At 45.0% G+C, this 61024-nt stretch overlaps 1 protein-coding gene across 2 annotated transcripts; it reads left to right on the top strand.

Moving 5' to 3' along the window:
- Nucleotides 1-329: 329 nt before the first annotated feature.
- On the top strand, nucleotides 330-41744 carry Tfap2d (transcription factor AP-2 delta). Of its 2 annotated transcripts, XM_048347295.1 has the most exons (8): nucleotides 330-424; nucleotides 1475-1978; nucleotides 5509-5569; nucleotides 15275-15440; nucleotides 15607-15725; nucleotides 28096-28237; nucleotides 32929-33042; nucleotides 41399-41744. In XM_048347295.1, exons 1-8 carry the CDS (start codon nucleotides 386-388, stop codon nucleotides 41616-41618), a joined length of 1365 nt encoding a protein of 454 aa, XP_048203252.1. In that variant the 5' UTR covers nucleotides 330-385; the 3' UTR covers nucleotides 41619-41744. The 2 variants fall into 2 exon arrangements, with proteins under 2 accessions (XP_048203252.1, XP_048203251.1); XM_048347294.1 differs by lacking the exon at nucleotides 330-424 and having other exon boundaries at nucleotides 1424-1978.
- The last annotated feature ends 19280 nt before the right edge of the window (nucleotides 41745-61024 follow it).

Raw genomic sequence — 61024 nt, 5'->3', positions numbered from 1 at the left:
ATTGTCCTCCGAGTTCTCAGTGCTGATGCTTAATTTTCAAAACTTCTATATTACCAAGGGACCTACGACATCAGCGAAAGAAATACTCAGCAAGTACAAAATCTGTTCCGGGAGCTGCTTTTGTGCAGAGGGAAAATTTTGTTCCTACAGGTTTTTAAGTGGGGATGAGCCAAGGAGTTATCTGATCGGGGCAAAACCATTACAATTCTGATCTCTATCTATAGAACAATTTTTTTTTCCCCTGCCTTAAAACATTTAATTTTTTTTTTTTTTTTTTGGAAAATACAAGAAGTTTGGGCTTTTTTTTTTCCCCCTCCTGATTCTTTTTTTTTTTTTTTTTTGGAGGGGGGGAAAATTGCATCGTAAGCTTTTGGAGAAACCCAACATGTCAGCTACCTTTCCGGGACTAGTCCACGATGCTGAGGTATTATTACTTTTTTTTTTCTGGAGTGCGCGCGCGTGTGTGTCTGCGTGTGTGTGTCTGTGTGCGTGTCTGTGTGCGTGTGGCGGCGGTGGCGGCGGCGCGGGCGGTGGCAGCCTCGTCTCTAATCTATATGGGACCGTGAGGTTTAATTACGACCGTGCTTGCTTTCGGGGGGAAGTCGAGGAAGGGAAGGGGAGAGCGCCGGCTCGCTCGCGCGCTCGCTCGTGGTGACAGCTGTCGCCAGCCAGCCGGGGCGACTCGGAGCCTCGTCGGGCACCGTGCGCCCTAATGAGGAAGGAAGCGCCGCCGCCGTGGCGAGGGGGAGAGGGGAAGCGAGACGGAGGGGAAGGCAGAGGAAAGGGGCTGCTGCTGCTGGGGGGTGGGGGGGGGCTGGTGGACGGGGTGGGGGGTGGGGAAACGCACCCCCTTTTGGAACGGGCTTTTTGCACATTGAAGGGGAGCCCGGGAAGGAGCGATCGGGATGGTGCTGCGCCCCCACCACCACCCCACCCCACTCCCAGACGGCAAATGGCACGGTGTGACGGAGGCTGCCTGGCTCGTTCCCTAAAGAAACTCCGGACTCGGCCGCCCCGTGGGCGCGGGCGCGCGTGGAGGTCCCGCGGCGGGGGCCGGGCGCGGGCGGGGGCCGCCCCGCGCGCGTGGACGCCCGGGGACTCGGGGAGACGGGGTGGGAGGGAGTGGGGGGGGGCGGCCCCGCCAGCCTGGCACCCGACGACGACGCCCAGCCAGCCGGCACCGCCGCGTGTGCGCGCGTGTGTGTGTGTGTGTGTGCGTGAGTGTGTGTGTGCGCGCGTGTGTGTGTGCGCGTGTGATGTCGCCCGCACCTATATAGGGTGAGGGACTTTTTCCTCCGCGCCGCCCAGCCCCTGCGCGCCGCCGCCGGGGAGGGGGGGGTGGGAAGGCGGGGAAGGCACCCGGGGAGCCGGGGACCCCGGGCGGGCGCGCCGGGCTCCGCGCGCGGGGCGCCCCGGGGCCGCCATGACGAACCTCAAGTTTTTCCGCTCTCCCTTCTCCCCCTGTGCCTCGCAGATACGTCACGACGGATCAAACGGCTACCGCTTGATGCAGCTCGGCTGCCTGGAGTCGGTCGCCAACTCCACCGTCGCCTACTCGTCCTCCTCGCCGCTCACCTACTCCACCACCGGCACCGAGTTCGCGGCCCCCTACTTCTCCACCAACCACCAGTACACCCCGCTGCACCACCAGTCCTTCCACTACGAGTTCCAGCACAGCCACCCCGCCGTCACCCCCGACGCCTACTCGCTCAACTCGCTGCACCACCCGCAGCAGTACTACCAGCAGCTGCACCACGCCGAGCCCGCCGACTTCCTCAACCTGCACAATGCCCGCGCCCTCAAGTCCTCCTGCCTCGACGAGCAGCGGCGCGAGCTCGGCTGCCTCGACGCCTACCGCCGCCACGACCTCTCCCTCGTCGGCCACGGCTCCCAGTACGCCGCCGCCATGCACCCCGACCAGAGGCTCGTGCCCGGGCCCGGCCTGGGGCTGGCCGCCGCGGGGGCCGACGACCTGCAGGTAAATCCCGCCCGCCAGCCCCCGGGCTGGGCTCGCTCCGCGCCCGCCCGCCCGCCCGCCCTCCTCCCCATCCCCCCCCCCCTCCTCCACTCCCCACCACCACCCCACCCCACCCCACCACCTCCCGACGGCCACTTCCCCGCTGGAACGCGCTCGCCCTCTCCCTCTCCCCTCTCCCCTCTCCCCTCTCCTGTCTCTCTCTCTCTCTCTCTCTCTCTCTCTCACACACACACACACACGCACACGCACACACACACACACACCACTTAAGAGAAGTTATCAAAACAATCAGAAGAGGAGTAAGTGCCCATCCTAGTCTCTCTCTCTCTCTCTCTCTCTCTCTCTCTCTCTCTCTCTCTCTCTCTCTCTCTCTCCCTTCCCCCCACCCACCACGCAAGGCTTTGGGAATCCAGTGCGGACCCCCAGAGAACGGGGTGGGGGCATCATGACACCCACACTGGCTCCTGCCACCCTGAGCCCGCAGGGAACTCTGAGTGTGCCCCAGGGGGAAGATGACTCACTCACCTGCTCCCACAAAATGCTTGAGACACTGAGGCTGGACAAAAGTTGCACCCAACCCACCAGACTGCTGTGGAAAGTCGGGAGCAGCAGAAGAGCGCCTCAAAACTCAAGCCCCCCCTCCCCCCTGTAAGAATGTGAACACTGCCCAGTGCCTGCCCAGGGGAGCCGAGTCCAGTTCTGGCTGCCTGGGGTGTGTCCCGTGTGTCCTCAATCCACAGTCCATCTGGCTGTGATAGTGCATAAGACCCAACTCCTTACAGAGACACGAGTGAGGAAGGAAAGGAAGGGAGAGAAAAAAAGAAGAGAGCGAGGACAGATGGAAGGAAGGAAACAAGGAAAGGAAGGAAGGACGGAAGGAAGGAAGGAAGGAAGGAAGGAAGGAAGGAAGGAAGGAAGGAAGGAAGGAAGGAAGGAAGGAAGGAGAAGGAAGAGAGGAAATCAGAGGAAGGAGTTCATATGCTTTAGAGACTGACAATGAATTCGGTGATTTATTTCCTTAACGCATTTTTTGCACCTTCTTTGCTCCCAAGCAGATGTAATTAGGCACTCTTCTTGTGTTAGGTACATTTGAAACAAATAAGACCATCTAGAGTAACAGTCTAGAAGAGTCAAACTGGGGGTTTCTTTCAGCAGAAAGTGCAGCTCTATGGGGAGGATTCCTCCTTCCAGGCTGGGCACAAAGCCGGCCACTTCCCCGCTGCTGCTCCGGAAGGAGGGGGGTGGTCCCGGAGCTCAACTTGGAGACCCGGGGAGACCCCTTGTTGCGCACAGAAAATCTCGGGCCCACACTTACCTCGGGGCTAGGGATGGTTTTTAAATGACAGTGAAAGATCTTACACTTCTAACAGTCCAGAGACTGGGGCACTAGGAACCAGAGGGGACTCTGTAGAGTTTGACTTTCTACACGTATAGTCACAAAATAATTGTATACGCTAAGGACATTGTTTTTTTCATTTTTCACAAGAATCCTTTCTGTCTGGGGGGAAGGATCTGCCATTCACTCCTTAGTTCAACTAAAACCTATTTACTCCTTTTAATAGCCACGTCTGCTGCTGATTTTTTTTTGTATCTGTACAAATTTTTTTTCTGTGCGAGGCACAAAGCCGGGCATTTTTTCAAAAGAGGGGATTAGGACATTTGCAACCACCAGACAAAGAGAATCCTGTGCAAATGCACACCGTAGTTTATCCAATTTTCGACTTAGTGCCATTCAACTGGTCATTTATGCAATGTCATCCGACCAAACAACATGTTTTACTTATGAGGGGGGAAAGTTGGTTAAGCAAAGAGAGCAAGATTTGTTTCTTCTAGAAAAATAAACGTCTTAACTGCGCAGCAAAGAATGGCAAGGAAAGCGTCCACGCCCTTAAAGAGCTCCCAGAGTCCTTTACTGTTTACGTTTCTGGTAGTTTAAAGTATTTTTTCCAGCCTATCTTTTTCTTATATACTTATTCTCTCTTTTCCTTTTATGACTGCTACTAAGGCAAAAATCACTCAGCCTCAGATGGAGAACACTCCAAGACACTAGATGAAACACAACATGGGCTGTGGTGTATAATGCATCTATTTCTATCGATGTGGACATCTCTATATGTATGTCCACATATAATATCTATGAATATGATGAAGGACGTATGTCTAGCAGGCAAGTTGTTTTCTCCCACTCTCCCAGACTTTGGTGGCAGAATGGAAAAGAAAAGTGTCATAGCTACATTTGAAATGAGAACGGAGGGAGAATGGGTGGGAGAAACCCCCAGTCTCTCTTCTTTTATTTCTTCCTTTTTAAAACATTCATCAGCATATGCCTCATTTCAAATGCAACAAATGTAAATATACTTTTCCCTGCACAGAATTTTAAGTGAAAGTCCAATGGTTTGCAGGGCGGTCGAAGTCTGCCTAACAGATGCAAACTCGGGGGAGGCTTCAGTTCCATCTTTGAGTCCCCTAAAAAGATTTGCTATGGCCCACAAAGGAAACTGTCACACCTTTTCCCATCACCGCTTTAATTTATGCTCAGTCCCCAAGTTTTTTTTTTTCATATTGATTTGATAATCACTTTAAGGCAGAACATTTAAAATAAGAAAGAGCTGGTGAGTAGGTTGAAAAGGAGGTCTTACAGACCAGCCTCAATATGGTGAAGTGGGAGGTAAAAGAGAACCGGGCTGTAAAGGTTGTTTTGTAAAGTGGGTTTTTATTATGCACCGACTCTCTCCGCATTTACTTAACTCTTCACGGGCTGTTGGGTAGGTTAACACCCTTCAAGGCCTCTTTCATGTCCAATACCTCGTTTGTTTGTAAAGGAAAATGAGCCTTTAACACATTTTGATTTGGGAAAGAGAGAGAGGGGGGAAAAGGGAAAACAAAGACAGAGAGACATTTTTATTTTTTCTTCATCAAAAATCAGCAAAAGTTTTCCATTTCTCCAGCCCCAATGACAAGTCCACCCTTGAGGAGCCCTGGGGTGTACAGGGAATGGAGCTGGAGACAGTGCCTCTCCAAGGCCCATTTGGGATGGGCCTCTAGGATGGTACGACACTTGGCATAATACAGAGCCCTAGTAATGGACCCTAAGTCCTCCATCTGAAATGGCTCCTCAGCCCCCAAGACACCCACAGCCCCAGACTTGACACTTGAGGTGTCTGTCGTTTTCTCCATCCAGAAAGTGCTGGACGGTACCATCTGCACTTATTCTACGTGCCTTGATAAAGACTCAAAGGGCCTCCCATTCTCTTGTGCCAAGATAAAAGGCTTCCAGGCACTTTGAAGTGTAATATTGTATGGTGATGTAAAATGCATGCATGCCTTAAGATTTATCCAACTTTTAGAGGGTGGTTTTCTTGCAAATTTGTTTTCCTAAAATTGCATTTGATGGCCAGCTTAGCCCACCTCCATGGTTGCTTTCCGCTGTCTCCAGAGACAGGGCTGGGGAAGGGCTACTTGGAAATGCTTGACCAGCCTGGTCCTACTTAGCCTGATTGAGTGGTTTTGTTTCTTTTTCTTTTATTAAGGGCTCTGTGGAAGCTCAGTGTGGGCTCATTCTCAATGGCCAAGGTGGAGTGATAAGAAGAGGTAAGCAGGAGCATTTTGACTACAAACATCCTTGTCTTATCTGTGATTTTATTTTGGAGATCTGCTTGTCCTGGTAAACACCAAATTTCTTCATCTGCTTATTAAGAACACAATTGTTGGTCATTTTTTCCAGGCCTATACAGGCCTAACTCCATTAACAAAAGCTTCCCTTCTTCCATTGAGGCCAGGTCACAGGGCCAGCCCCTATAATCTTATGCTAGGAGTTCTCCCCACTCCTCCATAGACAGTGGCACAAGCAAAGATAGAAGGGAGAAAAATAAGACACTGAAAATTTTAAAGAAAACCCTTCACACCCCTCCCCCAATCATCCATACCACATCTTGGAGCAGAATTTCTGGTCTGTTTTAGCCTCTAATGTGCCAAGCACAGCCTGGGTGTTTAAGGTGATGGTGTTAGCTAAAGGCTTTGAGAAACTGTGTGAAAGGCTAGACCGCTGAGGCTTGAGGGGAGATTAATGAAACACCAATATTGCCTTGGCCTCGTTTTTTTTCCAAGTGTCCCGAACATTTCTTTCCTTACGGGAGGGTGAGGGGAGGAGGTAGTGTTAAGTGTACTGGATAAAGCTTTCTTGTTCCCATCTGTTGGGGAAAACATCTGAACCCAAGGCTACCCACGGAACGGGAAGGGGGGCAGAGAGGAGAGGACAGAGCTGTTGTTCTCAGCACAGACACGGAAGGGGGTTGCATCTCAGATGTTCCTTTCTGACAAAAGGTTTTGAACTATGACTTTCACAGGGCCTCAAGGCAGTGCAGATTTCACTCTCTCCCCTGCTTAACGGTACCCAGAGCCTCTGAAGTTTATTTTCCTAGCAGGCTGGGCAACCCGAGGAGCAGACAAGGCGAGAGGGACCAGCTGTTACCCCAACTTCATACGAATTAATAAGCCATGGCCTGTTCACCAAGATGAAATTCCCGCCCCCGTGCCACTGCGGTCTTTAGAGTCCCTTCTGATAGTACCAAGTAAACGTTCCTTCTTCCTTCCCCATTGGTTTCAAAACTACTTAGATGATTCGCTTCTTTATTTTCTCTTTTGGAGAGAGAAGCAAAGTGGAAGAGCATGGTGGATTCTTTTGTGTTTAAACCGCAGATTCCACAACCTGCTCCCCAATAGGAGCTTCTCAGTTCAAGAAGGAGAACAAAGGGTAGTCTCCTCTTGGAAGAAAGCTGTTGTGGGTTATTCCTGGAATTTACCTCAAATTTTAAAGAGCTGTTCAACTCTGTAGTTATACATTTCAGAGGTTTGAAAATGATTATATATATATATATACACACACACATATATATATATATTTATATACACACACAACTGGTATCATCCACACATTTTTTTTTTGACATATGAGCAATTCTACGCTTGGCAGCTAGGCCAGTCGCCAGTATGCTGTCATATTTAAAGTGGTAGGAAGTTGGACCACGATGGTTGCTCGTTACAATGAAATATGCGCGCCGTTGGGCAGGTAAAGGAGTCCAGGGAGGCGGGTAAAGCTCCAGGTGGGGCCGGGGCTCGGGCGCACGGATGTGGGTGGTGCTGAAGGACAGCTCCACCGAGTCGGCCGGCCGCGCCTGGGCTGCGCGCTGGCCCGCGGGCTCCGCTCGCGTGCGCTCCGGCGGCCGTTTCCCCTTCCGTTGAGGATGGGCGAGAGCCTCGCCCTCTCCAATGCTTGAATGTGATGTGTGCTGGATGACAGGGGGAGGGAATCCGAAGCGCAGGGCGGGAACTCGAGGACTCGATTGTGAAATAAGTCAAATGCACGCACAGGCGAGAGAGGGAAACACTCTCGCGCCTCTTGCCATCCTTCCAAGAAAGATGCCGAGGTGCAAAGCAAGGCCATGGAAAGCGGGGGACCCTTCCATGACGTTTTTATTGTTCTGGTAAAAATGGGCCCCTGTTGCTCCCATCTCTGGAAAGTCTTGTCTTCCTCTGCTATTTCAAACCAAACACTGATTATCCAAGAGACCGCTGCAAATCTGAACGCGGGTGCAACCGGGCTTGTTTCCATTCTTCCGTTAGCTTCCGCGTCATTCCAGCTTGCCGCTGCTAAGGCCTGCCTTTCCAGGTGTCTTGGAGCGAAAGGCCTCGTGAGTTCTGCAGAGGAGGCTCTGTCTCGGTGTGTCTGCCTGGGTTGTGTGTGCTGAGGACAATTGAGGCTGGAAGGCTAGGAACTGCTGCCCTATTGGGGTGCACATTTTGCCGTGGCCATGTTGCCCTTTACCCCAGGACCCCCCATGTTCGATGACACACTCTGGAAGCCACTCCTCCCTATTGTCCAGAATGTGCAGGGGAATAATAATCAATAGCTCTGGTCATAAAAATTCAGGAGCTTAGTTCCTGCACGCCTCTATGCTGGCCTTGCTCAGGGAATCCTCCCTTACCCACTGCACAGCCCAGGTCAGGCCTTGGGATTCTCCACACAAAACACCATGGCTTGCAAAGCATTTCTTTTCGATTAATAATTTTGCTATTTTTTGCAAAAAAAAAAGTCTTGGATACATTTGCATTTCTAATCAAATCCAGAATTTATGGTGGTGAGAAAAATAGTTTTCACTTCCAAAGACCCTCCAAAATAGTTTGTTTTTTTTAAATTTTCCTTGAGGGAAGACATGGGCACATGAATCGGATTGGAGTTGGGTGGGGTGGATGTTGTCTTCATTTGCCGTGGGCGGAAGGGTGAGACTTTATCAGTGATTCTTTAAATGTGACCACTTGGGTGTCATCTGTCATTCTTTGGACTCACTTAGCGGCTTCTACGTAGGGTTTGTTCGTTTGTTTGCCTGTAATGGAGGCCTGATCATCACAAGATGGTGAGAGAAGGCAAAGGCGAGGTAATAACCACCTAGATAAAATATTTGTTACCATGGGGGTGCGGGCTCCGCTCCCCACGCTCACTCTCGGTTAATGGTGTGCGTGGTTTTGCCCGCAGCCCCCGCCACTCCAACCATCAGAACCAATAATCTTTACTTTACCCTGTGCTTGCCTATCGATAGCTTCTTTCGCCTCGGGCATTGGCTTTGATATGTTAATATTTCTGAGTAGCAAATTCTGCAGAGATCATATTAATGTTGTTCGTACAGAGAGGAGCTTTGCCTTCCTTGAGTATTCAGATACGGAGGTTTCAAAAGGCATCTCTTGAAGAAATGAGACTTCTATTTACAGGAGTTGTCTATGTTTTTAATCATTAAAAAGAAAAGGAAAGAAAACCCACCAACCCCCCCCCACCTCCTGAGCCTCCCCCACAGCCCCCTCCCCTTGGAGAGACGCCAGTCTCTTTCATTTCCTGCTCTCCTTATTTAATACTAAGAGCAATATTGACAAGGACCCCGATGAGGAGCTTACTCAGGAATGCACCCGGATGGCCATGTCAGGGCTAGGGGTTCAAGTGGGCAGAGAGCGCCGTGGCCTTCCGGTGGGGCTGGAGGAGAGACGGAGTCATTCTCCTGAGCTGGTGGAAAGTGACATTTTGGCCCTGTCTTCTTTTGTGAAATTGGAATAGCCCTCTTTAGAAACAAGAAAAAGAAGAAGAGTTGGGGGCTGGATTTAAAAAGAAGAGTCTGGGAAGGCCCTTGTTCCGCTTTGTGATCGCCCTGCCTGGCAGCCGCAGGCTAATTTCAGAAGCTTAAACACTGCCGTAGCCCCTGGGCCCTGCGAGGAGGGAGGACCGGGCCACTGGCAGGCGGGAGCCCTTTCCGGATTGCCCGTGGCTACACAAAATACAAACTACTTTGAATCAAAACATTTTGGGGGAATTAATGTGATTTGAACCCTGCGCGTTTTAAGCTGGCTCGAGTTTGTCAGATCGCTTAAAGGTGACTGGGACTTGAAGGAGAAAGCATTTTCGCCACGATACCAACACTGTCAGATCTGATTTAATTTTTAAAAACACTTCTGCTGGAACGCAGCTCCGGCTCCAGTCGCCCCTTCTGCCAATCAGGGGTTGGTGGAGCTGACCCCTCTAGAGGGTCTCGGGCTGCGGGAAGGCGGGCCCGTCTTTCTTCGCTTCTCCCAGCCCTGAGCCTTGGCGGTTGGGGCAGGGAGACACCCTGGCTTTTCCAGCCACTTCTGGATGGGGTGACACGGATTGGGCCCTCTTATTCCCTTTCCTTTGTCAGCACCTAACTCTTTAGTTCATCCTTTGCGGGTGGGAACAGAGCCTGCGGATTCACCTGGTAGTGCAGAATTGATACCCAGGCTCTTTTCTTGCACGAAGTCAGACACAGGCACAGAAGGATCTGGAAGCATCCTTTGCAGAGTATTTGTCAGGAGGGGGCGGCCTCCTGCCTCTCTCCCCCAAAGTCTTTATGGCTTTGAAAATCTCCAGAATGCAAAGCTCTCTCTGCGTAAAGAAGGGATGACCCATCCCTTCCCTCACACCTGGACCTACCCAACCTCCAGCTCCTGCCTTTTGTTCTGCCAAAGACCCCCCTGCGGGGGATCTGCAAAAGTCCTAGCAACACCATTACCCCCATAATCCTGTATCCTTCCTCCAAGTACTGCAACACCAGGCTGCCGAAGCCGCACCGAAGGCTAGCTGGGTGGCAGTGGAGTCCCCGCCCCCTTTGCTGTGTGATTGCAATTAATCTTTGCTGCCGGGAGGGGTAGAGGGGGAATCACTGGGGGAGGGAGCTGAGCAGGGAGAAAGACTAGAGGGTAAGCATCCCATCGAGTCCCAAACACACCTCACAGAAAAGCCACGGCAAGAACAAACAGAGACCGGAAAGCCCTTCTAATCGCTTACACATTTTTAATGTGTCAGGAAAAGGGGTGGGGTGGGGGGAGAAGAAGGACGATTACTGGAGATGAAGAAGGAGAGTGAAAAAAAAAATCCCTGCCATTTGTATTTCTTTCATTTGAATTGTAAACATCTGTTTGGCTGTGAGGCGAACAGAACATTTATTTTGCTCCCAAGATTTGGTCTAATTATGTCAATAGCGACAAGTGAGGTGTGTATGGGCGGGGGATGCTGAGACTTTGGGGTGGCAGCGCTCCCCGCCCCTCCCCACCAGCAGCAGTGTGTGCAGCGCATCTGTAGGGGGGCTGGGGGCCTCCGGCCTCCCTGGGTGTGGGGGGCAGAGCATGAGAGGTGCTCCCAGCAGCGTGGAGGCCCGAGGGAAGCCCTTGGTGGTCCTGGAGGCCCACCGCTTGCTATCGGCCACCTTGAGGAGAGGGAGACAGAGCCCCTGGTGCAAGCCTCGCACAAGGTCAGAGTGGACTCCCGTCCACCTCCACGGCTTGTGAGCCCTGGGACACGGCGGCGGCGGCTCCAGGCCAGGCCGTGTGCAGAGGCTTTTGTTGGTGTTGTGGAGCGCTTGCAAGCATCCAGTTCTCCTGCAGAGCTCGCCAACCCCCAGGGAGACAGAGCAGAGGGACAGGCAGAGGCCCTAAGGACTACAACCCAACCCAAGCCCCGCCAAGCTCCTCCTGTCTCCCCTCCCATAACCTCCACTGCCCACGGACACAGGGTGGATGTCCCTGTCCAGCTGCGAAGAACACAGTCCCCATCGACTTCGTGTCGCGCAAGCCCAGTCCAAGGGCCAGAGGACCTGTGTACTGCGTGTGTCGGTGTGTATTCTGTGCTTGGTTTCTTCAACCCAGACTGTGGGGCTAACTTCCTACTTTGCTTTGGCAAGCTTCTTCATTTTTATTTTCTCCTAAGAAACCATATCCAAGACAATTGGCCTAGAGTCAATCATTCCACATTGTTGCTGTGGCTACCGGGTAGAGTTTGCATGTGACAGGAAATACAGTAGTCATGTCTCATATTTTCAAATGTAAAAAAAAAAAATATTGACATAGCTGGGTGCCAGTGGCTCATGCCTGTAATTCTAGCTACCGAAGGGGCTGAGATCTGAGCCACAGAGTTCAAAGCCAGCCCAGGCAGGAAAGTCCATGAGACACTAAGTTCCAATTAACTTCCAAAAAGGTTCACGTGGCCCTGTGGCTAAAGTGGCAGAGCACCAGCCTTGAGCAAAACTGCTTTCAGGGACAGTACCCAGGCTCTGAGGTCAAGTCCTGTTACTAGAAAAAGAAGAAGAAGAAAAACCTGACCTTGGAAAACTGCTTTTGTGAACCATGAGTGGAGAAAAACCATAGCTTTAAGACAAGGTTCTGTATGAACGCTCTGGTTCTTGTACCAAAGATGACCCTAAGTGGACTGACACACTTGTGCCTCACACACCTGTAATGAGGGCTAAGGTGTATCTGTGTCCCCCACACCGGCAACACCAGGGATTTAAGCTTGCACATCAGGCATCCCTACTGTGAAGTGCTGGGTGCGTGCATGGCTGGCCTACCTTGAGAGCTCATTATTGCCATCTGTCATCCGGGTCCCTGAAACAACTCCTACCCTTACTATCTCCAAATACAAGACTCTATTCTTTGCCCCTACCTTTCCTAAAATTTAAACCCCCAAGAAGAGAGAATCTCAGATTCCCCAAGTTGCTGTAAACTCTACAAGTTGCCAAATCTTTAGCCAGAACGAGAAAGCTCCCCAGGCTGCAGCAATGCCAACTATCAAAGCAAAAGAAATTCCCTTTAAAGATGCTGCGACATAAAAAAATAAAAGACTGCAGAGTTGATGGCTAATACTGAATACAAAATAAATCCTTCAGGCAAATTGTATGTGCATAACACATACTCTTAATATGCAGCCTGTGTAACTTACCTACCACATACCTGTGTGAGATCCAGCTGAAGACTCAACCTGGGTGTAAGAGCAAGGAATCAGCCCAGAGAGCGAATAGATGGCTGGGTAGTAGGTTCTGTTCCTGGCAGCAACTAAGCTTTCAGCACTGGGTTCCCTTTGACAGAAGTGTAGGTTTTTGAATGGAGGAGAATTTGATTTAACCTCTTTTTATTAAAAGAAAAACAACAACGGATGATTGTCTACATTTCTTAATTAATTCTTTTATTTGCATTTTTAGTGTGATGATACAGGCAATGTGAAGAGGGGTTACAGTTATATAAGTCGTGTAATTAGTACATTTCTGTCTGGACAATGTCCCTCCTTCCCTTGCTCTCTTCTGGTTCCAGCCCCTCTGTCCCTACCCCTTACTTAAATGTTTGAACTCACTGAAAATTAGCAAAGATTAAAAAGTGTGCCCTTCACATTTCAGAACAGCCAGAAAAAGCATACATACCTAGACTCAATCATAATTAGTCTGGGCCCAGTTTGGTGAGATTCCGTTCTCTGTCAGTTAGGGCCTGGCTAGTATGCAAGTCAGATGTAAATAAGCAGATGAATGCGTTTGTGATTTATAGTACCTATGGACAGAGGCTCGTTTTAGGAGATAGCTATGTACATTTTGGATATAGCCAATGATTTCTGTCCTTGTTGTTGGATATTTTCCTTCAGTCTAACCTAAATCCTATCGCTATCCTGGTCAGGATTCTCAGAGTATTACATGAAGAACACAGATTCCCTGACCCCTGGCTTGCTTTCCAGTTTGCCCAAACTTTCAAAAAGGTCGCTTTAGTGTTTCTTTTTCTTTTTGATGCATTTTATACCTATAAGAACAAAATGAAAATATTAGTGAACGTGATTGGCAGCTACCAGCCTGGGAATCTAAAAAAAGAATAATAATCATATCATCATCATTATCTTCACAGTGTCTGTGGTTTAAACCTCTCTAGGAATGCAAAGCGGGGCGTACCGGTGAATATACACTTGGAGCTCCTAATGAAGGTGGTGTGTTGTTTGTAATGGTGTTGGGTTTTAGTTTAAAAACTGACATACAAGCCAAGTGCCAGTGACTCACTCCTGTAATCCTAGCTACTCAGGACTCTGAGATCTGAAAATGGTGATTTGAAGCCAGTCCAGGCACAAAAGTCCCCATAAGACTCTGAGCTGCAGTTAACCACCAGAAAATCAGAAGTGGTGCCGTGGCTTAAAACGGTAGAGCACTAGCCTTGAGCAAAAAGGTCTCAGGGACAGCGCCTCGGCCCTGAGTTCAAGACCTTGATTGACAAAAATAAAACAAACCGAGATATAACTTTTTCACCTTCAAACTTAGGGCAGATTTCTAGGAATTGTGCACAGGGATTTTATCTAAGTGTACAAGAATTGACTTCCAGCCTGGGGCGTCTGCCCAGACTTTCTGACTCTATCCTCTGTCTAGTTTTGGCAAGGTGAGCAGGGTTACCGGCAAGCCAGCATGCTAAGGGACATAGATACCATTCTCAGCACTCAGGGGAAACGTGAGGGAATGTAGAAAATAAGATTGTACCCAAGTTGACACTGATGGCAGCATTAGAAAAGTAGGGTAAGATTACCTTGTCCCCCCTGTCATCATCCCCCCAGGCCAGGAGCCCCTTTGCTGTTGAAAATGAACCCCCCAGGCGAGGTGAGGTACCCAGAACATACCCAAATCTGACTACTAGAGCCCAATGATGTAACAGTTCATCTGTGCTGCTTAGTTAAAAGAAGAGAAAAAAGGTAGCATCTTAGCTGGGTGCCGAGGCAAGGGCTGAGTCTAGTCCAGTGCTCTTGAACTTGAATGGTATGTGTCTCACCATCCGATCTTGTAGCCATTCAAATCCTGACTCCCAAAGTTGGAGACTGGATCCTGTGGGCACAGCTGTGGTCAAGGCATTTGAACAACGTACACTTGCCCGTTCTTTTCTCTCTACCCACTTAATTTTTTTTCCTTCGTACTGTCCACAGCTCAAGAAAGAAGCTGCAGTCTCACAAAAGACAGCTTTGAGCTTGAATTTGCCACCAGCCTTAAAACCCTGCCCTCAGATGACTCCAGGGGTGAAAGAGGCAATCCTGTGCCCCCCAAAAATATAGGCAACACCACACATTTTCATTGGTTCCGTGTTTTTATAGTGAGTGAGCAATAGGAAATTCATATTTGGTGATCATCAATGAACCCTCAAATCTACTTCAGGCAGATTGGGGAATGATCTATTTCCTTTGTCCTTTTATCCTCTTTTCCCTTCCCTTCCTATCCTTTTCCTTTCCTTCCCTTCTCTTCCCTTCCCTTCCCTCCCTTTCCCTCTCCTTTCTTTCCTCACTCCCTCCCTCCCTCCCTCCCTCCCTCCTTTCTTTCTTTTCCTTTGTGCTGATACTGGGGTTTGAATTCAGGACCTCATATTCTCACCTGGCTTTTTTACTCAAGGCTGGTAGTCTACCACTTGCACCACAGCTGCACTTTCTGGCCTTTTTCTGGTTAGTTGGAGATAAGAGTCTTATGGACTTTTCTGCCGGGGCTGGCTTTGAACCGTGCTCCTCAGATCTGAGCTTCTTGAGTGGCTAGGATGACAGACATGAGCCACTACTTAGCTGATCCGTGTTTTCTGGAAGAAATGGGAAGCTCCTTTTCTTGAAGGAACAGTGAATAAACAGGACCTACTTTGGGGAGGGGCAGTTGTCTTTTGGAGTTTGTGTTTTAATTCACGGATGTATATCTTGATGTCCTAGTGCCAGATCTTACACTAGTGAGCTAGCCTGTGTGCCATAAGATGGTGATATTTGCGTTTCAAACTGCAGCCGTCCACTCGCGGCCATTTTCCTCTGTGTGGTATGGGGTGGGCAAAACCTGTTGCAAAGACGGTCTTCGGAGCAGGGTCTGAGATGACGTGGGTGATGTGCTGGGGTGATCTATGTCCCCCAGTCCCCGGCCCTCGTGGCTCAGGTGGCCCCCTGCCTCTCCCTCCCGCTGACGCGGCCTGCGTGTTTGTCTTTCCAAGGTGGCACGTGCGTGGTCAATCCCACGGACTTGTTTTGCTCGGTTCCTGGCCGTCTGTCCCTTCTCAGTTCCACTTCCAAGTACAAGGTGACCATCGCTGAGGTCAAGAGGCGCCTGTCGCCCCCCGAGTGCCTCAACGCCTCGCTCCTGGGAGGCATTTTGCGGAGGTGAGATGAAGCTGCGTCTTCTCCCTGCCCTCCCTCCACACCCTCCGCCCTCCGTCTCCATGTCTTCCGTCCAGTGTGGCGCTCCCGCGCGGCCCCGCGTGCTCACGACTCAATTCACGCAACGTGGACTGAGGCTGTCCTTTCTTCTGTATCGGTTCCCGAACAGAGCAAAATCCAAGAACGGAGGCCGCTGCCTGCGAGAGAAGCTGGATCGGCTGGGCTTGAACTTGCCGGCGGGAAGACGGAAAGCTGCCAACGTCACGCTCCTCACGTCCCTGGTGGAAGGTAGGCTTCCAGTTCTGCAGCGCCTCCCGCTTGGGTGACCAGGGAAGGCAGGGAGGGGCCGGGGTGAACCTCCTAACTAACGTCCGTGGAGCTGACTGACTGCAGCTTCCGCTGAAGACGTGACAGGTTATGAAATATCAGTCAACTTATGGGTCCTGGCGAAAGCGGAGAGTTGGAAGCAGCCCCTAAATTACAGGGATAAAAGTGGTCTGAACGATGGCTGTGTTTAATTGTTACTTTAGCATTTAGACAAATCTGAATCAATTCATTATAATTCAGTACCTGACCCACAGGGTAAACAACGCTTGATGAGGAGTTCATAGGAGTCTAGGCGAGATACCAGGCCTGGTCTAGCATTTTGTTAATCCTACCTAGTAGATGTTCTAGAAGCACAGTGACGCTCACTGTGAGGGAATAAGCTTTCAGAGAGGATAATCCGAGTCAAAGAGAGCTTAAGGCTAACTAGGAGAACACAGAGAGGAAGGTGGAAATAAATTCCTAGAAGGTACTTTTTTTCTGAATTACATTTTCTCCTCTGTTTCTACAATAATGACTAAATCGTACACATTCCCAAACAATCTTCTTCTAAAGTGAAGCATTTTTAGGCATTTTAAAAGGAAAATCTATATGGTAGAACTTTGCAACATCAAAGCAATATTCTTCAAAATCCCAAATGCTATTAATGTTTAATACATAAATCACAAGAGCCTTTCATGCCAAGCTGCATCTAGACATACCCTTAACACTCCTTGCATCAGCTAATTGTCCATGTGTCATGTGGGGATGATTAAGTGAAAACAAGCAAGACAGCCATCTTGACTTTTCTCCATATTACTCCTCCATAGCATTTTCTGATGAAAATGGAGAATGTCCATGTTCTTTGCCAGGCTAGGTAGCATCCACCTGCAATCCCAGCAGCACTCAAGAGGCTGAGACAGAGATACTGGATGTCAGAGGGCAATGCTGTCTGAATGAAAACAACAGCACCATTGTAAACTTTCACACAAGGGATGTTCCACTAATCAGGTCTATGCAAATGCTCCCAACCCTGACAAAACTCTTAGGTATGAAACACTCTGGTTGCAAACAGGGTGGATAAAGCCTACTCAGCCTGTACTATGTCCTAGATCAGGTAGTGAAGAGCGCTGAGCTTGGTAGAAAGATGTCACTTATTCACTTTTATGAGCTGGAGGAAGGGTAAAATGAGTGCTGAAAAAAAATAACAACAAATGGGTTGGTTCTGAAAGGCGATGGATTCCTACGTCTTTGAAGTAAAACTTAAAAATCATAGCTTTTAAAAAAAATAATAATTGTTTAAGATAGAATAGCAGGCATTCCTGAACCATATATATGGATGGCAGTACTCGAGTGACTCTATAGGCTGGTGACACACAAGAACTAGCTGAGAAGGGCTACTCAAATGTCCCTGGGCTCCAGTTCTAAGCCAACTGAAATTCTGTCTGGAGGTGTGACTCAGGCCTCGTGGCAGCTTAGGATGCGAAAGCACCATTCATGCTCCGTGGGTTCCTTCCCGCTGTCCAGGATAGATGAGCTATGACTTCTCATGGAGTGTGTAAGTGGTGTGAACGTTGAAAGTCTTGAGAAAGCCTTGCTCCCCTCAGAACACAGAACCCAGGCGACAGGAGACAGAGAGGCCAGGGTGCTCTCAGGTCCTCTCATCACCTTATGCAGCGGGCAGGAGCTCTGAGCTGCCCTGTGTTGGAGAATCTTCGCCCTCCCTTCCCCTTCTCTCCTCTCCTTTCCTCTCCTCTCTCGCCTCCTTCCCATTCTCTCCATTTCCCTACTCTCTCCTGTACTATTTCCAAATACTGGGTATGATCTCCAATCCTATACAGTTTAAATCTTTAAAAAAAAAATCTAACTCTTTTACAGCTTCAAAAAATATAAATTCCCCAAAATAGCAATTGATTTTAGGCATACTTTTTTGTTTTTTACTACTTTATCCTTCTATGTAGGGCTATGCTATTTCCTTGAGATGTCTGCTAATGAAAAGTCTTTTCTTGGATGTACTATCTCATTTCCCATGGCATACCTGCGAATACTGATCATTCATTTGCACATATTCAAAATTATTTTGAATATATACAAATTATCCAAAATAATTATACATAAATGTATATATGTGTTTGTCTGTCTGTCTGTCGCCAGTTGTGCCACTTATAAAATCTATTAGCCATTCCTTTACTACTTTCTCCTCTCCATCCCAGAACAATATAACCTTCTCAGTAGCATCAGATTTTAGAGTGGCTTTTTACACCTGTCTTAGCTTCATTTTTCCCGGATTTATGAGTAAATATTATATATCTGTATATTTGGAATGGGGTTGCAAGGTTAAGGGATGTTTGCATCTGCAATTTTGACACATTATTGGCAGATTCTTCTCAGCAGGTGTCACAGTTTTATAATCTTCCCAGCAATGTGTGTAAGAAGCAGTGACAAGATAGCATTTTCCTCTAGTTTGAGTAGGTAGCAATATAATTTTTAGAAATTCTTGCTAAGGTGATGAGATGTAGACAAATTTGTTCTTATAAAGACTGGAGACTCTTACATTATTTGTGCCTGTGTTTGCTTTGTGTTTGTGGGGTAATGCTCTGTGTTTTTCATTCACTCATGGGGGATCATTCTGCATTAAGATAATGGGTTGTTTCTCTTGAGTATCTATCAGCCTCACCCTGGGCTTTTGTTTGTCCTTTGTTTGCTCTTAGGGGATTTTGGTGTTTGTGAAGGCCTTTGCCAGGCATACCGAACTGTTCAAAAAGTTCGCACCATTGTTATTTCTCAGATAACTTTGCAGCTTTCAGGTTTTATTATAATATCACAAAAGGCCTTTGTACTTTCAAGATTATTAAAAAGCCAACCCATGCTGTCTGTCAATTACCTTGTGGGTATTTTTTTAATGCTCCATTCTCTGATCCATCTGGAATTTGTTTTGTTGTTGGCTGTATGGTATGGATCCAATTTCGCTTTTATCCAGATGGCCACCCACTTGTCCCAGTACCTTTTACTGATAACCCATCATTTCTACCAGGTTGAAAAGCAAGCACCAATTCACAGGACACCCCTCCACTAGAATCAGGGATTTTTCAGTGGGTGAATATCTTTGTTTCCCTGATGATGCTCCTTCTTCTGCTGCTACGTTTCCTTATTCACTGTCTCAGCTAAAGAAAGCACAGCAGCATGTAAGGAGCTATCTAGACAGACTCTCCTGGACAGCTCTTACTCAACCATGGTTGAGAAAATTACTTCAGGAGTTTCCGAAAACTGGTCATCCCTAATGCCAGAGCTTAACTGGTAAGGGATGGATCTACACTTCCTCAACTATGCAAATTCTCAGGTAATGGGACAGCAAGGGTTTAGAAACGTTGCCTTGGAATGTTGTCTAGTTAACTCAAAGGTTCCACCAGTACAGCAATACACTAACATTTCTGTGTGTTCTCAATATATACTGTGGGAACCTATAAATGCAGAGCCGTAAGGTCAGCCTTAGAGAATTATAACGCCATTCTCCATCCCTAGAAGGCTGGGGTTGGCCCTCCCAAGACCTAGTGTGCTTAGCATTACAATGGCCACAGTCTCCACCCTCTCCATAATCCCCATCTTCACCGGGATCTTCACTGGACCTTGGAGCTCACACGCAGGTGGCCTATTCGAATTGGCTGTTTCCTGCTCACCTTCACATCCTGGGCTCAGGAAGTCACTAATCCTAGGATTGTTCCCCGCACCTTGGCGCCCTTACCTCTCAAAGTTGGCTACCTGCTCACGGGGACCCCCTGGAGCTGTTGCTGGAGTGAGGCAACAGGTCCCCTGGTACCCCGAAAACCAATTCCACGGCCCGGTCTCCATCCTTGTTTGACCCGGCTGCAGCGAGACAAGGCGCAAGCAACGGTGTGCAACCTCTGGCGCCCAATGTGGGGCTCGAGACTCGACGTGGATGAGTGGGGCAGGGGCGAGAACGGAGGAACAGCCTGGACGGTGGCCGCAGCATCGGGGAGGTCAGCCGTGGAAGGCTCCAGAGTTCCTGATCCCTTGGAACGCGTGCCAGGACACGCGTCAGGACAACCAGGGGAACCCGCAGGGTGAGCTCAGAGCAAAAGCGCCGGGCATCTGGAGCCCACGGGCATACGGCCCACTAAGTCAGGGGTGAAAGTAAAGAGCAAAGGCACAGAGAGACTGGCCTGGCACTTAGAAGAGTTCCAGACTGTCTGCTGGCTCCACGGGAGATGCTGGAAGTGCCCCCATGGAGGGAGGTTCTGCCATCCTTTGGTGTGGCTCAAAGCCTGGGGAGGAAAGTCCCATCAAAAGTTGAGTCTTTATGCGACGTGACTATAATGGCGTTGGGGTGTCATCATCAGGCTCCTCCGCCTGGAGGAAGCTTCCCCACAGCGACAGAGTGTGGCTACACAGCCCCGAGTCTCCTGACAAAGAGTGGACACATGTAACTAAAATCCCTTGAGTCTCGCCACCAGGGGCAAAAGGATGAAACTCAAAGCTCCGAGCCTCGCCACAAAGAGCAGAAAGATGTCACCAAGCAAGAGCGCTGGGTCTTGTGACAAAGAGCTAGAAGATGTGACTGAAAGCCTTGAGTCAGCAAGATGTGAACGAAGGCTGAAGATCTGGTGACCAGGGACACGAGGAATGGAAGGCTGAGAGGGCGATGAAGGAAAGTCTTCTTCTGGCTCCTCTGGGGACGAGACATGTAACCAGTCTCCGTGCCCTCGGTGCCCTCTGGGGCCGTCCTCTGCCCGGCCTGTAGAACAGCCAGGGGAACTGGAATCTCACACTAAAGTGCCTTTGGGGGAGCCCTTTCAACGACAACCACTTAACCAAGAAGAGGGCAAAGATCCCCCTAAAGGCCGCTTCCATAAACAGGCCATAGGCACCCAGGAGGCCACCTCCCTTGACACGATGGGCATTCTGGGGGGATTAGCAGAGGCCCAGTGGCGAATTCACCACAACTGGAAAATCTTGGCCATAACCTGCCAAAAACCCAGGCATTATCTGCAAATCCAAATGTGGTGGAATGACGAAGCCCACAGCCGAGAATTGAGACAAGCCAGGGCGGATGGATGCAGGCTACAGGGAGCTTGCCTGGGCGTGGCTAGACAGGGACTGGATAGAGATCTAGTAATCAGTCAGAATGGCAGAGCAGGGAGGGCGGTAACAGAGCCAGGATAAACAGCTATCTCGTCTGTAAAATCAGGCGGGGAGGCCTGAAACCTTGTGTTGATTTCATAGCCCGGTTAGAAGACAATCTTTGTAAAGCTGTACTACAAACTGACTTAAGACATTTACTTCTCCAAACACTTACCTTTGATAATGCTAATTTGGTAACTGTAAGCTGTGCTTCCCATCAAGGCTGCTAATGAGAATCCTATAGATTACCAAACACTTTAGATGTATATAAAAATGTTCAAGGATTGATCCATAGATTAATACGCCTTGCCAAACAAGTTGTCTGAATATGTTATGTTCTTTACCATCTAGGTCTTAATCATGTATGAAAATGTTGTTTATTGTTGACAAAACCTTATGTTTTGTATTTTTTTCCTCTTGGTTTGTTTTATGTTGTCTTTCTGTCTAATACTGACCACGTGGTTCTATCATATTGGGCAAAAATAGCATTTGCCATTGGAATTCCAAAACAATTTATGGCAGATTTTCATTTTTAAATCATAAGCGCACCTTAAAAATCTTGTGCACAAAGGTGTATGTGTGTGTGTGTCTGTGTGTCTGTGTGTCAACATATTCAAAAATTATCTGGTATTTGGATGCTTAAAATCTGTTATCATGAGAAGGAGTAATATTCTCTGTCAAACTAAAGTGCTTCTATTCTAAAAGGTAATGTTCTTGGTACTGATACTTTCTAAAGCTATTTGCTTTTTGACTGCAATTGTAACCATTATCTATGCTGCTGGTGCCCAGCTGCTAAGTGAGGAATGCAAATCTTATGTTGAAGGGGTTAATTATCAAGCACGTACTTGATAAAAGGAAAAAAAGTGGGCAGTTTTAAACTCAAGCTGCCAACAGGGCTTGTCAAATTTAGGTATAGGCGAGTATGTCTAAGAGTCAATACAAACACAAGTTAAAGAAAAACCAGTTTAAATTTATAGAAAGTTAGTAACAGGAGAAAAGGATTTAAAGTAACAAAAATGATTTCCTCTAAATAAATAAGGGCTTGTAGAGTAAAAATTGCCTTGAAATATTTACTCCAACAGGGAAAAAAGCAAGAAAGACCAGCCCAGGACGGTTCAAGTACGTAGCAGATGGTATATCTATAAGTAAAGCTGGTATGTGATTAAGTTAACTATGATTTAAACCAGGTGAGGATGTAGTGTGAAAACTGAGTCACAGACACCCTAGGCCAGGCAGGTATTGGGGGCTATTTTCACAGACACCCTGGAGCCTGCCGGGAGATAGGGAGCTGTCCACCCAGCTCCAAGGCCTAGAGGTGAGACCAGACCTTCCTTAAACTGCAGAGGCCTGGCTCAATGGCTCTAGAGCCTGGAGGGGCCCTGCTTTACCCAGGTACATTTTGTTATTTGGCCCCAGGGGAGCCCTGCCCTCAGTGCTAAGTTTAAGTAAAGCCTGGCTGAGGCTTGGTCTCCACCCAACAAGTGACTTTTGTCTTTCAAATCTCTGCACAAGGCTGTGCAGAGCGGCAGGTTTTTGTAATTGGCCTACCCACAGACCACGATCATCCCGATATAGACTCAAGAGCTCAAGCTTTCAAGATATGGCTTTTATAGTTTCACACCTGGTTATATATCTGATTTCTTTATGTCTATAATTTTACACACATTTAAGTTTGTCAGGGTTTCCATAACATAAAACTAAGTAATAACTAAGCCAAAGTTCCCTTAAATATCTATTTATGTCAAGGTCCTTTGGATAAACATCTTTTCACTAAAATGCTAATTTTTACTTTAAAACGAACTTGCTAAGTCTTTTACCAAAAAGCTCCTAAAGAGTGGCCCCAGCTTTACATATGTGCTTAACATGTCTGCAATGTGTATTTAGTATATGGTTAATATGTCAATTCTCCAAAGTATGTAAGTTGTTTTAATACAAAACTTCTGTGACAATCAGTCACAGGCTCAAGAAGAGCTGCAACCACTATAACATTCAAAATATCCAGATCAAAAAGGTGAGGTCTTCTTACTTCTAAAATAGACACATTGAATTTTGAAAAAAAAAAGTTAAATGTTCTCCTATTTCAAAAACACCTTCTGATTTTACTGACAGGAGCAAAAAGGGGAAGGCATATTGTTCCAGTAATAATTAATGCCACCTATCTATCGACACAGATAAAGGAGGTAGAGTAATTCAACTACTCAGGGATAAACCTCCTTCTGTTAATCTCTAGAGTTCATTCCCAATTGTCCCAGGGCAATACATTTTTGGATCATAAGGGACTATGCTCCTACTTACGCTAACACTAGATTTCAAATTTTTCTAAATAAGTGGCAAATTAAACTCATCACAAGAATCGCTTATAATCCACAAGGAAAAGCTGTTATGAAACGCAGCAATCCTATACTCAAGTTCCATTTAAATAATAAAAAGGGGGAGGTATGGGAACCCTTAAATGCAGACCCATACGGTCGGCCTTAGAGAATTGGAACACCATTCTCCGTCCCTGGGAAGGCTGAGGTGGTCCCTGACAAGACCTATTGTGCTTAGCATTACAATGCCCACACTTTTGCCCCCGATAATCCTGATCTTCACTGGACCTTGGAGTTTTCAGGTGGCCTAATAAAACTGGCTGTTTACTGCTCATCTTGGGGTCTCCACGGAATGTGCACCCCACTGATCTGCAGGAACCATCTTGCCGTTTGCTTTTCATTTCAGGGTAGCGCCAATCATAGTCACTTTAATTTTTCCTCATAATTTTTTTGGGGGGGGCTAGGTTTTATTTCTTTACTTTTACTTTTTGCTTTCCAGTACGGTAAATAATTCCTAGAAATCCAGAGAGAGTTGTTTTAGTATTCTGTAACTTACCTTTGCCTACTTTAATGGAGTCATTGAGTGTGTCAGCACCTGCTGTTATTGTCATGGTGGAAAAATGGAGTATCCGTCCACTGGGGCTACTTTTTTGGAAGACACTGTGCGGCTGCGCGCTATCACACTTCTAGGTCCTTACAGTCCCACATCAACCAAACCCCCTAAAATCTTATTCGTATGCTTGCTTGCATGATTCTAAAATTCCAATTTCCCCCCTCAACCTGTTAATACCACAGAGAATTTGACTTTATGAGTTTTGTTTGTCTGTGTGTGTGTTTCTCTTAAATTGTTTTATTTTTTATAGAGGTGATAGACAGAGGTGTAAGAGTCCGGTAAGTCAGGAAAAGAGTACATTTCTTTTGGACAGTGCCACTCCCTCCCTCCGTGTCTCCCAGATTTTCCCTCCACCCACAAGGTGTAGAGTTCATTTCAATGTAGTGTCTAGTGAGTACACTGCTGCATGGTTCACCCTTTGCTTCTCCGTTCCTGTGCCCTCTTTACCCTCCCAAAGACAGATAAATGAACAACTAAGACAAACAGAAAATAAAACAAAAATAGCAATGAAGGAAAAAACAAACTTCGTTTCACTTCCTGGAGTTCATTTCGATAAGTATTTCATATGATCAGAGGCATACAGGCAGTGAGCCTTTGTGTTGTGTGTGTGCTAAGAGCATATATATATAATATATATATTAATTTATTGGTTCATTTCCTTGCTTATCCTTAGATCTTCATGCACAAAGCTTTTGTGGCAGGAGACAGACCCTTTCACCAGATATCTGAGTGGCTTCACTTGCCGTGTTTGCTGTAGCATCAAAGAATTTGACTTTACATTTTTATCATGTTTTTAATAGCACATGTATTTTAATTGATGCATACATTTTCTGGTTCATCTTTGGATCTTCACCCACAAGGCTTTTGTGGCAGGAGATACACACTGTAACTGGATATCCGTGTCTTCACTTGCCACTTTTTTTTTTTTTTGATGTAGCATTGCTATGCGTCCTGTAACAATGTTTCATGGCATGCAGAGGAAAGCAGTAAACAGAAAGAAGGGACGGAAGGATCTGGCTGTCAGTGTAGATGTAAATAGCAGCTGCTCCACTCAAACTGTTTCTGTAACGGCCTCGCAGGGAGAGCTCTACACAAAATGGGGCAGATCGCGGGGAATTGGGCTTTAGCACGAACTTCAAGAGGCATGCTATGCCTTCCTCCTTTGGGCAGTGTTTTTGTAGGCAGTAGTCTCTGTCCAAATCCTATGTGAGTATCTGTGTTAACAACACCATGTGCAGCTATCCCATATATACAACCCGATTTGCTGCCATGACGCATAGTGTTGTTGAGGGAGTTACAAAACTGAGGGGGAATACCCAAGAGTTTAAGGGTGTGGGAGCTATTGGGTGAATCACACTTTGGTACTTTTATTTTCTAATTTGAAACTTCTCAAATAGTCCCCCTTGGTTATATATCTACAGAGCAATGCAATGTTGTCTAATTTGTCTGCCAAGTAGGTGTATGTTTCCTGGACTATTTTCTTAGGCTAGTAAAGTGTTGGGGGAAATCACCTGTGAAATGTTGCTTATTGGGGGCTGGGAATGTGGCTTAGCGGTAGAGTGCTCACCTTGTATGCACGAAGCCCTGGGTTCCATTCCTCAGCACCTCATAAACAGAGAAAGCTGGAAGTGGCGCTGTGGCTCAGGTGGTAGAGTGTTAGCCTTGAGCAAAAAGAAGCTTAGGGGGGCTGGGGATATAGCCTAGTGGCAAGAGTGCCTGCCTTGGATACAAGAGGCCCTAGGTTCGATTCCCCAGCACCACATATACAGAAAACAGCCAGAAGCGGGGCTGTGGCTCAAGTGGCAGAGTGCTAGCCTTGAGCGGGAAGAAGCCAGGGACAGTGCTCAGGCCCTGAGTCCAAGGCCCAGGACTGGCCAAAAAAAAAAAAAGAAGCTTAGGCCTTGAGTTCAAGCCCCAGGACTGGCAAAAAAAAAAAATGATGCTTATTGGTTTAGTGCCAGCACACACACATACACACACACACACACACACACACACACACGAATAAAATAATAAAAACTAAAATAAGAAAAAGTGAACTTAGAAAGGCAATGGCCTTTTCTACCTCACGAGTGTGAAAAATGCTTATTTTAAAGTTTGCTTAAAGGGAAAATAATCTGTTCAAAGCATTGTCTGTACTAAAAGTGTAAGAGTAAATTAATTATATTAGACTATCAAATCATCAAACAGGACCTGTCATAGTATAGGAATGAGAAAAATGGTTCCAGCCTGAATGTGTGATATCAAAACAAGTGGCAATGTCAGTGTCAATTGATAACAAATAACTTAAACATACTTGCATATGGCCAAGAGTCCTTTGGTTCCTATCTGTACACATTGAAAACTCAAATCAGAAAGTTAGCTAATGTCTGTCTGATAGCCTGGCAGGTCGCTGCATTGCATAAATGTTCTCTTTGGCCAAATGAATGAGAGGCCAGACTCCAAAAATTCTTGTTTAGCTATCGGGCCTGTGCCTCACAAGCAGGGCTGGGGATGGCTCAGTGGCAGAGTGCTTGCTTAAGATGGGAGAGGCCCTGGGTTTGATTCCCAGTGCACTCTGAAGCAAACCACTTTCAACAGGCTCTCAGTCTTGTTCCTTCTTTCACTTCATAAAAGCTGATGTGTAGAGTGTAGACAGATGATCCAATAAATGATGAATCAAGTTTAGTGTGCCAGGAAAGATGTGTGCACTGCGAAATACTCACAGCTTCACTGTGTACTTGGAGTTTTTGTATTTGTATGTTTGGAGAAAAGAGACTCGGAAGTGGCTATTTCTTGTCAGATACTTACTTGTAAGAAGACAGTAGTAATTTCAGGATCAAATTACTCTCCGGGTTATATGCTCCCCTCGCTGTATTAACCTAAAATGCTTTCCTGTTTTGTGTAATTATTTGTTTTCTTAGTAACTAGGAATTTCCCAGTAGCAAAGGCTATTGAGTCTTTGATTTTTCTAGAATAAAAAATGAGTGTCTTTGCTAAAAGCACTTTATTTCACCTAGCCTGTTTTGTGTATTAGCTTTCAGATCTACTAGCACTTTTTCCCCTTTTACACTATTAAATATTTTACTCATTCCTCGTATGGACTCTCAGACTCTACCCATTCTGAAATAGATCAAGTTTAATTCATTATGTCTCTGTTGGATCAGCTTCCATAGTCACCGCCTTAACTCATTTGATTCTTGTGATACCACATTTCCTTTTACATTTCCTAAGGTCTCCAGAGTATCAACCATCCATGATTATAGGTGATGTTCATGCAAATGCAGAGAAAATTATAGAATGCTACTATAATAGATGGTTTCTTGTTGGTATCATTGGGACTATTATTGTCCAGAGACAATAATCTTTCACATCCCATACTTTTTTCTTTCTCCCTTTTCATCTGCTTGGTGGAAGCTTCATATGTGCAAGAATGTGGGTGTGTTCACATGCATGCATGCATGTGTAAGTTGTGAAGTCAAACCTAAATCCTTGCACATACTAAGCAATCCCTGTACCACAGAGCAATAACTCCAGTATAATAGCTGGATTTTTAAACAAGTCTAAGTTAACAGGTTACATTTGCTTTGATGAAGCTTTCGCAATTTAAAAAAAAAAAAAAGGATACCGACCGTTGTTTTCTAGATGAACATTCTTTGTAAATCTTATTTTCCAGATAAGATATTCCCACCCCACTTTTTAAAATTTCACTGAAGTACGTGTGATTTTGTTACATGTAAGCACTACACATAATGCTATCGTATTTGTAGCTAGTTCTCTAATCACGTACTGTACTATCTTCCACAATGAATCATTATGAAAGTAATATAATGGAATTATTTGTGTTCCAAAGTGCTATTTTGAACAGTTATTTGGACTCTTTGCTGGGCATTTTGGTAGGTGTCCTGGACATCAGAAGGAAGTTCAGGGGGACTGACCAGAGGAAGCAGCAGTTGGGAGACAAAAGACATTTGCGGAAGCCTGTCCTTGGGAATTCTGCAGATTCGTAGATGTCTGTCTGGTCAGTGGATCAGGCCGTGAGCAGAGTCAGAACTCCTGGGGTGTGTTTCTGTTTCTGCCTCTTGGTTTTCCACCTTACACTGACTAGAAAGTCCCTTCTCTGCTCCCCAGTTCCTCCTCGCCCTTCCTCACTGGGCATCCCCAGTATCCTTGCTTTGGGATTGTTTAGCATAAATAGAAGGAAAAAATAATGCTGTCTTGAACCAGAAGCAGCCACAGCTAGGGGACTCTGTGAGCTATTGGTGTTACCAGGCTGCTGTTGGTGAAGGAACTGACTCGTGTTCTCTACCACCAGGGGAGGCGTTGCACCTGGCACGGGATTTTGGCTACACGTGTGAAACCGAGTTTCCAGCCAAAGCAGTAGGAGAGCATCTTGCCCGACAACACATGGAACAGAAAGAGCAGACAGCACGGAAAAAGATGATCCTAGCCACCAAGTAAGCTGCCCGGCCTCCCTCCTCACTCTCCTGTCTTCTCTGAGTAAGGGGCGGGGTGTAGAAAGCCCTGGCTCTCCACCATGAGAGGGTTCACACTGCAGCAGTGAAACCCATCCGATGAATGCTACCACCCATCTGCCCCAAAGCCACGGTTACAAACAGCTGCCCACGTGTTGAGGTAACCAGGCTTGTGGGAGCCAGCCCTTACTTACTGTATAATTTAAGACACTCCCGGTGCCTTTAATAAAGAAGGATCATGATCTCCAAGCACGGTTTCTGAGGAGTAGGATTGAAACATGGGGACAGAGGAAGACTTCTAGGACCAAGAACCAATGGCAGCTCAGCATGTGACAGTTTTTTAGTGGGAAGATCTATGGCAGGACCTTTGGTCTTTGTTTCTATTTTGTTTGTACTCTTCTTTTCTTTTTCTTGTGCCCACCCCCGAGATTTGGACTCAGGCATTGTCCCTGAGCTTTATGATTTACTCAAGGCTAGCATTCTACCACTTGAGCCACAACTCTACTTCTGGTGTTTTGGTGGTTCGTTGGAGAAAAGAGTCTTAAGGACTTTCCTGCTCAAGCTGGCTTTGAACTGCTATCCTCAGATCTCAGCCTCTTGAGTATCTGGGATTACAGGTGTGAGTCTCCAGCACCCAGCACAAATAGCTTCTTTACTCAGGGGGTCTTCACTGGTGATGTTGCCATGTCTCCAAAAAGAACTGAAAATACGTATAGTTGCTGAGTGTAACTGATTGTATAATCTCAGCGGAAAGGTCAAACCTTGTCGCAGGTCCTGAGATGGTTATCGGTCCAGAAGTCCCAGGGGCAGCGTCAGCTCTCTGGGGCTGGGGGAGACTGCTGGTGACCCAAGGGATCTGGGCTCGCTCCCCACACGTTACCCAAGGGGAAATGCTTCCATTCTTTTCCTTCTGACAGTGATAGGGGTGGGGTTTCCTCTTGCATATCCTGAGACTCACACCAGAGGCTCCAAAGAGACCCCCTCCAAGGTTCTCCTTCCCCAGGAAGTTCCCCAGGAACTTCTCAACCACCACAGCCTTCCACACACAGGTTCCCCTCCACACATAGGTCCCTGTCTCCCATCTCCTGGGGGCCGCCATCCACGCTGTCCAAGAGCGTGGAAGTCTTTCTGTGTACTCAGACTGTCCATGAGAGTTTCTTCCCACAGAATAAAAGAAGTACTTCCAGATTCATACTTCCAGATTTGTTGAAGTTGGGATGAGACATCCATTTGAAAGTAGTGAATTCAACCAGCAAATACCCTCTCTCTATACATAGACAGTAAATTATGTGCATAGAGTATGTATATATGTTGAAATATATATTCAAAACACATAATATGGTGCTGGGACGTGGCCTAGTGGTAGAGTGCTCGCCTAGCAAGTATGACGCCCTGGGTTCGATTCCTCAGCGCCCCATACACAGAAAAAGCCACAAGTGGCGCTGTGGCTCAAGTGGTAGAGTGCTAGCCTTGAGCAAAAGGAAGCCAGGAACAGTACTCAGGCCCTGAGTTCAAGCCCCAGGACTGGCAAACACACACACACACACAATTAAATCCAAAATTGTTGAACCCGAAATCCAACTGCTGGTGCCCTTGGCCCAAGTCACCTATGGGTTTCTTTTTTGCCGCCACAAATAATGGATTTTGTTCTATTTAAGTTTGTTATACAGGGCTGGGAATATGGCCTAGTGGCAAGAGTGCCTGCCTCGTATACATGAAGCCCTAGGTTCGATTCCCCAGCACCACATATATAGAAAACGGCCAGAAGTGGCGCTGTGGCTCAAGTGGCAGAGTGCTAGCCTTGAGCAAAAAGAAGCCAGGGACAGTGCTCAGGACCTGAGTCCAAGGCCCAGGACTGGCAAAAAAAAAAAAAAAGTTTGCTATACACAGTTTGCAATTGTATAAAAGGCCTATAGTTAAGGGTCTTCAGTTTAGTAATTCTTCATTTCCTATCAAATATCTTAGTGTAAGTTTAAAAACTGAGATGCATTTGTAAATTCTATAGACATATCAGACAAAATACTTTCTTCTTGGCTAGGAGAAAACATAGACAAACTCTTCATTAAATTTAGAATTATGTTTTCCATTTCTATGTTTTCTTTATCTTAAGATAAAGCAGAAAAGTTAATGATTTTAACTGAATGTTAACACCAGAGTAGCTGTCAATAGGAAAAAGAAAGAAATTCAAATCCAGAAATCAGCTTTTAAAAAATGCCTAAGAACAATGACGTAAATGATAAAATTAGAATGGATGATTCATCAAAGATTATTTTGTGTTACATAAGTCATGGTATGACATTTTGTTTTGAGACGTAAGGATATCTCATACCTTAGCTCAAGAAACAAAACTTTAAGAATTGAGCTAGTCATAAAAATAATAACTCTGGAACTGTCATAATGAGTCAAGGGCAGTAACTGCCTATGAAGAAAGAAAGGGCTGTCACCTTTATTCAAGTCTAGAAACTGTCTTAAGTCAGTGAGGTAGGCAGTAGGATTAAATATCCAAGATAGGAATTCATTATACTGTTGGATTATTTCGAAGATGGCATCATGTCTTTTCTCACTCATCAATTTTATTATAGCTTAATACAGGAAAAAGGTTGATTTGTCAACCTATATACTATTTTATTTAGTTATCTAATATCATGTACCCCCAAGACTAAACCAATGTTTTGCTCTTTCAAGGCTTAAAATTTATTTCAATCTGAGAGAAAGTTTTACAAGTCTTCAGGCAACTTAAGGCTGTGTCTCTCTCTCTCTCTCTCTCTCTCTCTCTCTCTCTCTCTCTCTCTGTGTGTGTGTGTGTGTGTGTGACAGAAATAGGGAGAACGTGAACCATAGTGTTGAGCTACTATACAGAAATTCATATTGCTAGTTTAAAAAAAAGATTTCATCGGGTTCTACTTAAAGTTTTAGTTAGAAACCAAGATAGCAATGTATCTCTCTTAAATAACACAGAAATACCCTAGATGATAGTGTCTCCAGGAAATAGCAAAAATACCTAGAGAAAGTTGCACTCAATTATTTAAACACAGTGAAGGCGCTATGTCTGTATTTCTTATATATGTTTACCCTTTAAGTCTATGCCAGTAGTTGAAAGTGTTTGTCCTGTGCTTCTGCTGCAAATATGAGTTTGAAGTCATATATTGAGGTCTTTGCTTCATTTGATTTGATTTTTGTATAGAGAGAAGAGTGGGTATCAGACCCCTTCCTGTCCATATGGTGGTTGGTTTTGCCATCATAGTCCTTGAGTTCACTCTTTAGGGACTGCATCAATCACTGGATTAATTGGACTTTGGAGGTTTGTTGTTATTTGTTCTTATGCCAGTCCTTGAACACAGGTCTTGGGTGCTATTCCTAAGCTTTTGTGCCCAAGGCTAGTGCTCTACCATGTGAGCCACAGCTCTACTTCTGGCTTTTATGGTAGATAATTGGCGATGAGAGTCCCCTGCCCAGGCTGGCTTCAAACTGTGATGCTCAGATCTCAGCCTCCCGAGTAGCTAGGATTGCAGGCATGAGCCTCTGGTGCCCATCTTGTGTTGTTTACTATATAGTTGTTTTCCCCTTATGTTGTTTCTTTAAAATTTTATCCTTTAGATTGTGTGTTACAAGTGCTTTGTTGTTATTCAACATACACAGCCAAGCTCTTGGCTAATGAGAAAAATTCAAATCATGTAAGGCAAGAAAAACAGTAGAAAAATGTCCCACAGTGCACTTTTATTTTGGCAAGCTATCAGCTTGAGTGAAACATAATATTACAGTTTTTGTGAGGCCAATAACTAACCTTTGGGTAAGAGATTATTTGCTTCAAACATTAAGCATAAAATTAGTCCATGAAAGTCTATAAAATAATATAATATGGGGGGCTTCTAAAGTCAATTTAAGTTGTGAGTCTGAATAATGTAAGCCTATAACTTCAATGAAACTCATTGACAGATATGATATTCCCAAAGTCACATTTTCATATTGCTAAGGAGCAATGATGAATTGTAATCTTTTCTCATTTAATTTTTTAACCTAAGATTAACCTATGAACATTCACTTTTAAAAATGAACTTTGACTTTCTCATTGCCCAAGGATTGTTTTTTGCCTTAAATATCTCCATGGTCCTCAATTTCAAAACCAACACTGTGAACATGAACTGTATGTTGTGGGTGGAACTTCAGAGACTTCTTTGCCCCCTTTCAAAAAGAGAACAAACTTTGGTAAAATATCATGCATGACTCAATAGCTATGTGCATATGATCATATAAAGTGATGTGTATCAAAATCAACTCCAACAAATGGAAACAAAGAGGTGTTTTAGTTATTTTTTTGTTATTGCTCTTCTTTTCTCTGTGGTTGCTATTTTTGTTTTCTGTACCTTTTGTCTTATGTGTAAGTTTATCTGTTTGGGGGAGAGGGAGGGGAGCACAGAAATGGTGGGATAAAGGGTGAACAAATGCAGCAGTGATACTCACTAGACACTGTGGGAAATGAACTGTACAATGTGTGGGGGAGGGAGGACAGGAGGGAAAAAGAGAGAAGAGGTGACACTGTTTAAAAAGAAATGTTCTCATTACGTGACTTATGTAACTGTAACCCCTTTGCAAGAACAACTTTAAAAAAAATCATGCCATGAAATTCAAGTCCAATGTCAAGAGTTTCAATTGTTTCCTATGTTTTATTTTAGACAAATTTGTAAGGAATTCCAAGACCTCCTGAGCCAAGACAGGTCACCATTAGGCTCTTCCAGACCCACTCCAATTCTCGACCTTGACATCCAGAGACATTTAACCCATTTCAGGTAAGGCCTGGCTTCCCCTTTGCTCAGGTTCTCTCTTCAGAGGTGAAGTCGCCTTTTCTAATCCAGCCCTTTGGCCATCAGGGTTCCATTGAGAGAGCCACATAGAAACGAAAATGGCAACGTCTCATCTGTTAGGACCAAAATCGCATGGCCTATCGACTAAATAATTGCTCCTAGTTCAAGGTCAGGGTATTTTCCGGTTCAGAACCTAGTGAGGGTTCAGCCTTTGCCTCTGAGATATTTTGCAGGAGTATGTTAATCATTTCTTCCCAATTAGAAACTGCAGATGGTTCTTAAGTGAGCTAACACCATAGCCTGGAATGCATTATTGAAAGCATACGTTTCATTTCCCAAGATATTTTAGAAATGAATAGAATATTTTACGGTTAATTTATTCCCTAGGTGCAATGAAAAAAAAAATAATAGCTCTTCAAGTGCCTTCAAGTTTCCAGGCTCTAGAATTCTAGTGTCTATGTGCTTGTCCTCATTAGTATAAACTATTTCATCTTCTTTTAGTGAACATTTGGTTAAAATAAAACAAGGCTAAAGAAAGATTATGATAACCTAAATTGAAAAATGCTTTCAATACCTGCTCAGGATTATAAGATTATTTAGACTGTTGCTTTGTTGGCTGAAATAGTGAATGTTTAAATGAGCTGAAGTTTAGCCTGCCAAAGAAGAGGATTTTTAAATATAATATTTTCTCTTCCAATATGTCAGATGTCTCTTCAACATGTATTAAACACATCTCAAGAGACTGAGCTGAGAATTTATCTTCCAAAAATGTAGCAAATATGGAATACATTTCACAGTCTTTTCCTGCTACTCAACTGAGGTAGCAAAAGTAGGAGAAACTGGATGGCTAGGGGTCACACCTGTAACCCTAGCTACTCAGGAGGCTGAGATCTGAGGACTGTGGTTCAGCCTAGGCCAGAAAGTCCATGAAACTTATCTCCAGTTGACCACCAGAAAACTGGAAATGATGCTGTGGCTCAAAGTGGTAGAGCCTTGAGTGAAGGAGCTCAGGGACATTGCCCAGGCCACAAGTTCAAGCCCCACCACTGACAGAGAGAGAGAGAGAGAGTGAGAGAGAGAACATGGTTACAAACTAGTGTTTCCTCAAGCAGAGTGAAATATATGGTTAATGGCTATTCTTACCCACACTAAAAATGAAAAAATGTTTTTGAAGTATAAAATACTAAATAGATAACTAGGTTTTCAATCTATATTGCATATGGTACATTTACTAAGGACAGATTATGGTAGCAGTTTTATTGTCACAATATTAACTTTAATAGTAATTAGTGAAGTAGTGATTAACAGTGTGTTAAGAATAGTGCATCCATAAAAATTTGGTGTTTACGTAGAGTATTCTGAATATCATAAAGCTATGATAAAGCTATTTACTATGCAGTTTTTAACATTTGTCAAAAATTTTCTTTATGTTCTAGATTATTTGCTTAGATGAAATCTTCTAGTAATGGAAAGTAGGAAGAGTATAATTACAGAAATCAGTTTGTGAAAACTGGCTTTTTCTAGCAAATTTCTTAAATTACACATGTTTCAAATTTTTATTTATTGTCAAAGTGATGTACAGAGGGATTACAGTTTAAATTACACACATTTTTCTTAAAAAAGCATGTTTTCTTTATAAATGTGATCTGAAAGCATACAATTACTTAAAATGTATGATTGTGCTGATGCCCAAGTATACAATTTAGAAAAGATAAACATTTACCTTAAATTATATAAAATACATTATCATAACCATTTCTAAGTGTACAATTTAGTGGCATTAAACATATTTGCATTACTGGACAACTACGCTTCACACCTTTTCAGTTTGCAAAGCTGGTAGGTACTGTATAGCATTCAGACAACTCCACAATTCTTCTGCCCAGTGTCCAAGCAAATACCCTTGTCATTTCCTTAGGTTTGGCTACTCAATTCCTCGTCTGAGTGGGGTCGTAGGTATTTGTCTCTTGGTGATGAGGTGCCTATGTAAGCATAATTCCCACAAAGTTCATCACTGTCCATTAATGAAAAGTTGGGCTGTTTCTACTTCTCAACTTAGGGGAATAATGCTCTGTGAACACAGTTTTGCAAGTTTCTCTGAAAAATCCTTTGCATTCTTTTGCATACCCCAGGTAGGATTGCTTGATCATAAGTTGGTCTAAATTTTCTTCAAAAGGAAAAAAATAAAAAGGTCACAGCTGCTCTTAGTTCTGAGGTAGCCTAGGATACGCCAGTCCCAAGCCAGATAATAAAACTCCTTTGTCACCTTAAAAAAAACAAAACAAAACAAAACAACCCTGCGTCTTTGTCACACAATGCCACCATTTTGTATTCTTAACAGTACACAAAGTTCCCATCTCTCCATATCCTTTCTCATGCTTGTTACTTAAAAAAATAATAATAACCATCCTAACAGATGATATTTCATGGAAGTCTTTATTTGCATTTGCCTAGTAAGGAGTGGTTTTGAACATCTTTTCATAAGCTTTTTAACCATTCCTGTCTCTGTCATCTGGTTTTATGGTGCTGAGTTGTGAGAGTTCTTTGTATATTCTGGATACTAATCCTTTATCAGACACGCAATTGGCAAATATTTTCTTTTATCCGGTATGTTTCTGTTGAATGTGTCTTTGATGCACAAGGATAAATTTTGACATGGTCTACTTTGTACATTTTTATTTTTATTGCCTGTATTTTTTGTATCATGCCCAGGAAATCTAGTCCAAGGCCTTGAAGCTCTCCTTAGCTTTTCTTCTAAGAGTTTCACAGCTTCAAATTTTACATTTAAGTCTTTGACCTATTTTGAGTTAAATTTTATATGACATAAAGCAAAGGTCCAACTTCATTCTTTCACAAGTCTTAAGCAATATCCTCTTAAACACAGACTATGTAGCTGAGATTTCTAATCAAAATGCAGATCAAAGGCTCATGATACAGCTTCAATTGAATTTAAATCTTGGCTTTTTTGCTGTGCATTTATTAAATGATGCAACAATAAAATAGGTTCACAAAGAGTAAATATTAGTATTGACTAGCCATGAAACACACGCTACATTATAAGTGTGTGGTCCCTGAACTTGGTCTCAGATCAGAATCAGCCTCAGAGCCCTTTCAAAAATTGTTAAGAACTGCAGAACGTATTTAAAGATCTGACTTAGGAAGAAGTCTAGTGTGAGATTCCAACATCCGTGTTACATTCACAACCATGAAATCAATTCTGATAGGCAGTTTTCTACACTGTGGTCCTTAGATATTTCTAAGCCATTAACTCCTCCACCTTTGGAAGAAATACATTTCTTTCTCTCTCTCTCTTTCTTTTTAATTTATTGGGATCAATCTGAGGTCCTACACATGTTAGTAAGTACAGCATGAAGCAGCGTAACTCATTTTTTAAAATTAGAATCTTCAAGTCATTGTATAAGAATGATTTAAACACATCCATTTATGTGTGCAATGCATCTGATTCCTTTTGAAGAGGTACTAAATACTGTGCAAAGCTTTGCCTTGAAAAGACACAGCAGATAGGATTCCACCAGTATTCTGGGTGCACACACGTGTATCTCTTTCACAATTTCTTGCTGACAGTAGTAACCGTAATTCTGACAGAATCAGAAGTTCAACGCAAAGATGGTTTGAAAGGAAACATGGAAACGCATCTCCCGTGATTTGGGAAGCAGAAGCCTGCCAGTCTGATCTCCCTCCCTTCCCCCATCACCTGCTTTTCTTAAGAGCTGGCTGGGAAAGAAAGGAAGAGGAAAAGCGATTGCGTAGGCATGACGGATTGTGCAGTTAGGAACATCACCCAGGGTTACTGCAATCTCTTAGGAGTTTGTCCACTGGGTCTTGGAGAGCTGTGGCCTGCTCCCAGCCGGTGCAATGTGCTGAGATAGACAGCAAGCACACTCAGACCTTGTGAAGCCCAGGTCACTACGTCCAGTGTTCCCGGCAGGTGACAGATGAGTGTGCATGAAGAAGCCAGGAGCCCGGGCACGACTGTTCTCACACAATTCACAGCCTGAACACGGCTTGCTTACAGGCCCACGGACAGGAGTCCGGTTGATTCATTATTTAGAATTCCCTGAGTGCCAGCTCCAGGGTGAATTGCCGCGCAGAAGACAGCATGCCCCACGACACCCACCACAAGGAGGGTGAGAGTTGGCGGCCCCAGGACCGGGAGTGCACTGAGACCAAAGGGGCTCGGGTGCTTCGCCAGCAGAACAGGCCCAGCTCAGAGAGGAAACCCGCAGGCATGAGTGCTCTGAACTTCACTCTTCCCCTGTTGCAGATCCGAGGGAACCTGAACATTTTTTTTTTATTTGTTTGGTTCTCATCATCTCATTGAATCTGAAGCCAAGCAAAATCACCTATGACAAAGTCAATGGAGAGGAGTTAAACTCGTGAATGCTCAGTTTAGAAAGGTCTACCCGGAAATCAGGACTTAGTTTTCAGTACATAACCCCCTCCACCTGCAATACTGTGTCTTGTATTTTAATGCATTAAAGGTAGGGAGAAAGGATGACTGAAAGGTTCTCCCATTGTTTAGCGATTTCTTTATGGAAACAATTACATATAAAGACCTAAAAGGCACAGTGACTGTAATCCGAGCTATTTAGGAAGGAAAGGTGGAAGAAACCTAAATTTAAGGCCAGACTCAAAAGGACTGGTGGTGTTGACCAAGTGGTAGATTGCTTGCCTAGCAAGCCTAAGACCTTGGATTCAGTCTCTAGTAATGTGTATGTGTGTGTATGTGTGTGTGTGAGAGAGACAGAGAGACAGAGACAGAGAGAGATAGAGGCAAACAGACAATACATGAAATTTTTTCTACAAAAGTGGTTTAAGCTTAGTGACTGATTATCTGAGGCAAACAAGAAAATCTTTCACTGGCTACCCGTGGCTCATACGTGTAATCCTAGCTACTCAGGAGGCTGAGATCTGAGGATCATAGTTCAAAGCCAGCCCAGACAGGAAAGTCTGTGAAACCCTTATCCCTAATTGACCACCAGAAACCCAGAAGTGGAGCTGTGGCTCCATGTGGTAGAGTGCTAGCCTTGAGCACCCAGGCCCTGAGTTCAAGCAGAAGAGTTCACAACAGACAAAAAGAAGGAAAATCTCTCCTCTTTCTCTGCACAGTCTATAGCATCTATGGACGTAACATATGTCTGATAGATATGTGTCAACATATAGATTATGATACTACACCAATCAGATCTGGGATAGATTCTCTCCTGCCCTATTCCTGGGGCCATGGTTCAGTGTTCTTTGGGCCTTGGCCTGGTGAAGAGATCAGTGGGCTTAGTTCACCCATTTAAGCCCAGAATGTGGGAACAGTCCCTCCCAGGACTGCCCCATGTCTTCAGAATAGGAAAGGCACCGGCACTGTTTGCCAGTGACGGCATTTTCTTCGTTGATTCTCAATGTGCAAGTCCCCCTACATGTCTGCCTCTCCTTCGCGTCTAGATCTTGTCTCCAGTAGCTCTGTCAAGCTGTCCCTATGCAGGCTGGAAATCTCCCAGTGATAGACGGCTCCTTGGTCTCTCTTCCCCTCACTCCTGGGGCCTCCGAGAGCCCATCTGCTCCCCCCCTCCCCAGTTTCTAAAGGCAGCTCTGTGCTCCTGAGCTTCTCCTCCTGATCTACTTCCTTTGGCTTCGGTTACGTCCAGCAGTATTTTCTGAGTGCACGTTCCTGTCGGCGCCCTGGAGAGAGGGCATTTACCTCTGCTTCCGTGTGAACACGGTGAGCTGGGCTTCTCTGAGGCGTTTGAGCTGCGTGGGGTTTTTTGATTGCTTGATCTAGGAGTGGCGGCGGCAGCAGTTTGTGCTTTGAATATGGTGGAATTTTAATAATGTCTACTTTTAGTTTTGTCAAATCATTCTTGCACTGGGGTTCGAACCTGGGGTGTCACGTTTGCTGGGGTGTTTGCTGGGGTGTCAGCTGGCACTCTGTCACTGAGCCATCCCTCCAGTTCGCTGCTCTCAGTCTCTCTCTCTCTCTCTATTGTTTTTCACTGGTTAGTTTTAGAATCTGCTCTGGCTTTCTACCAGACACCTAACGAGCTAGCATTTACAAGGCTCTGATCAAGTCAGATTATTCAATGAATAATAATGAAATTATTATATTACTATATTATATAATAATAATGAAATTATTCAATGAACTGTAACCTGAAATAATAAATATGTATAATAATAATATAATTGATTATTAAATTATTAATAATTGAATTAAAAATAAGATCCCATCAGGGTGATCTTCTAGCTCCAGGAGAGTCCTCGTTCTACTGTGTTTAAGAATATTGGAGCCAGGCACTGGTGGCCCACACCTATAATTCCAGCTACTTAGGAGGGCAAGATCTGAGAATTGCAGTTCAAAGCCTGCCTGGGCAGAAATGTCCGTGACATTGTCATGTCCAATCAATCACCAAAAAAGGCCAGAAGCGGACCCTTGTCTCAAATGGTAGAGTGCCAGTGTTGCCCACAGACCAGTGCCCAAGCCCTGACTTCATGCCCTAGGATCACTATTTTTTAAAAAAACAGAAACAGGACATGGAGGTACGGCTCAAGTGGTAGAGCGCCAGCGTTGAGCAAGAAAGCCAACTGAGAACATGAGGCCTCGAGTTAAGGAAAGAAAAAAAAGCGGACAATTCTGTTTCCTACATAGCCTTCTTTGCACGTCGACATTTAAGTTTCAAACTTTAAGTCCGGAGTAAATGGCTTCACTAAAAGAAAAGCATGCTTCAGAGCCTCCAGGCCTTCCACAAATGTCGGTGCGCGTACCCTGGCCATGGCTGAACTGCAGACTCTTGGGGGAGACTCAGTCCTGGGGGAGGAGAGAGAAGATGGAGTTTCATCTCTGACTCTGGCTGTGGCTGCTCCCGGCCCCAGGAGATTGCCTATGCTGCAGAGAGAAGGTGGAGGGAAAGTTAATTAGGGGCTGTCGTGAAGACAGGAGTTTTTATAACCAGGAATAAAACTAGGAAGAATAAAGTTAGGAAGCTGACTGTTAAATAGAAGTTACATTTTCCCTCCCACCAGGTGCTACCGACTCAGCAGGTGAGCTGAGTTAGTAATAGGAAAAGGAAGCCGATGCTCCGTTCCTCCACAGACAGAGCGGGGGTGAGGGGCCATGTACTCGAAGGGGGACAGGAGTCGAAAGTCCTAAGGCTGCCGTCTAGGATGCAAACCTCTCGTGTTGAACTTTGATTTTTTTTAATTTAACTTACTAATTTAGTCCTTACCCCTATGAGTTGCCCTGGCATAGGGTGTCTCCCTTGATACACTGTGACACTGATTTTTTTTTTCTTTATCCAAGTGGACATAGTTTCCTTAGTGGGTCCTGAATTGAATATAATTGGTCTTTGCCCCAACAATTAAGGTCTCTACGACATTCAGGTCTCTTCACAGTTGGTTTCTATTAAAAGAGTTTTTTGGGGGCTGGGAATATGACCTAGTGGTAAAGTGCTTGCCTCGTATACAAGAAGCCCTGGGTTTGATTCCTCAGCTCCACATATACAGAAAACGGCCAGAAGGGGCGCTGTGGCTCAAGTGGCAGAGTGGCAGAGAGCAAAACGAAGCCAGGGACAATGCTCAGGCCCTGAGTTCAAGCCCCAGGACTGGCAAAAAAAAAAAAAAAAAAAAAGTTTTTCTATTTCAATACTCACATTAATTCCCAGTTTATATCCTCCCCAACGATGTACACTTCCTTGCAGTATCTATTATCTCTTGTATTTTTTTTATAACAGCTATCCTAACATATTTCATCATGGTTTTAAAGTGCTTATCCCCCGTGATTAGTGGTATTACCATCTTTCATGTACCCTAGTGGACATTATATTATCTTGGAAAGTATTTGTATCGTTTGCCTCTTTTAAAATCAGAATTGCTATTAAGGTGTATGATGTTTGGATACTAATTCCATATTGGATACCCAGCTTGCTAATATTTTCTACCATTATATTAATACATATTATGTATTATTATGAGGAAGGTTGTCTTCCCAATTTGCTGGGCATTTCCGCTGCTATTTTGAATGTTTTTAGTTCACAGTAATGCTATTCTCATTTTGTGTTTGTTTTTGTGCATTTGTGCCAGTCCTGGGCCTCGAACTCAGGGCCAGGACACTGTTCGTATGTGTTTTTCGTATGCGTTCGTATGTGTTCTACCAATGACTTCCTAACCATCTCAGGGTGAAGGGCGGTACCAGACCCACTCATAACCTGCACAATGCTCAGAAACATCTAGGAGCTGCATACAGGTCAGCCAGGTAGAACGCACTGCAGAAAACAGGAGTATTATTTTTTCCCCACCCATTTCTCTCATGTGTTTTTGTTTTTTCCCCCTACAGTTTGATCACTCATGGCTTTGGGACTCCAGCGATTTGTGCGGCTCTGAGCACTTTCCAGACAGTCCTCAGCGAAATGCTGAACTACTTGGAAAAACACACGACTCACAAAAACGGAGGCGCAGCGGATTCTGGCCAGGGACATGGCAACTCGGAGAAGGCCCCCCTGCGGAAAACCTCCGAGGCAGCCGTGAAAGAGGGCAAAACAGAAAAGACAGACTAGCCACACCCAACAGAAGCTATCTCCACAGAGTCTTGCTGCTGATATTTTTTCTAATACACCTGTCGCTGAGGGCGATGGCTTTCCAGTGGACACAATCTCTCCCCTCCCTCCGCCCCTCTATACAGAAACAAACCAACATGGAAATGACACAAACAAGGACACGTCCCCCTCCCCCCCAAAAGGAAAACAGCAGTGTTACTATGTGATGAAATCGTTCCTTTTAATTTTATGATAAACTCCTCTTGTGCACGTAGTTGATTGTTCTGAATTCTCTACACGGGAGGTTGTCAGCGCCCCCCGCCTCAGGAGAGGCAGCACGAACCCCCTCCCCCCCCAACACCCCACTTCCGGCAGACTGCTCGTCCCTAGGCAGCTCTGTAGTTAGGAATCAGAGAGCACGAGGCCCAAAACTGGCCTTGGCCCGCCAGGCCTTCCGCCTTCAGTGTGGACTCAACTTCCTGTAACTGACCAGGGCCTCTTTCCACCAAACAGACCCACCTGGAAATGAACCCACCAATCAGTGTGTGGGGAACTGAACAGGGCAATCAGGATATATATTTCATCCTGTGAATTGACAGAGGTTCTCAATTACTGTTGTCCCTAGTTACTGGTGTTCCCTGGGTGGGAAGGATCCATCCCCCCCCCCTCCCCTCTACTGCATTTCCCCTCCCTCCCAGGTCCATTTAGGCCCCTGATAGCCAAGGAGATATTTAGAAGGCATGCTCTTGAAAGGACAGAAGGGGAGTCTTCTATGGAGTCTACATCTCCAAGCTAACAGTTGAAGGGGTCGGGATAGATGGAAACAGAAGGGGCGGGGTGGGGGTGGGGAGTCTATTTCTATCACTGGGCTCCTGGCAAAAGCAGTGGTGTTGTTGGGTCCAGAACAGTGACTCTGATCTGGCTCTGAAGTGCCCTTTGAAGCAGCGATTGCCAGGGACGGAGGCTACCGTGAGAACGGGGCCTTTTCTACTGCTGTCCTTCCTCTACCTATTCTATAACTGTGTTCTAAACCTTTTGGAGGCACAAAAGGCATTCAGGCTGTGTTCCCTAAAGAAAAAGAAAAAAGAAAAACAGATTGGTCAGAGAAGGCTCTCGCTTTTAAGATGCTTGTTCTTATAACTTCAGTGACCTTGAGTTAAGACACAGAAAACAAGAGGTTCCTAGCTACAAACACCAGGGGCCAATGGAATGAAGGTTGGGTTTATGTAAAACTGTATGTATCCAGAAACCACATTGTACTAACCTGACAACTTTCGAGCTTCTAAGTAGACAAATAAAAACATAAGTCATCATGTTAAAAGATGCATCTTAATAATGTGTGGACTCCCAGTGCTTAGTTAAGCATGAAGATATTTTCCTCTCATTAGCATATTTCAATTACTTTCAAAACCTTATATTATATTCTAACTTCATCAAGAAGGAGTATTACATTTAAATGAGAGGAATTAGCTCAAAAACTTCCATGTCGATTTCACACACACACACAATTTTTTTCCTGAAAATTCTTAAACCCATTTTACTTTTATGTTCAAGTTTGTAAAGAGAAGAACCATACAATGACAACCTAAATTTTCTCAATTGAGTTTTATAAAAAGGAACACATAGGGAAGAAATTCCTTGATGAAGAGTTTTATCAGTTGGTTTGTTTTTAAGCATTATACAATTGAAGAGCTTGAATAAAGCAAAGTAAAAGCAATGAGAGGTGATTTCATGGGGCTAATTCCCCTTTTAAAAATTTTACTGTTTATTCATGGATTCACAGTTTAAAAAAAATTCAGTAAAATAAAGCCAACATTCTCCAGCAGCTCCGAAGTTAGTCACAAAATAAGCAATTCCATCCTACATCAAATTTCCCATGTTGTAAAATATGCACATGAAATGAAAGTGATGAATAATTCAGTTTAATAAGTAGTAGGAAAGTGATATGCAGATAATGTGGACTCTTCTTTCTCAACGAGTCTGCACATTGACTTCCTTTCATCCCATTTGTCATTAACAGGTACATATGTATTTAATATGAAAATTGAAATGCATATCTGCTAGGCACCTAATGTAGTTATATGCCATGTCAAATGTTCACCAGTATTCAAGTGAAAAAAAAAATTAGATCTGGCTTATATTACCGGCTTTCTTCTTCGCCCTTCGTCGTGACTAGTTTGGGTTCTAAACGCCCTCGTGGGGTGCTGTTACTTGCTAGCCTTGAAACCGAAGCAGGACTACACAGTACGTATTGTCCACCGGGATGATGGGTGCTGTACAGGCTTCTCACCAGCCACGAGAGCATAAACGAGTGGATGGGCTGGTTCTGTTTAGAATCACCGTTTATTATCACATTCCAACAGACATTGTTAATACCAACTTTTGCCTTGTATATAATAGGTTCTCGATACTTTTTAAATAAATGAATTAATGAAACGTGTGCTTGTTCTTTGTCCAAAAGGTCCCATTGTGACCTTCCTCTTGTGACCTTCCCTTGCCACACTCCAGTGTTTCCGTCTGGCCTGCTTCTTCCATGATCACGCGGGGATAATTCTGACTGTCTGAATAAGGAAATCGTTTTGCAATATCCCATTCAACAGAAGGATACGTGTTTAAGGTAGCCCAATGAAGAAAACTAGCTCCGTGTAAGAGTTTCAACAAAGACGTCATAGCAAGTCTCCCTCTCACGGTTTAGAAGGAAGGAAGAGAGCTAACGGGATCATCTCTCTGATTCCACTCAGTGCAGTAATGATAAAAGAATGAAAAAGATTTTTTTTCAGGTGAATGATTACTTGGACAAAACACGTGCACTCTGAATATGTTTACCAAGACAAATAGTAACCTGACATTTAAGCTTTAACAAAGGAGTGCGTTGAGTTTCTGTAGAAAACAAAATAGATGTTTCCATAATCAGTTTAAAAGTCGTTCTTGTAGCTATTTTTCTTAGCGTTACCACTTGGCTTCAATTTGGTGGCTCTAGGGAGAAAAGAAATGGCAAAGTCTGACTTTCTCTACATGTTTGCCACTTGAAAGACGCCGGCTCCATTCTCCTTCCTTTAGCACGTGCAAAGCATGCGTGTCCCTCTTCATGCAGTTCTCTTCCGTGAGCAGAACAGAGCACGGCTTACAGGCAACAGGATCTGAGAGGAATAGTCGAGAGCCGGACTTCTGCCCATAAACGGGATGATAAGTTACCCCTAGAAATAATGCATAGTAAAATCTACAATCCATTTTTCCTTCTAGGCTTTTTGAATTTCCTCTCTTTCTCCCACTTGAACCACCAGTTTCAATGGACCTTTTTTTTTTTTTTTTAAATTCCAGTCCTGGGGCTTGAACTCAGGGCCCGGGCATTGTCCCTGAGCTTCTTTTATTCGAGGTAAGCACTCTATCACTTGAGCCACAGGGCCACTTCTGGCTTTCTTGAGTAGTTTATTGGAGATAAGAGTCTCATGGGCTTTCCTGCCCAGGTTGGCTTTGAACTGCACTCCTCAGATCTCAGCCTTCTGAGTAGCTAGGATTACAGGTGTGAGTCACTGGCACCTGGCCATGGACCTTTTTACTGTATCAAAAATCCTTTAGACAGCTGAGTGCCGGGGGTTCATGCCTGTCACTCTAATTCTTCAGGAGGCTGAGGTCTAAGGGTCATGGTTTGAAGCGAGAGTGAACAGGAAAGTGTGTGAGACTCTTCAGTTAATCACCAAGGAACCGGAAGTGGAGCTGCGGCTCAAGGGGTACTTTACTAGTCTTGAGTGAAAAAGCTCCAGGACAGCCAGTGTCCACAGTCTTCAAGCCCTCGGACCAGCACACACGCACACAAACAGCCTTTATACACTGTACCTTCTTGTTTTGTTTTGTTTTTGCCAGTCCTGGGGCTTGGACTCAGGGCCTGAGCACTGTCCCTGGCTTCTTTTTGCTCAAGGCTAGCACTCTGCCACTTAAGCCATAACACCCCTTCTGGCTTTTTCTATATATGTGGTGCTGAGGAATCAAACCCAGGGCTTCATGTATACGAGGCGAGCACTTTACCACTAGGCCATATTTCCAGGCCCTACACTGTACCTTCTTTAAACAGCTAAGTAATACATGAGAGGTGGCAAAGCCTCAGGGCTACCGGGGTATACAATCCACCACCAAATGGCCTGGATTCCAATTGGGTTCTTTCAGTTGCTACTGTAAGATCTTGAGCACTGAACTCCTCTGTGTCGCTCCAGCTCACCATCTGTACAGTAGGGATTGCAATCATTATTTACTCAGAATTCGTGTGCAATCAGAGCTTGTGCATCCAAACTACTTAGATGCCAACAGGTGGGTAGTAGAATGCCAGTTGTCAGGTATTGCCTTCAGTTCTTAGAGCTCGTTTTCTACCTGGAGACCTGTTTCTCCTGAGTTTCCATTGCCAGTTCCAGCCTCGAGACTGATGGTGAGGGGTACTGGAAAAGCCGCTCAGTCAGTCCTGCCCCTTTTCTTCCCATATCTATAACATGTTTGCATGCAGATACACATGCCAGCAGCCCACATGCACACACACACACACTCACACACACACACACACACACGACTAGAGAAGACCCTACAGGTATGGAATGAGAGAAAGATAAGAAAATCTTAAACCAATGAGCTATCCTTCCATGTCTGAGATGAGGCCGTAACTCCAGTGCTCTCATAGCCAAGAGGAACGATGCCCTCATCCTGGAGAAATGACTTGGGAGGAAGAAAACCCAGCACATGCAGAAGCAAAAGGTACTGGTGTGTCTCCAGGTAGCAGGTTCTCAGACTCAAACACCCCTACCTCCCCCCAAAAGGACTTCTCAACATGGCACAGGCAAACCAGGATGGTACAAAGGCAACAGAGATTAAGAGGCCCGTGTTACTCCATCAAGCCTCACCCCACAGCATCCTTAGAAGCTGATGAAAACACAGAGCCCTCGCCACAGACACCAACCTGAGGCCTGTGTGTGTGTGGGGAGAGAGAGAGAGAGAGAGAGAGAGAGAGAGAGCAGCACAGATGGCTGTTAGAATACTAAAGGGTCAAAGCTAGGCTCTAGTGGCTCAGGCCTATTATCCTAGCTACTCAGGAAGCTGAGATCTGAGAATCGCAGTTCAAAGCCAGCCTAGGTAGGGAAGTCTGTGAGGTTCTTACCTCCAATAAAGTACTGGTTAGAAAGCCAGAAGTGGCGCTGTGGCTCAAGTCATAGAGCACCCGCCATGAGTAAAAGAAGCTCAGAACTTGAGCTCAAGGCACCCAGAACTTGAGTTCAAGGAATGAGACCTAATGGTACCCAAAGGCTAATGGTTGGGGGAAATACATTCCCAGAGATGGGAAGAAAGGGAAGTGGTTGGAATCTGGGGGCCTGTAAGGTGGACCCCTCCTTCCCCCCTGTCTCCCATTCTCAGCACCTCCCTGGTGCCTACCTCCACCACTAGCCCGGGTTTGCTCACTTGCCACAAATCATGGGCCAATGAATGCATCCGTGCTTCAAGGACGATGCCAAGGCGTAGTGAGAAAAGGTGGAGGAATTTTCTGGAATCTATAGGGATAACCATACATTTTTGAAAGTCCAAGTTTCTTTTTGATTTTGGTTTTTCCGATTCAGAACGAGAAAAGAGATAGGTACAAAATATCTTGTGAACTAACACAGAAAGCTAGAGCCAAGCCAGCCTCCAGCAAACTGTTCAAACCAAGATTTAAATCAAACAAGAAGGGAAGATGGAACTGACAGCTTCTTATCTCAGCTACAGCAAAACATTCTTTGTACAAATTATTGCATCCTTAAAAGAGCACTGAAATGGGTGTAAAAAGCTTACGGCCCCGATTGTCTGCGGAGGCCTGTTCATCAATCCAGCCGGGATGGCTTTCTGAGGATTGAAAGGCTATGCTTCCTCTCTGGTTTCCTTAACGCTTCCCACAATTAGTTTAACTTCCGTTTTATAGCAGATAGATTTTTGTTTCCTTAATGAATGACCAAATTCAGCTGGAAATGATCATCATTTATCCTAGAGGATATAGAGCTATTATAATGACTTAGGGACAGAAAAGTGTTGTAATGCTTTTGTTGGAAGCGTTCTGGAAAACATTGCCTGTGTTTTCTCGAAATGGGAGGAAAGTCTACACTCTGCCAGGAGCGCACTGTACATGCATTCACTCCCGTTGCCCTGCTAAATTTACACGTAATGAAAGTGTGCATTTAATTGTTATTGGGACATATATCTCTTAGAACCCAAGATAACAACTTGGGAAATCCCAGATTGCTTCACAAATTGTTCCAGCAGTAACACAGAACAATTAACCAACACAGATCTCCTTGAACCTAGAGATTTTAGAAAGAAACCTCCTATCCTTTTCAAAACACACACAGATTAAATTTTCTCATTTGCATACTCAACAAATATTTTTTGAGAATTTAGTTTATCCTAATCATTATTTTAGGCACATCATAGAAGGACTGAAGGCTTAGCACTGGATTTTATGTTGTATTTGCAACTTTGCCTCTTGGGCTTGTTTCTGTAAACTTCAAATTAATTTCAAGTCTTAAATCTGAAAGCAGGTACTCGTTTCCAGAATAGATTGTATCGTGTCCTTGTTTTTGACTAAGCTTTGGATCATTGCCCACAATTTTTATCTTACACAAGTCTTTATCTGTACCCATAGATAATTCGAAAATAAGATTTAATCGATCCCAATAACTTATATGAATAATTAATTGCTGTATGCCAGAAATTGCCAAGAGGGACAAAACTAAACGAATAGAAAAGCTATAGAAATGGAGCCAGGTAAAAGCTGTGAGTAGCGACTACATTTGATGCTGAACTTTAAAAAATGTTTATTGTTATTATGAATTGATATGCAAAGGGGTTACAGTCATATACGTCAGGCAATGAGTCTATTTCTTTTTGGACAATGTTACCCCTTCCCTTCCTCTCTCCCAGTTTTTCCCTCCTGCCCTCAACCACAAGCTGTATAGCTCATTTTCAACATAGTGCCTACTGACTGCCACTGCTGCATTTGTTCACCCTTGGTCCCTCTGTTTCTGTGCCCCCTTTAACCTCCCCCCAAAGTTGACTGTGAGTTTTTCAATAGCCTTTTTTGTGAATGAATAATTTCATCATTTATTCAGTTACAGTGAGGTTTGTATCTAAGACGAATCCCAAACAATTGCTTAATAAAGGGCAACTATTCCTGATGCATAATTAAGCGAATGATATTTTTCCCCCCTAAAACGATCCCTTGGATGGGTTCTCACCAGCCTCCTTTCAGTAGATGAGAGAGAGTTTCCCAAGCTCGGCCCCATTGCCATTTTGACTTCCTCCATCTTGTTCGCTACGAGAGGCGCTTCTGAGCAGCTTGGCAGAAGCTCAGCTTCCCCTCACCAGGGTCCAGGAGCGCCCTCGGCCGTCACTAACCAACCCACTGCTGAGTGGAAACGAGGCAGATTGTGGTAAGAACAAGCATTCAGGTCGCTCACCTTCGAGACCCCATCTCCACCTCAGCATTGAGGATGATCCGATCTGAGATGCCTTTTGCTCGGCCTTCACGCCGCCAGCCAGGGAGGCTCAGGGCCGTTACCACGCCTGCCTCTCCACCTTGCAAGTTTTCAGGTGTCCTGGGAGAAGGTTCAGCTGCGTGGGCCGCTCGTGCTCCATCTTCAGTGGGGGCCTTGGCAGGTGGACTGGGCAGGGTACACACGTTCCAAGTATTTGTGGAAGGATCCACCCAGGGCCTGGTCCACATGTGGACCAGGTTTTCCGTGTCCTTCCAGAGCGGCGAAGAGAAGGAGAGTGCAGGATTGAAAGTAGACCTGCATCAATTGCAAAGCAACAGGGCAAGAGAGGAGAAGGGCCTTGCCAGGGGGCGAAGATGCCACTGGTCAGACCTACAGAACCTTCCTATCTAGCCCCAAGGGAGTGCGGTGGCCACAGGAGGAGGACGGTCAGCCACTAGGTATCTCCTGATCAGTTGGTTCTAAGCAGGACCACACATATTCACACATATGTGTTTTCACCACATTCACCCTCCTTCTCCTTCCCCCAACAGGGTATTTGTAGCTTTCACTTCCTGCCATTCTTTACTCTGTTTTTTTTGGTCAGTCCTAGGGCTGGAACTCAGGGCCTGGGCACTGTCCCTGGGCTCTTTTGCTCAAGGCTAGCGCTCTACCACTTTGAGCCACAGCGCCACTTCTGGCTTTCTGCTGGTTCATTGGAGATTAGAGTCTCATGGAGCGTCCTGCCCAGGCTGGCTTTGAACTGGGATCCTCAGAGCTCAGCCTGGTGAGTAGGTAGGATTACAGATGTGAGCCAGCAGTTCTAAGCTCTGTCATTCTTTAAATTGTAGTATATACTAATTGTTCAAAGGGCCTTCATGGCTCTTGATAAAAAGCATTCTCTTAAGAATCCTCTGACTTATACACAATGGAATACTACATAGCGATTAGGAATGGTGAAATATTGTTATTCGCGGGGAAATGGTCAGAACTTGAACAAATAATGTTGAGCGAGACAAGCCTAGAACATAGAAAACAAAGGGGCATGATCTCCCTGATATACGATTGTTAACAAAGGGAGATGGAGAGACAGTAGAGACCAAGTCTGTGAAACCAAAAATTGCTTGTCAAATAGTATTCCCCACAGGATTGGGGCAGTGACCCAACAGTTTGTAACTAAAACCAAACAACTACTCAACATATAAAGGTCAAAAATTGACCTCTCAGTGGAATACAATAGCTCAAAATCTATGTATGTACGTTCATATAAGACTATTGTCGACATATTGTCTAATATCAACATTACATTTAAAGCCCTAGGCAAACTTTCTTGGGCTTGGCCACGTGGATACTGTATATGTTCTTGATACATTGTATATTGTATATATGTCTACCTGACCTAGGGAAGGGAAAGAAAAACAGGGCGTAAGATATCACAAGAAATGTACACACTGCCCTACTATGTAACTGTACCCTTTTTGCACAACAACTTGTCAAAAAATTTGTGTTCAATTAATAAATAAATTAAATTTAAAAAAAAGAATCCTCTGGCTGGACACCAGTGGCTCACATCTATAATCCTAGCTACTCAAGAGGCTGACATCTGAGAATCACAGTTCAAAGCCACCCAGGGCAGGAAAGCCCCAGTGAATTTCTTATCTCCAATTAACCACTCCAAAAACTGGAAATAAAACTGTGGCTCAAAGCGGTAGAATTTTAGCCTTGAACAAAAAGCTCAGGGATAGTGCCCAGGTCCTGAGTTCAAACCCCATTACCAACACACACACACACACACACACACACACACACTTCTGTGCTAATTTCTGCCTTCCACTGAATTCTTTAATGTAGGGGGATTTCAGCTGCAGTATTCTGATAGGCTCCTGTCATTCAATGGAAGAACACGACTGAGATGAGGTGTGCATTGAGGAGTCACTGGGTGAAACAAAAAGTCCTACGTGGGAAACACATGGTTCACACAGGTACTCTAAATTCCACTAACTACAAGACACACATGACCTTGCCAAATAAACCAACAACCTTACGTTCCCTAGAATAGATTACTGAGATGTAAAAGATGCAAAAATTATAACATTATATGGTGATGTGTTCTTTTAAGTCAGACATTCTGTGAGGAAGAAAACTGTGAGAAGTGATTTTTTTACTCTGGTTTATAATTAGGATGGAAGTATAACTTTCTCTTTTCCCATAATCTTTTTTTAAAATTTTTTCTTTTTTCCCACTCAGCACTCTCACTAATATTCTACCTTCATACATTTGTGAATGCAGTTAATTCCTTTCGAATTTCAACCCTCTTTCCCAAAGCCTTGACGGGCTCCAGAGATATTCTACTGCCCTCTGCTGGAAAACAGAGTGACTGATCACTCCTCAAACCGCCCAGCAAGTGGAGGAGACGACTTTGCTTTCATATCATTCAATGAGCAGATATTATCACCCCCAGTCAATTAGTCGCCCAGGATAGATAGGTAGGTAGTTAGGTAGGTAGGTAGATGATAGATAGATAGATAGATAGATAGATAGATAGATAGATAGATAGATAGGATAAATACATAGATATAGCAATATAGACAAACAAGTAGGTAGATTAAATGATGGAGAAGGAAGGAAGGAAGGAAGGAAGGAAGGAAGGAAGGAAGGAAGGAAGGAAGGAAGGAAGGAAGGAAGGAAGGAAGGAAGGAAGGAAGGAAGGAAGGAAGGCAAGCCTGGGCACTGTCGCTGAGCTCTTCAGCTCAAGGCTAGCGCTCTACCACTTGAGCCACAGCACCACCCTCAGTGGCTATTGATATAAACATTGTAAGTGTTGCTTGCCTGGTGTTGACCAATATTTGATCACATACCTCACAAACTGCTTTAGTCTTTCCTTGTCATACCAGAAGAAGGAAAAACAAAAGTTGTTCTGCGGTGGAGATGTCAGGCAAAAACCCACGTTTCTTTTTCTTTAATTCTTTTTTATTGTGAAAGTGAAGTACAGAGGGGTTACACTTTCATATGTAAGGCAAGTACATTTCTTATCCAACCTGTTACCTCCTCCCTCATTTAACCCCTCCCACTCCCCACTTTCCCCCCTCCATGAGTTGTACAGTTGGTTTATACCAATTGCTTTTGGAATGGCTTGTCTTTTTATCCTTTGTCTCTTGATTTTGCTATTCCCTTTCCCTTCCCTAGTTCTAATCCATGTATATACAGTATCCGAGGTACTGAGATCAGTTACAGTAATAGCAGGGGTAAAACCACAGGAAGGGGCGGGGGGGCTGGGAATATGGCCTAGTGGTAGAGTGCTTGCCTCACATACATAAAACCCTGGGTTCGATTCCTCAGCACCACATATATAGAAAAAGGCCAGAAGTGGTGCTGTGGCTCAAGTGGCAGAGTGCTAGCCTTGAGCAAAAAGAAACCAGGGACAGTGCTCAGGCCCTGAGTTCAAGCCCCAGGACTGACAAACAAAAATCCAACAGAAAGGGCATACAAGAGAAATAAAGGTATGGTTTCCCACGTTTCTTATTCATTTTTACTTATATATTTTTATTGCCTTCAAGCAGTTGTGCAGAGAATTTTGAATTCAACCTCTGTGTGTCTGAGTACAATGCCTGTCTGTCAGCATCGCCTTCGCCGTACCCCCTCACTGAGCGCAGCCCCCCCTCTGTCTCTGGCCCAGATCTCCTTCCGGCCACATGGTAAAGTTAACATCACCAGCACCAGAACAAATCCACGCTCTTCACCTGGGCTTAAGAATGTACCATGGAACCTAGTGTCATTTACCCTTTTTTATACTACCCTAAAATTAAGTATTTGGGGAGACAGGGTATCACTCTGTAGACCAAACTAACCTGGAACCCATCTTCCTCCTGCCTCAGCCTCTTGTGCACCGAGATTGCAGGCGGACACCACCCCGCCCAGCTCGCAAAAGCCTCTTCTCCACAATGTCCCTGCCTATCCTATGTCCTAAGTTCAACCCCCTCCCTTACCTCAAAGTTGAGAAAATCTGCATGGAGAAGGCCATTCATTTTCACAGTCCCCTGTGCTCCGCATGTGAGGGATGACTAATACAAGCTTGTATGTAAGTGCACAGGTCATCTGTGACTGAAACCTGTAACTTAAGAAAATCCATGATCTAGGAGCATGTCGAGTGGTGAGATGCTTCCATGGAAGGCAGTACTACTATACATGTCGAGTGGTGAGTTGCTTCCATGGAAGGCAGTACTACTATATTGCTATGATTTTTTTTGTCTTTAAAAATCCATGTTTTGTCAATCATCACACTTTGTTGCTGTTGTTGCAATGCCAGGGATTGTAGTCAGAGACTCCTTGCTAATCAAGTTGTCCACCACTTCCCACAATTACAAAACGATCTAGCAGACGGTTAGCTTATTGTCTCTCTAAGCTGCCCAGTCAGGTCTCAAACTCCTGGTTCTCCCACCTCCCCTGTCAAGTGCTGGGATTGCAGACATGAGCCACAGCCCTTGTGCAAATGTAAATGTCTATGTAGGTGCTATGCCTTTGTTTGCTCTGATCAGTAAACTTGAGACGTTAAAAAGAAGGATCCTCACGGCTTTATTTTTTTTCGGATATTGAAATAATATCGGAAATTGATATAATAGAAAATTACAAAAATAAAATTTGATGACAGGGAAGAACTTAAAAGTTAGCAGATGGAAGGGCTGGGTTTTTGGTTTTTTTCCAGTCCAGCCACTGTGGGAAGCCAGGCTCGCTCCGCTATGGAATGAGGTCCTGCTCTCTGGGTGCCTTTTTTCTCAGAGCTCTAACATGGCTTCTGAAGTTCTCATAGAGAGCAGCCAGAGCTACGGTTCTACCTCCGAGGCCTTGACTAAACTTAGTTGAATTGCAATTTACATGGAGTAACACTATAGTTTCAATTTAAATAGAAACATAAATTGTGTTTATTGGTGGTACGTGAGCATGTTAATACAAGAATTATTCCAGCTGGGCTCTACTGGCTCACACCTGTAACCCTAACTACTCAGGCGGCTGACATCTGAGTAGCCAGCCTGGGAAGGAAAGCCTTTGAGACTCTTATCTCCATCTTATCGGAGGAGGAGGAGAAGGAGGAGGAGGAGGAGGAGGAGGAGGAGGAGGAGGAGGAGGAGGAGGAGGAGGAGGATTCCAAAACAACTAGATTTCTCTGTGGAAGAAAAAAGAGTATAAAAGTATAAAGGTAAGAAATTTTGAAGACCTCTCCTGAGACAAAGCATCAGATTTTCTGAAGGTATGCTCCTTAACTTCTAGTGCTGTCATCTACCACTAGACCCAAAAAGTGTTTTTTAAAGAACATCAGGTTAATTGATAAGGAAGACCTATGATGTGGGGTTAAAGGTCAACCCCCTGGTCCAATTTTTATTACAGATTTGTGAAATCAAACAACTCCTCGGTGCATTCGACCCTCTCCACCTGGGTGCCGAGTTTTCTGCCTGAGATGAGTCTCTCCTCTGTGAGCCATAGTTCCACAGATTGTCACTCGACATGTGGAAATGTTGAGTCACAGAAACCCGAGAGCCAGGGAGAAAGGCGGGGCTCGAAGCACACTGGAGTCCAGGCCAAGTTTAGCTTCCTCCTCCTTTCAGAATGCAATGTAACTTTGCTTTCTGGGCCAAAAGCCAAAAAGCTTAGCAGGCGGTAAGAGGAATAACCCAGAACGAGGCATCTTCTGACACACTGCAGGACCTGCACACACGCAAGATAGGCACACACTCAGAAGGAGCCTCAGAGGAGGAAGTGAGCAAAATATGCAAGCATTCTTCCAAAAATATTTATTTCCAATTCGGGAATGTGCAAGCTTAGTATGGACCAAGTAGACATATATATGCATATATATGTGTGTGTGTATATATATGATATGCACTTAATATATATGTATGTGTGCATATGCACTTAATATATATATATGCACTAAATTTACTAGTGAGCAATCCAGAGTCTTAATGTTAAAAACAACAATAGCTAAGCTTAGGAAAAGCAACCTTTGTCCAGATTTCAAGGCCTACACCCCGGATCAAATATCACAAGTCACTTCAAGTTTTTAACTCACACACGGAAATACTACTTCATGTTTTTCCCTAGCCCGGTTCTCACACTCTTTATCTTGCCATGGTTCCTTTACTAACTGCATTACTTTCTCTTATTTGTCTTTACATGTGTGTAATTTCTTGCAAGAAAAGAGGCTCTTGAGTAATATATATTATTAGGGGAATGGGGTCCACATTGTTATCCAAAAGAAGCGGGGCGGGGGGGGGGGGAATGACCTAATTTACATTCCTATTTTAACAGCTGAAGACTATTTCAAGTGTTGACTCAGTGTTTCTCAAAAAATTTTAAAAAGCAGTAAAAAAGGATGAAAAACTGCATGTTCCCGCCTAGATGACTCTTCAAATACTTTCCTTTTTTTTTAATGCCACAATGGTGGTATTAATAAAAATATGTTACAATATGGCAGGACATAAGATATTCCCCACAAGCCCCTCCATAAATCCCCTTGGAAGTTCTGTAAAGAGTCTTCACAACGCACTACAATTAAGGAGAGACATGGAGAAAATTGCTTCTCTATTAGTTGTGTGCTTATTTAAATCACTTAAAGATTTTTGAAACTTGCTCCGAGGACGTCTGGTTTCGAGTGGGATCACTGGAGAAATCATCTGCATAAGATTTATTTTTTGCAGAGATCAAAATTTTTTAAAAAATGACCCTGAAGAATGAATGCAAATGAAAACCTTAAGGGTCCACTGTCCTTAGCCTAAACAAACCAATTCCTTTATTTGTATTCGGTAAGCCACCCAGAGAAATCCTATTAAACATGGAGGGAAAGGTGATAATGACAGAAGCTGATCAACCAGAGATGGACACGCCAATAAAACAACGGAGACGAGTCTGATGACGGTGATGTTTGCTTTCCTCGTAGAAATCAGATCATGCATGTATGATCGTGAAAGCTGGGCTCCATCGCTGTGCACAAGCCCCCCATCGGATAATACGTATACAGATGAGGAAATCATGGAGTCTTCCCCCCTCTGCCGCTCAATGCCAGTCCTCCACAGAGATGTTCTGCTGAGCTTGCGATGCAATCCCATGGCAGTACTCCTCCGTGCTCCCAGTGAGCCCCTAAGCAGTGCTCTCCGCCCAGTGGCCTGGCAGCCAAACTGATGGCTCACCACACTCCAGCCTGCTCCTCCAGCCCTTCACATGGGTACCTGATTTTTCTTCCTCACACTGAGTTTAATCTGTAGCATCTATTGATCTTATCCTACATAAAAGAGATGGATTTCCCCAGCACAATTCTGAGTGACTTCATGCCATTCGCTGCACTGTATTCTGCCAGTATCACAGGGAACAAGAGAAGTGTCCATGTTTGCCTCTTTCTCCTTTCCTCCCCCAAGACCATCCTTGAGTAGCAGAGAGCATCTCCCCCCCCCCCCGGGTGCCCAATTCATCCTCCCTTAACAGGACCTAGAGAACTCTTCCTTTCCTTTTGAGTGCATCACTCTTTTTAAAAATGACCCCCACGCAGAGCACCAATGGCTCAGGAAGCTGAGAACTGAGGATCACGGTTCAAAGTTAGCCTGGGCACAAAAGTCCATGAGACTCTTCTCTCCAATTAACCACCAGAACACCAGACAGGGGCTGTGGCTCAGCATGTTAGAGCTGCAGCCTTGAGGGAAAATGCTCAGAGATAGCTCTGAGGCCCTGTGTTCAAGCCCCACCACTGACAAAACGAAACAACAACAACAGAAATACCCCTAAGTAGTCATACAAAGGGTTTGCAATTGGACATGTCAGCTGTGAGCACAATGAATTTTGACGCCCTTTCCAGCATTCTCCTCATCTCTCCAGACCTCACACAGAGACTTTTCTTCCATTCGTTTCCTGTCTTTAGAGACCTTTGCTTTTATCCATGAGCGTCATTAACCAAGACACCTTGATGTACAAAATGCCTGGAATGTGGCTCCACCCCATCAAGCAATGCTCGCTTGCACTAGATTTTCCTGGTTTGGACTGTTGAGTGTCGGTTACTTGTGGGTGTCCTGCTGGTATGGTTCCCTGTGGACTGGGGGCAGTGGATGCCTGTGAGGATGTTTCCCTCTCTGCCTGTCTCTGAGCTCTCTCTTAAGCTCATAAGTCTCTTCCTTTAAGCTTGGTTAAATGGCAACACTTAGGTTTGTTCTCGACATCACTAGTTGAAGGTATTTTTGGAGTTCTTCTAAGTCTTATAAGCCCGCATAGCACCTGGAAAAAAAATACCATGTCTCTTCTTTTTCAAGTTTATCTTTTTAAAAATAAGAGACCGAAGACAAAAATCTTGTGTCCAGTTAAATACTGAAACTTCTGGCTCAAATTAGTTTTTATGAATCAAACTCCTGATGGGAGAATTTCCGGAACAGCTCCAAATCGGAGATGAAACCGGTGCAGCATTCTGCGTGGCTTTCTTCGGTTGGGGGCTGTGACAGGTGTTTTACACGGAGTCTATTTTTCTCTCTCAGGACCACCCTGGCATTGGTTACGGCTATGGATTATATTCCATGTAAAGAATCGGAGGCTTACGGAGGTGAAGTAATTTTCCGAAGACCTAGAGGTTGAGGGGAAGACGTGGGATCCACTCATGTTGTCTGGCTCCAAAGTTCCTGTCTCTCAGCAAAAGATCTGGCCTCAGGAGTTCCAGCCTGGCTAGCGAGGGCCCACCATGTCATGGTGAGCCCAAGACCCATGGGTGCCCAGTACTCAGGCAATCGGAAACAAGGAGGAAGAGCAAACCAAACAGCCCCTGAAGTTCCTGAGCTCAGGACTAACCGTTGATGGACAGCCTAAACTTTTGGGGGGAGCCCGAGGGGGAATCCTTCACCTGAAGTCTCTCCTACCTATTTTCCCTTCCTCAAACCTCAAGTGGTTTCCAGCATTTTCTACAGGATGTGACTTCCATTCTGTATTCTTTTTCAAAAAAAATATTACTCACCATAACTTTGAGATGGCCACCGCCATGTCATTCTAGACCTAGATGCTTCAATTATGTCCAAGTATCAATTAACTATGATCTGCTGAAATGCTACCCTCTCTCCTCACACTCTACACGAATGTGTGTCCTTCCACAACTTTTATATCAAAAATCTCACCCCAATGTGGGACTATGGAGAAGTATGGCTTGAGGAAGAAAACCAAGTCCCTAAGGGTTCACAGAGATGTGAGGATATAGTTCAATACTGAAAAAGAATATGACAACAACAAATCTCTCTTATGCTAAAATGAAACAGAATCATCAAGTGGACACCCTTCCCTATTTTCATGAAAATGCATAAATGTGAACTTTCCGTAGTTGCAATGTACTGTTAATGTCTCTCAAGTGACCCTTGTACCTAGGAGATATTTCGACTCATATTTTTTGTGGTATGTGTTTATTCATGCTTTAAAGGTTAGATTTCCACTCTACATCGTCCCAAGTCTTTATTTGCCATTCTCTTTTCCTTCTCACAGATGTGTATTGGTCTCCTGGTTGCATTTTGAAAACAACATTGTTTGTCCTCCTCACCCTTCAAGACTGGCTCCTCAGGGCCTGAGCACAGTCCCTGGCTTCCTTTTGCTCAAAGCTAGCACTCTGCCGCTTGAGCCACGGTGCCACTTCTGGCCATTTTCTATATATGTGGTGCTGGGGAATTGAACACAGGGCTTCATGTATACAAGGCAAATACTCTTGCCACTAAGCCATATCCCCAGCCCCTGGCTCCTCCTTAACGCAGTCAAGGTGGCGCTATGCTAGTCCTCCAGGCCCCCAGCCACCTGGGCTGACTGGTCAGAGAGGACGCCACTGGTATCATTCATTCCAGGCCCACCCCATCCCCTTCAAACCCCATCTCTCCCGGAGCTAGGAACCTGACCCCGATCCCAACAGCCACTCACAATTGGCCAGCAGAGCCTCTGGACTTCAGGGCCTTTCAGAGCTTCGAGGAAGGAAGCAGTGGCTCTCAGTAGACATTCTGTTGGAAATGAGCCACACAACTTGAGGGCGGGCATGGGGGTGGGGGTGGGGAATGGGAATGAAGGAAGGGATGACATTGTCTGAAAAGGAACGGACTCATTACCTGACTTGTGAAATGGTAACCCCTCTGTACATCATCTTAATAATAATAATAAAAAAGGAGACAGATACTCACTGAAATTACTATTGGTCCTCAGAAGGGCAAGAGAAAGTTCTTGAATTCAATGCGAGTGACTGGGATTGAATCCTCCGTGGTGTGGGAGCAGGCTGCTCTGACAGGGCCGTCTGGGGCTGGGCTTTCGCCTGCTCAACCTGACTTTTCCAGTAGATGTCAAAATGTGTGACACCCTTGCTGTGGTGGGTGGGGGGGAAGCAGAATCATGAAGAAATTTCAAGGCAGAAGATGGGTAGGAAAATAATGTGTCCGATAAATAAATATAAAACAAACACAATTTTAAAAAATGAATTGTCATGCCTTAGTTTCCAGACCCTGGAGGGGTGAGGTTCAGGTTAGTGGCCAGTTTGGGAGTATATTAAACAATCCTATTCCTTCCTCCCTCCCTCCCTCCCTTCCTTTTTCTTTCTTCTTTCTTTCCCATGGAAGAAGAGAGGGGAAAGGCAGTCACTGAATCCATGTAGCCGAGTGACATTTCCAAGTCAGAAATCGATTCCGACCACTGCCAGCAGAGGGCGCCCGGCCGGGCGCGTTGGGCTCGGGAGCCCCGGGGCGCGCGCGGGCCGGACCGGGGACCTGGGTCGGAGGAGATGCCCGGGAGGGGTCCCCGCCCCGGCTCCTCGCGGGGACGCACGTGGCGAGAGGACACGCGAGGGTCGGGGCGTCCGGGGAGCGCTTCCCACGCCCCGCCCCCCCCCCAGAGCCCCGGAGAAGAGGCGAGGGCAGAAGGGAAGAGGGGCATGGGGCTGGAAAGGCGCCCTTCGCGCCCGGGCCTCCCCCGGCAGCCTGGCGGGGCTGCCCCTCGTCCCGGCGGGGATGGGCTCCCCGGCCGGCGTGGGCCTGGGCGCAAAGCAAAGCTCCGTGGAAAGGCACGCGGGGACGGGCTCGAGCTGTTAGCATTTTTACTTCCATTTTGGGGGGGTCCAGGGGAGATTCGGGTTTTTCGTTTCACGTGTTCGAGGCTTTTGGATTCTTGTTAGACGTTGAAGCAGTAGTTTCTACAACGAGTAGATGTCCTAAGAGCTGGACTTTTAAAATACTTGAAATAAACAAGAGCCACCAAAAGAGGAAAATGCCAGAAGAAGAAGGAGAAGGAGGAAAAGGGGGGGGGAGAGAGAGAGAGAGAGAGGGAGAGAGAGAGAGAGAGAGAGAGAGAGAGAGAGAGAGAGATAGAGAGGGAGAGAGAGAGAGAGAGAGAGAGAGAGAGGAGAGAGGAGAGAGAGAGAGAGAGGAATCCATGTGGTTTGATTCCACTCGGTCCCCACAGAGGGCGCTGCTGTCCGCTCAATGACTTGGGGAAAACTCCCAGCCAGAGGGACTTTTTCTTTTTCCTTCACAATTTCTAGGATTTTTTCCCCCCCAACTGCTGTGCACATCGAAAAAGAATTTCGTTAGCCTATGTATTTCTGCAGGTTTTCTGTACGCCTGTGCACATACATTTTTCAGATATATTCCATTCTTAATGTAAAGAGTTTTGTTTTCATTTTTTGTAGTTTAAATGAATTGCAACCAAATGGATCGACCTTTTTACTTTTAATAAACCTCATACTCGGATAAATTTTCCTATGAAAATTTTAAATTAAGCTACAAAACAGCAAAGCGCACACAATGTATAATACATGTTAAAAGTCCTGTATATAAAATTATCACTCTAGTTTGCTTTGTTTTGTTGAACCTCATTTCCCTATTTTAGACTAGTCGGTATTGTTTCAAAAAGTGATTAAAATTGTATCCGAAGCGTTACGACATAAAATTAAGATTTTTTTCCAAATGCCTCTTA

The sequence above is a fragment of the Perognathus longimembris genome, chromosome 6 (genome assembly GCF_023159225.1).
Source record: "Perognathus longimembris pacificus isolate PPM17 chromosome 6, ASM2315922v1, whole genome shotgun sequence".
Lineage (NCBI taxonomy): Eukaryota > Metazoa > Chordata > Mammalia > Rodentia > Heteromyidae > Perognathus > Perognathus longimembris.
The sequence above is the reverse complement of the archived record's forward strand: the minus strand, read 5'-3'. Positions and strand labels throughout refer to the sequence as shown.

What these genes read in the sequence shown, in the direction of transcription:
- Tfap2d (XM_048347294.1), top strand. Translation starts at nt 1,424, where the DNA reads ATGACGAACCTCAAGTTTTTCCGCTCTCCCTTCTCCCCCTGTGCCTCG. An exon ending in CTGGGAGGCATTTTGCGGAG is followed by an intron (nt 15,441 to 15,606) that starts GTGAGATGAAGC and finishes GTTCCCGAACAG; the next exon opens with AGCAAAATCCAAGAACGGAG. An exon ending in CCTCACGTCCCTGGTGGAAG is followed by an intron (nt 15,726 to 28,095) that starts GTAGGCTTCCAG and finishes CTCTACCACCAG; the next exon opens with GGGAGGCGTTGCACCTGGCA.